At 36.0% G+C, this 72,089-nt stretch overlaps 2 protein-coding genes and 1 pseudogene across 4 annotated transcripts in view; all 3 read right to left on the bottom strand.

The window, feature by feature from the left end:
* Window positions 1–23,282: 23,282 nt before the first annotated feature.
* NUP35 (nucleoporin 35) lies at window positions 23,283–61,813 on the bottom strand. 3 transcript variants are annotated; one of them, XR_016511913.1, is made up of 10 exons: window positions 61,726–61,780; window positions 58,055–58,225; window positions 55,707–55,834; window positions 52,223–52,283; window positions 34,483–34,624; window positions 30,898–30,967; window positions 29,738–29,866; window positions 28,521–28,685; window positions 27,372–27,532; window positions 23,283–23,335 (listed from the first exon to the last, which is right to left on the bottom strand). XR_016511913.1 is itself a non-coding variant. In XM_090281445.1 (9 exons), the coding sequence occupies exons 1-9, from the start codon at window positions 61,763–61,765 to the stop codon at window positions 27,455–27,457; spliced, it is 984 nt and encodes a 327-aa protein (XP_090137571.1). In that variant the 5' UTR covers window positions 61,766–61,813; the 3' UTR covers window positions 25,179–27,454. The 3 variants fall into 3 exon arrangements, 2 of the variants coding, with proteins under 2 accessions (XP_090137571.1, XP_090137580.1); XM_090281445.1 differs by lacking the exon at window positions 23,283–23,335 and having other exon boundaries at window positions 25,179–27,532; window positions 61,726–61,813; XM_090281454.1 differs by lacking the exons at window positions 23,283–23,335; window positions 61,726–61,780 and adding an exon at window positions 58,960–59,119 and having other exon boundaries at window positions 25,179–27,532.
* On the bottom strand, window positions 38,310–39,474 carry LOC150022341 (SLA class II histocompatibility antigen, DQ haplotype D alpha chain pseudogene; annotated as a pseudogene).
* A 6,222-nt stretch (window positions 61,814–68,035) lies between the features above and the next one.
* DUSP19 (dual specificity phosphatase 19) overlaps window positions 68,036–72,089 on the bottom strand; it is a 20,982-nt gene continuing 16,928 nt past the window's right edge. Inside the window, exon 4 of the mRNA XM_090268235.1 lies at window positions 68,036–70,670. Coding sequence (XP_090124361.1) covers window positions 70,431–70,670 — 240 coding nt within the window. The 3' untranslated portion in view covers window positions 68,036–70,430. The remainder of the gene's footprint in view (window positions 70,671–72,089) is intronic.

Below are 72,089 nucleotides of genomic sequence, written 5' to 3'. Positions count from 1 at the left end.
ACTCTGCTCTTCTCTTGCTGCTTTTAAGATTCTCTCCTTATCTTTAACCTTTGGCATTTTAATTATAATGTGTCTTGTTTGGGACTCTCTGTGCTTCCTGGACTTGCATGTCTAATCCCTTTACCAAATTAGGGAAGTTTTCTTCCATTATTTTTTCAAAATAGATTTCCAATTCCTTGCTCTTTCTCTTCTCCTTCTGGTACCCCTATGATACAATGTTGGAACCCTTGAAGTTGTCCCCAAGGCTGCCTACACTATCCTCAAGTTGTTGGATTCTCTTTTCTTCTTCTTGTTTTGATTGGTGTTTTTGCTTCCTTATGTCCCAAATCATTGATCTGATTCTTGTCTTCATCCACTCTACTATTGTTTCCCTGTAAATTGTTCATTACCTTAATTAGTGTATCCTTCGTTTCTGACTAGCTCTTTTTTTATGCTGTTGAGGTCCTCACTAAGTTCCTAGGCATCCTTATAACCAGCGTTTTCAACTCTGAATATGATAGGTTGCTTATCTCCATTTTGTTTAGTTATTTTTATGGAGTTTTGATCTTTTCTTTCATTTGGGCCATGTTTTTTTGTCTCCTCATTTTGGTAGCTTTCCTTTGTTACTATAATATGCATTAGGTAAAGCTTCTATGATTCCCTTTCTTGGTAGTGTGGCCTTGTAGCAGGTGTCCTATAGGATCCAGTGGCACAGCCTACCCTATAACTCAAACTGGGTACCCGAGTACAACCTTTATGTGGAATGAGTATAGCCTCCTCTTTTAGTTGAGCCTTGATTGCTGTTGGAAGGTCAATGGGAGGAATTTACACAGGCATTCGGCTTCAAGGACTGGTCGTGACCACTGATCGCCATTCTATACCCTCTGTGGAGGATCAGCTGGACGGGGGCAGGGTAGTGGAGCTCCAACGTGGTCTGTAGCTGTCCATTGGGTGCACAGTCTCTGGTGTTTCCCAGGTGGTGTAGGATAGCATCAGGCCCATCTGTGTTTTGCCCAGAGCCACCCTGCCTGAGCTCTAAAGCAGCTTACTATGGCTGCTACTTATCCTGGGCTTGGAGATTCCTAGGCAAAACCAAGCTGTGAATCTAGGCTGGCTGCAGCTAGTGCCAGGCTTGGGTCACTTAGCAAGAGGTATGTCATCTGGAGGCTCACCGACACCAGCTGTTGCTTATTTGAGGGGATTTAGGAAGTCGTGAAGCATTAGCTAAGACCAGCCAATTATATGGAAAAGCAGCTTGAGTGGGCCCATAAGTTGGGTGGGGCAGAGTCTCCATGGATCTTCAGGGTAAGGCGGTGTTAGTCACATTGATGGAGTCTCAGATATGCACCCACCTACCAGCTCAGTGGCTCTGGGGGCGGGGGATGCTCAGAAAAGGGACAATGGCTTCTGCCTACCTTTCTGTCTGGAAGAACACTGCCCCCCAACTCCTGCCGGATGAAAAACACTTCTGTTTCTCCATGTATGCCACTGGTGCCTTTCAAGCTGCTATCCCAGTACTGGAGCTCAGAGGGAGTGAGTCTGAGGAAGTCTGTATGTGAATTCTTCAGGGGAACTGCTTGAGACTCCAGAATTTTCTTCTACCAACTCAATCCCCACTGGTTTTTCCAGCCACAAATAATGGGGACTTATCCTCCTGGCAATGGAACCATGGGATGAGGTCTTGGTGTGGGCTGGGACTCTCACTCCCAAGATATCCTTCCCAAAATTTTTTTAGGATTTTATTTATTTACTTTTAGAGAGAGGGGAAGGGAAGGAGAAAGAGAAAGACAGAAACATCAATGTGTAGTTGCCTCTTGCATGCCCCCAACTGGGGACCTAGCCTGCAACCCAGGCATGTGACCTGACTGGGAATCAAACTGGTGACTCTTTGGTTCTCAGACCAATGCTCAATCCACTGAGCCACACCAGCCAAGGCCTCTCCCGAATTTTTGTCCTCCACACGTGGATGTGGGACCAGCCCATTCCACATCTCTGACCCGCCTACTAGTCTAAATAAATGTGGTTTCTTTAATTCCATAGTTGTCAGACTTCCACTCAACTCAATTTCTGATGATTCTGAATGAGGGTTGTTCTATAGTTTAGTTGTAATTGAGATGTGGTTATGTGAGGAGATGAGCCATGTTTACCTATCCACCATCTTGACCGGAAGTCCCAAGAACATCCTACATTAATGTTACAGATTAACATTCGGCAAAGAACATATTTGCCACTATCTATTTTTTGTATAAACCTCCTGCTGGAAAGAAAATAATACACCATTTTTTCTAAAGAAGATATCCTCTTGTAATGGGTAATGAATACACTACACTTGTAATATAAGTTACCCATATTAATCTTAGTAAATATTAAATTCGTCTTGTACTCGAACCTGATTTTTCTCTCAAAGTTAGAGTTTAGTGGTTAAAACCTTCTTTTCTAAGTGTACTTTGCTGAATCAATGTGTTCAGTTCCTGTGTAAACCTAAGAAGCAGTATGATCTTGGAGTCCACTGACCCAAGGACACTGACCATAAAGATTTCTATCGGGACCAGCAAGGAGACTGGCTTCATGTCCACAAGATGGCTCACCTCCTCACACAACCATAAAAAGAATCACAACTAATCTCAAAACAAAAAACAACCAGAACTGCCACAAAATAAAACTGTATGGAAGACCAACAACCAAGCACTTAAAGAAAAATATTCATCTAGATGGGTGGAGGAGTGGAAACAGGGATCCAAGCAGAAAGGACACAGTGTGGCAGTGGCAAGGCAGCAGCAGCTGGTGGAATGGGCAGTCCCGTATTCATGGGTGTTGGATAAAAGCTGGGGGGACAACCTGGGGAACAATCCTACCCCCAGGCCAGACCACACTGCCCAGAGTTCTAGCTCCAGGAAAATAAAGCCTCCTTGCTTCTGGTTGTGAAAACTAGTGGGGGTTAGGGTGGCAGAAGAAACTGCTCATCTCTCAGGAGAATCCATTCAGAGGGTCCCCACAGTCCTAGAATGTATGCAAACCCATCTACTCTGGGAACCATCACCAGGTCAACAGCTAGAAGGGTGCCAGTCGCATGTGGGAAATGGGTGAAGTGACTGAAAAAGACGCGAGTGCCGAGCAAGAATCACTGTTCCTTTCTGATACCACCACAAAGGGATGAAACAGGTCACCCCACACTGATGAATACATAACAGGTGCACCTTACAACATAACAGGTGCACCCAGACAGGGAGTTATAGCACCTCTACCTAATACACAGAAGCAAATACAGAGAGGCTGCCAAATTAAGGAAACAAAGAAATATAGCCCAGATGAAAAAAACAGATCAAAAATCCAGAAAAAGGGGGTGGGGGGAGTGAGACAAGTGTAATAGAAAAAAAAATTTTTTAAAGAGCTTAAAAGAAAAAAAAACCCCAGAAAAAGAACTAAGTGAAACAGAGATAGCCAACCTATCAGCTGTAGTATTCAAAACACTGGTGATAAGAATGCTCAGAGAACTCATTGAGTATCGCAAATGCATAAAGGAAGAAATAAGTGACATGAAGAAAAATCCACAGGGAAGCAAGAGTGAAGGGAAGAAAGCCAGGGTTCAAATCAATGATTGGAACATAAGGGAGAAATAAACAGTCAACCAGTACAGAATGAAGAAACAAGAATTCTAAAAAATGAGTGGAGAATAAGAAGACTCTAGAACATCTGCAAATGTGCCAACATCCGAATCATAGGGATGCCAGAAGGAGAAAAGGAAGAGCAAGAAATTAAAAACTTACTTGAAACAATAAGGTAAGAAAAGTTCCCTAATTTAACAAAGAAAATAGACATACAAGTCCAGAAAGCACGGAGAATCCCAAATAAGTTGGACACAAAGAGGACCACACCAAGACACATCATAATTAAAATGCCAAAAGTTAAAGATAAAGAGAGAATCTTAAAAGTAGCAAGACAAAAGCAAAGAGTTACCTACAAAGGAACTCCCATAAGACTGTCAGTTGATTTCTCAAAAGAAACTTTGCAAGAAAGATGGGACTGGCAAGAAGTATTCAAAATCATAAAAAGCAAGGATCTACAACCTAGATTACTCTATCCAGCAAAGCTATCGTTTAGAATGGAAGGGCAGATAAGGTGCTTTCCAGACAAGGTCAAGCTTAAGTTCATTATCACCAAGTCCTTTTTATATGAGATAGTAAAGGGACATATTTAAGAAAAAGAAGATCAAAACTATGAACAGTAAAATAACAAATTCACAACTATCAACAACTGAAACTAAAAAAATAAAATAAAAACAAACTAGGTAAACATCTAGAACAGGAACAGAATCATAGACATGGAGATCATATGAAGGGTTATCAGAAGGGAAGGGGAAGGGGGAGAATAGGGGAAAAGGAACAGGGATTAAGAAGCATAACTCATAGGTACAAAATAGACAGGGGGTGTTAAGAATAGTAAAGGAAATGGAGAAGCAAAGAGCTTATATGCATGACCCATGGAGATGAACTAAGTAGGGGGACGGTGGACAGAAGAAGGGTACTGAGTGGAGGGGGGCAAAGAAAAAAAATTGGGACAACTATAATAGCATAATCAATAAAATATACTTAAAAATTTTTTAAATGTAAAAAAATAAATAACTTCGAAGTGTTACTATATCTATATTGTTATTGTTTGTGTACTTGTAATTAGCTGGTACTCAGTTCTAAACTAGTATCAGAACACCTAGATTTAAGCAAACACAAACTCAGAAACTGTGGCAATGTGAATGTGACAGTGTAGCTTCCTCTGAGTTTCACTTTTTTCATCAGTACATAGGGGGAGAATAAAATACCCTTCAAAAAGTTGTGTAAGGATTAAATGAGGAAATGTCTGTGAAAAATCACTGTAATATTATTACATTACTATAGGGAGGTCTCAAATTGAACAAAGCTTCATTATATTTGTGCTCAAGTATTATTGCAATTGTGAGTCAAAAGAAAAAAAAAAAAACATAAAAGGTAAGCTTGCCTGCAATCAAAATCCCTACTAAAACACCTTACATACCTTTCAAGCTTACCACCATTGGTAATATTTCAAGTGACACAGAGCTATTTTTATTGTACAAATTTATGCTCACTGCTAATAAAAATATATTATTTCTTATGCCATGTAGTTTGACCGACAGGTTCAATTTTCCCTTCGGCTGATACAAAGTGAACTACTCAGCAAATAATTGTGCACTATGTGCATGATTTAATTTTAATACAAAATTAAAGAGATTTATGTAGAAAGTAAAAAAAAAAAAAACAAAAACTAAAACTAATTATATGTGGTTTTTATGAAGTCTCCTTGGCATGAACCATGTCAGTAGATTGATGAAGTCAAAAGTCAATTTGCAGTAGGCTGAAAAGGTAAAGTGCAAACTGAAATTACATGCTTCTCTTTTACAAAGTTCCATTGAGAAACAGTGGAGTAAGCTGTGATAGAATCTAAAGGGAGACTGCAGAGACAGGATGGAGAGAAGGAAGGAAGGAGGACAGAGGGACTGAGAAGGCGCATAAGTTGAAAGGGAGACATTGGTGGGATCAGAAGGCAATTGATGAGGCTGCACAGTAAGTGAAAGGAGAGGAAATGCCAACAGCAAGAGCCTCACTTTTGCTTCAGCCCAGACCTATTTTTTCATGTTTTTGTTTTTTGTTTTTAGATTTTATTTATTTATTTTTAGAAAGAGGGGACGGGAGGGAGAAAGAGAGGGAGAGAAACATCTATGTGCAAGAGAAACATCAATCGGTTGCCTCTCCCACGCCCCCAAATGGGGACCTGGCACGCAACCTGGGCATGTGCCCTGACTGGGAATCGAACCAGCAACCTTTCTGTTCACAGTCTGGCACTCAATCCACTGAGCCATACCAGTCAGAGCTGATGTTTTTTTGTTTTGTTTTGTTTTTTTGGTCTGTTTGTTTGTTTAATTGTTTTGATTGTTAACCATATGAAAGGGTCCTTGGTTTTTTTTGTCATGTTGCCTAACAGACTAAATCACAAGGGTCTCCACTTGCTGAAGTTACAGTTGAGATGTCAGCTGGGGCTTTAGTCATCATAAGGCTCTACTGGAGCCAGAGGATTCAGTTCCGAGATGCTGACCCACATAGCTGCTGATAGGAGGTCTCAGTTCTCTGGTGGCAAGAGTCTTCAGTTCCTTGCCCTGGGGCCTCTCAGCAGGGTTGCTTGAGTGTCCCCAAGCATGGTAACTGGTTTCCCCCAGAACAAGTGGTCCAAGAGAAAGAGGCCAGAGCTGCAATGTCTTCTATGACCCAGTCCTCAGAAGATACACACTCTCACTTTTGCCTGATTCTAACATTAGAAGCAAGTCTCTAAGTCCAGCCCACACTCAAGGAGAAGGGAATTAGGCTCTATCTCTTGAAAAGTCAGAGTTGGTGAATATATTTTAAACCACCACAGAGGGCCAGGGTGGAAACAAGACTAGTTAGGAGACTAGTGCAGTGAAAGATGACAGTAAAGTAGAACAGGGTGGTAGCCATAGACATATTAAGAACTAGATGGATTCTTGATATACAGTATTCCCTCACTTATCACAGGTATTACATTCTAGACACCCCTACCCCATGATAGGTGAAAATCCACAAAGTAGGAACCTTACATTTATTTTAGTATTTATATATATTTTAAGGCTTTATAAACTCTTCCCGCACACTTATAAACCATTCCCAGTCCCTTATTAACCTTTCCCACTCCCTTACTAAACTTTTCCACACTTTTATAAACACTACTTATGTTCTTAAACATATTCTACACTCTTAAACCTATGTAACTTTAACAACATATGTATACAGTACTGCAAAATCCCGCGATATAGCTAAAAACACGCAATAAATAATTAAATATAATATTTTTTTAAATCCCACCATACAGTGAGGCCACGATAAGTGAACCACAATATGGAGAGGAACTACTGTATTATGAAAATAGAGCTAACAGGATTTATTGAGAGATGAACAAGATGACGGTTATAAGAAAATGAGAGAAGTCAAGAATTAACTACAAGTTGCTTGGCCTGAGCAACCATAAGGGTAGAGTAGAGTTATCATTAACTAAGATAAAACTGCAAAGGGAGCAACTTTTGGATTTAGTAACAGCAGTTCAACTTTGGACATTTTAAGTATGATGTACCTATTACACACCAAAGGAGAGATATCTATTAAGAAGTTGAATATTTGAATATAAAGTTCAGGAGAGGCTGGGGAGAAAATATAAACTTGTTTCAAAGCATGAGAAAAAATTAAATCACCCAAGGAATGAGTATAGACACAAAAGGAGATGGCTTTGGACCAAGCCTTGGGTTGCTCCAACATTGAGAAAACAGAGAGAAAAAAGGAACTATCAAGAGACTGAGAAAGTAACAAGATAAAATGAAAAATATGTCATCCTAGATGAAAGTAAAGTATGTATCAAAGGGAAGAAGGTAATTGATCACACTCTACCTTAAACTGCTGCTAAATCAAGTAAAATGAGGACTGAGAATTGACATTAGGAAGGTGCAGGAGTAACCTGGTCCATGTAGTTTCAGTGGGTTCTGGAGACTGAAGCTTGAAAAGGGGGAGCTTAAAGGAAAAGGAAGAGGAAGAAAGAGCTGCCCTTAACATTTGAGGAGCCATGGCAGGAGTACAAATGGAGGCTAATATACATTCTCATAATCTTAACTAGTAACTAAATTTTTATTTAGTAAAGGAAATGAAGTTTCAGGAATTTCCCATGATTTATTCAAGTTGTGAGTTTGATGAGAACAATTTTCTTGCTTATTTTGTTTTGATCAATAATTAAATCATTATTAAATAAAAATTTATAGTGGACTATTTATGATTTTATGTGGATCATGCATAAAAGAAACTTTTGCTCTGCTTTTATCTTTTAAAAATTTAAGCAAAATTCCTCTGTAAATTTTCTATTTATTTTTTCTCCAATTTTCTTCTTTCCTGACCCTCATTTTTGAGGGAAGTACTTAAAAAGTAAGACTCCACTTTTTTCTGTTTTTATTTTGTCTATTTTTATGATAGTTTTGACATACTCCTTTTCCAGTGACTTAAATAATTAAGACTTGGACTTCCGGCCAAGATAGAGGACAGACTGACACATTCCAACTCCCTCCACAAGTAAGAAGGAATACAACTACCGCAAAACCATAAATAACCAGAAGTTCCAGAAAATAAAGCTACATGGAAGTCCAACGTACAAAGTTATAAAGAAGTGGTGCTCGTCCGGACAGGTAGGAGGGGTGAAGCCAGAGTGGAGAGGTCAAGCTGTGCTGGCGGTGACAGCTGTGGCAACAACGGCTGTACGGCAGTAAGCACAGACATCCATATTGAGGGGACGTGAGACGCACCTGGGGAGCACCCCTGGCTGCAAAAAATATACCCTTCAGCTTGCGATTCTAACACTGGGGAAGGCAGAACCTCATTGCCTCAGACTGTGAGGACCAGAGGGCATGGGGACAGAGGAGGAGGCTCCCAGTGTCTCAGCAGAGAGTAAATGGCAGGAATCCATCTTGGACCCCCGCCCCCACACAAAACACCACCGTGTGGTGAGAAGGGTCACTAGGTAGTGATGAGTGCATGGGGCTCTGCCCCCTATAGCATAGGAGGTTTGACAGCCCCACTCAGAAAGCAAAGGTAAACACAAACTATCAGGATGGCACAGATAATTATAGAGATCCCAGTAACACAGCTGACCAGCTAGCAAATATCTAATCCAATGGCTCAGCATACAGGAAATATTTCTGAGGCACAGTTCAGAGCTTTGGTTATACGAATGCTTACAGACCTAACAGCAGATCTTAAACAAGACAGGGAAGGAATGAAGGCTAATTCTACTACAATGAACAAAAACACATATGAAACAAGTGATGAGGGAAAGAAAACCAGGGATCAAATCAACAAATCAGAACATAGGGAAGGAACAATTAACCAGTGCAGAAAGAGGAAATGAAAAGTGAGGAAAATGAGGAGAGGCTCAGATACCTATGGGACAGCTATAAGTGGGCCAACATCTGAATCATAGGGTTGCCAGAAGGTAAAGAACTAGAAATTGAAAAATTATGTGAAAAAATAATGAAGCAGGACTTCCCTAACTTGGGGAAGGAAATAGACTTATAGGTCCAGGAAGCACAGATAGTTCCAGAAAACTGGACCCAGGGATAACCACACCAAGACACATTATAATCAAAATGTCAAAAATTAAAGATAAAGAGTGAATCTTAAAAGTAGCAAGAGAGAAGAAAAGAATCATATACAAAGGGGTCCCAATAAGACTATCAGCTGATTTCTCAAAAGAAACTCTGCAGGCAAGAAGGGACTGGCAAGAAATATTCAAAGTAATGAAAAGCAAAAACCTATGACCATGATTACTCTATCCAGAGAAGCTGTTTTTCATAATAGAAGGGCAGAAAAAGTGCTTCCAGAACAAAGTAAAACTGAAGGAGTTCATCAGATCCAAACCACTGTTATATGAAATGTTAAAGAGACTTGTTTAGGAGAAAGAGAATAAAAACTATGAACATTAAAATGAAAACTGTATCACAACAACCAAGAACAGAAGCTAGGGAATCAAAACAAAGGCAAACTAAGTAGGCAATGAGACTGGAAAAAGAATTATAGGTATGGGGAACATATTGGGGGGAGATCAGTGGGGAGGAGGAAGGGGGAAAGGGAGGGAGATGGTACAAGAATTAAGAAGCATAGCAGGAGGGAGTGGAGTAGACAGGAAGCTGTTGAGAAGAACTATATGCACAACCAATGGGCATGGACTAAGTGGGGACAACTGGAGGGGGGGTCACTGCGTGGGGGGGAAGAAAAGGAAAAGAAATTGGGACACTGTGCTTTCTGCACTAGTTGACTCTTTGTTCCTTCCCTATGTAGCTGTATTTTCTGGAACCTCTGTTTATTTCTGGTTTTGTGGTAGTTGTATTCCTTCTTAGTTGTGGAGGGAGATGGAACGTGTCAGTCTATAGGCCTCTGTGTTAGAATGATTTCTGTCTGGACGAGTATTTCTTCTTTATATCTTTGTGTGCTGGACTTCCATGCAGCTCGATTTTCTGGAACTACTGCTTGTCTCTAGTTTTGAGGTAGTTGTATTCCTTCTTAGTTGTGGAGGGAGATGCGGCATGTCTGTCTACACCTCCATCTTGGCCAGAAGTCCTCTTCCATTAGTTTTTACAGAGAAGAATTCTGTAGTTTTGTGTTCATTCTGATCTGTGTATATAATAATGCAGACTTGTTAAAACAGTTAACATCAAAAATTTAGCTTTTTTGAAAAAAAAATTTCTTTCAAGAAGTCAGTATGCTTTTTTTTTCATAGTCACACTTAATTCTATGAAGGTCTTAGTCCTGCATTGAGAACATGATAAAACCAAACCTGATCCAGCTTTTATTTCACTACACGCAACCTGAAAATGAACATGCTCTTTCATTTGGGAACAAAATTCAATTATAAAGAAACAGAAAAATGTGATCTGAGATCAATAGCCTATTACAGTGTCAGCATGAAGGATAATTTCAGCTCAGTTAATTCTACTGAAATATGTGGCTTTATACTGTTTATTTGCTTGTGCATTTTTACATGAGAAGTGACAAACATTGAGTTTAATTTTATTGAAATACAAAGGGTGTATATGTAGAATTGAGTAGTATTCAGAAGTATAATAGAAAATTCAAAATCAACAAGCTAACAAGCTGGAGCAAAAGGAAGAAGATTATCTCAGTAAAATATATAGATTCTACCTAAAAAATACAATTAGAACTTTAATATCCAATAGTTTCATTTTAATAAACATTTTACAATTTTTGATTCGCAAGAAAACAAATACACTATATCTCGGAGCTGGAAATTAATTTTAAAGATGCATATTTCTGTCCCATAGATTTGTTTTTAAGGCACAGGTCTTGTTTGTATTATGTAATCCACTGCTATTACTTCATGGAAGAACAGGTCCAGAGAGATTGGGTGACTTGTTAAGATCAATCAGGTAGTTAGTTCTGATAAGAAATGTGCTCTCCTAACTGGTTAGATAAAATAAGAAGCTTTCAGATTTGAAATGTCTCTGACAGGGCTCAAGACATTCTAACCCAAGATATGGCACATATGCATATTTCTATATTTTAAGCTGAGGAATTTGAGGAACTGCATGTTGAAATAAATTTCTAAGCCCAAGATGAAGCCTCTCCTGCATGAGATGCAAACCAAAACTTAAAACCAGAAAAAGGATAGGGAATGCCAGCTTAGGGGGTAGAGATTGCAATTTTAAATATGGTAGCCAGAGAAGGCTCCACAGAGAATATGACATTTGAGAAATAAAAATAAATAGAATGAGGGTTTGAGTCATGCAGATATTAAGGTTAGAGCTTTCCAGAGAGAAGACACAGCAAACGCAAAAGCCCTGAGATCCGAATGTGCCTGGCGTGCTTGGAGAACAGGGCACTGCCCTGACCCGTGCAGCTCAGTTGGTTGGGTGATGTCCCGCAAAGTGAAAGGTCATCGCTTGGCTTCCCAGTCAGGACATATGCCTGGGTTGAGGGTTCAGTCCCTACTCAGGGTTCGTGAGAGAGGCAACCAATTGCTGTTTCTCTCTCATAGCAATGTTTCTCTCCCTTTCTTTCTCCTTCCCTTCCCCTCTCTTTCTAAAAATAAATAAAATAAAAAAGAAAGAAAGAAAGAAAGAAAGAAAGAAAGAAAGAAAGAAAGAAAGAAAGAAAGAAAGAAAGAAAGAAAGAAAAGAGAAAGAGAAAGAAAGAGAGAGAGAAAGGTAGGAAGGAAAGAAGGAAGGAAGGAAGGAGGGAAGGAAGGAAGGAAGGAAGGAAGGAAGGAAGGAAGGAAGGAAGGAAGGAAGGGGGAAGGAAGGGGGAGGGAGAAATGGAGGAAGGGGTAAGGGAGGAAAGAAGGGAGGGAGGAAGAAAGAAAAGAGGGAAAGAGGGACGGAGGTTGGGAGGAAAGAAAGAAAGACAAATAGGAGACCAGTGTTGCTGAGCAGAGCAAGCAAGCGAGAAAGGGGGCAGGAAGAATATGTGGGAGCTTATGGACCAGAGCAAGAATTTTAGCTTTTACTCTGAGGGAAATGGAGCCACTGGAGGGTTTTGAGCAGAGGAGTGCATGACTTCACACTCAAAAGCATCACTCTGGTTATGTAAGAATATATTCTAGAGAAACAAAGATAAAAATAGTTTATTAAAAATGGTGGTGGTAGCTCTGGTGATGGTAGTAGTGAGAAAGAGCTGGATTCTAGGGTTTGCTGGTGGGTTTTATACAGATTATTAGAGAAAAGGAAGAGTCAAAGATAACTCTAAGACGTTTGGCCTGAACAACCAGAGGATGGAGTTATCGCCAGCTGAGAAGAAGGTTTTGTTTGGACATGTTAGGTTTCAGATGTGTGTTAGATATTCCAGTGGAGTTGATGAATAGGCAATTTACTGTAGGAGGCAGGCATTCAGAAGACACTTTTATTCTGGATTTTATAATTCAGAAATAACAGCGTAGGAATGATATTAAAACAAACAAAATAAATATAGATAGAAAAGAGAAGACATTCAAGGACTGAACTCAGACCTCCACCACTGAGAAGCTGGAAAAATGAGGAGATGCCTGCCATCCTCTTTCTGGTCTGCATTGTGGGATAGCAGATGTGATCCTTGCGGGTGCCAAATTGTATGACTGAAGAATACAAGGGCCATTATCTTTGCTCAGTCATGGTCCAGAGAGACTCCATCGCCCACCCCACACAATCCTCAGTGACTCAGTCCCCAGTTAGACCTTTCCTGCTCTGAAGACGTCCTCATGGAGTCTGGAGGCAACTCCCATTGGGGCTGGCTGGCCCACCACTGCAGCAAACCACTTTGAGCAAGTGCCCAGAAAGATCTCTCTTAGATACAGCTGTTCTGTGGGAGCCAGGAATGCCACCACAGACTCAATTTCTATCCACCTTCATCAGCCATTGCCTTCAGGGTTGAAACAGAGCCACCCGAAGTGGCAGCCTCATGTCAACGTTCTAAAAGGAGAATGGAACAAAAGCTGCTTTATATTTTGCTTTCCTACAAATTTATTAGCCTGAAGAAGGGAGGTCAGACCCCCAGGTCTAATTACCTCCTTCCCACATATTCTAGAGTCAAAAGAAAGAAGCTTTCCACTTCCCTCTGGCAGTCTTTCAGAGCATGATATCCTCCTCCTTTTCTTTTGGGTTGTAAACCTAACTGCTTGGCCTGAATTGTCAAAAGGTTATCTTTGCTATATTATAGAAGAAAATATGTGATCTGAGTCCTCTTGGCATAATTCTAAATAACAAAAGACTTGGATCAACTTGGAACTAGGTATTACTAAAGATGAAAACATATTGGTTTAATTGCCTTAAGGTATTATCCCTTCCACACCAAGTACTGCTTTCTACTTGCTCTGTGTAATTTGGAGCCGAGTTAAAAAAAAACACAAAAAAACTGACCCTCCATTATAGTATGTCATTAAAAGGGTGGTTTTTTCTAATCAATGTTTCATGCTATGATTGTTTTAGTTGTTCAGGCTTTGTTGTCAATGCTGTTTTTTTTGCTTTAATTATGTACTAAAATGATTTCCCAAAGGACACAGTTCTTAAAAATCAAATCAATCAATAAATATGCTTTACTGCTATCTAAACTATAAATCCAACATATTATACCAACTGATTATGTTAGATTATTTATGCATTCCCTTTTAAAGGTCACTCCTGTAAATTGAAGGTTTCTATCAAACTGACATTGCCTGTGTTTTGCTCATCATTGTTTAACCTCTAACGACCTGTTTTCCTCTTTGGAGAAGAAAAGCTCATTTGTTCACATTAATATACACAGGTTTGACAGCCAGTGCTGTTAGGACTTCAACACTTATTAATACTTAAGTACCACAATCTTACTTAGAACTTTTCTTCTTGTCAAATAACACACTGAAAACATTATATGAAAAAATAGCTTCACCAAAGAGGTTTAAAGTTAAATTTGTACCTAATGGATCAAAAAGTGTCTGCTTCATTGATTGTTCCTCTTCAATTCAAGGTTTAATAGACTTCTTCATTAATCACATAGAGTTGCTTTATGAAGGAGAAAGGCAATTCATTTGAGCAAAATGTGTCTTTGTGATGTGAGAACATGAACTTTTTTTGTCTAAACTACAAATATATTGGAGGTTAGGTAGAAATGGTAAGGTAGTAATATTAATGTTTTATGTTTAATGGACATATTTTACATTGTATAGCAGGAGAAATGTAATGATATTGCATCTGTAATATACAAAATTTTAATATTTCATTGTAGTTCTTATGTTATATCTTATTAGTGGAAGTTTTCTATTAATAATTTGTGCTTCATTTTATTTCACATTGAACACAGATTTTGGAAAATATTTTCCAACCTAGCCAATCCATGATAAACATATCATGAAAATTAAAACTGTTTTACATTTATTAAGTTCTCATCTTCTTCTAAATGTCCTAAGAACATAATAACTGATGGTCCTGGTCCCCAGATTATCCCAATTTCTAAATTTCTGGGGCCAATGGCACCTACTCCATAAAAGCACATCTTTCACTGTCTTGGATTCTATTTAATTAGAGCAGATATTTAGTGAACACCTACTAAAGTAGATAATAAATGTTTTTTTTTTCAATATGCTTTCAGTTCTCAAGGATTTTAAGACCTAGCACCCAAGAAGCCAACAGATGTTTAACAGTTAAATAATAATCAAATGTATTTCCATTTGAGTGTTTCAAAAATGTATAAGCTGCATTCAAAAGTGACCTTGTGTCAAAGTCCTACTATGTAAACACATAAAAACAGATAATGCTCTGCTTAAGCAGCTGCCTCAGAGGGTCCTGCAGATCTAACTTGAAAACCACCAGTGGGAAGAGCCGAAGTTTTAGAGTAAGATAGGTCTGGGTTTGAATCAGACTCCACTCCTTACCACTTTTATGGCCTAGGGCAAGCTGCTTTAATGGACTGTCTCAATGTCCTTGCCTGCAAAATAGGAACAATTATACCAAGGTTGCTTTATGAATAGGGAGAGTTTTTTATGAAGTGCCTGACATACCGCAGGTAGGTGCTCACTAAAACATAACTTGAAAGATTCAATTAAAAAGGAAGAGAAGAGGAAAGGAATAAACAATCTCCTATTGTGTTATTCAACTGATGTTCCCTTTAAATAATTTTCATCCTCCTATATTGTATTTTTAAAAGCTACTTCAAATGCTTTTGGAAGGGACCACATATATAAACATACATACTAACAGAACATAGTTATATTTCCTTCTGATCCTTCACATTCTAATCCCTGTAAAAATATTTTTCCCTACTTGGGATAAAAAGCGCTGTTACATGGACTGTGGCTTGTTGTTGTTTTGTTTCTTTGTTTGTTTGTTTTGAAGATTACAGCAGCATCTATCAAGCTTAATAAGAAATATAAATAACTAAATATCAGTCTTTAGCAAGATGCAAAGGACCTGATAGCTGAATGGTAATATAAAAGCATCTAGACCAGCAAAGAACCAAAGTTAAAACTTTAAGGATTTTTTAAAGCTTTAAGTGTTCATATTTTTTTGTACTGTCACAGGATCACTAACCTCAAACTTCTTTTGCTCTAAAAACACTCAGGAAAGTTTGTCTTAGAACACTGAACAGAAACTACACTTGCTACTTAAACTGATCTGTAAGTGCCATTAATACTCCACGGCCTGCTTCCACTCTCTACCAGCAAGTCTACGTAGCATGTTGAGTACAGAGATCAGAAATGGAATAAAATGTTTTAAACACATTAAGATTTATCCAATTCATTCTTTATGAAGTAATATTTAAGTTACATAATCTAATAGAAATTCTGCCTTTAACAAAACTAAGAGCTTACTTAATATTTACTTATACATTTACTACATGTCATGCACTATTCTAAGCCCTTTATATTTATTAATTAAATGAATTCTTTCAATAGTCCTATGTGATAAGACGCAAATGTCATCTCCCATGATCAGATCATACAGCTAGTGGGTACAAGAATCTGCATCCAGAGTTCACACTCTTCATTACACTAAACTATCTTTTATTTGCCTCTGTTTGGGAAATATGTATTATTTTCAGAAGCATTACTGAATAAGGTGTGTTTTTATGGATGTAGGTGATCAAAGGTGGGATAAGGAAGAGATCTGCCTTTTGGAGGAAACATGACCTTTGGTCACCACATAATTTGTCATACCTTGAATCTATTTACCTAAACGTATTTGTAACTTTTTAAAATATCTGTATGTTTCCATGTAAGCATACTTTGGGTAACTGTATTTAGGTGTGGGCTATATATCAATTATCAATTGTCACAGTAATGCTGCATAATAAACTATCCCAAAATGTATACTGTTAAAATAACAACCATTTATTGTTTCTCCGAAGTCTGTCAGTAAGGCAATTCTTCTAGTCTCAGCTTTCCTCGCTAAGGCAGTCACCTGTAGGTCAGGTAGGCAACTGCTGATCCCACCAGGTTTGAGTTGATTCAAAATACCCGGGGTCACTGAGCTTGTTCCTACCTATTCTCTCAGCCTCTATTAAGCTAACCCAGGCTTCCTCTTATACTGATGGCAGTGTTTCGAAAGAAAGAAAAGAGCACAAAGCTTCTTGAGGCTTTGACTTAGGACTTTTACACTATTATTTCCATTAATTCCATTGACCAAAGCAACTCACTAGGTCATCCCAGATTCAAAAGGTAGGGAAATAGACTCCACTTTGTGATACAAGAAGCTGCAAAGTCACACTGCAAGGGGAAATGGACACAAGGTGCATAACTGGACTTTTTTTGTGCTGTATCTGCCATTTCACACACTATTTCATTTATACCATTCTGAAACATCCTGATATATGGTCAATTCCCAATGATTTCCAAGTATATATGAAACATGCAACAAAAGACACTATATTCACAGCCATAAAACAAATCTTATTCAATTTAAAACAACAGAAAGCATAAAAGTGCATTCTCAGATCATAGAACTAGAACTCAGTAAGAGAAAGGTATCTGGAAAGTCCTAAAATTCATGGAAAGTAAATAACACATTTCTAAATAACCCACAGGTCAAAGAGAAAGTCTGAAGTGAATTTTAAAATATTTTGAACTAAATGAATATTAAAATACAGTAGTCTCCCTCTTATCCACGAGAGATATGTTCCAACACCCTCATTAGATACCTGAAACTGAGGGTAACACTGAACCCTATATATACACTGTTTTCTCCTATGTATACATACCTATGATAGTTTAATTTAGAAATTAGGCCAAGTAAGAGATTAACAACAATAACTAATAATAAAATAGAACAATCCTAACAACATACTGTAATAAAAATTATGTGAATGTGGTCTCTCACTCTTTGTCTCAAAATATCTTATTTTAGCCCTTGCTGGTATGGCTTAGTTGGTTGGAGCATCGTCCCCTACACCGACAAGCTGGGGATTCAATTCCTGTTCAGGGCACATACCTAGGCTGCAGGTTTGATCCCCAGTTGGGGTGCGTATGGGAGGCAATCAATGTTACTCACATTGATGTTTGTCTCTCTCTCTCTCTCTTCCTCTCTCTAAAATCAATAAAAAATTTAAAAAATTTTAAAGAATATCGTATTTTCCTGAACTTGCCTTTTCACTGAAAGGAACCACTTTACCAGTTCTCTTAGCTTATCCAAATTGCCAGAACCACTGCTCTTCTACTTTGAGGCCATTATCACCTAAAATAAAAAGTGACTTGAACAGAAGCACTGTGATACTAAAACAGTCATCTGATAACTGAGAAAGCTACCCAGTGACTTATGGGCCAGGTGCATAGGTAGCTTGGAGACACTGAGGAAAGATGGTTTACATTCTGGCAGGGGCTGGACGTAGGGAGCAAGACATCGCGTGAGATTTCATCACGCTCCGCAAAATGGCATACAATTTAAAGCACATGAATTATTTCTGGAATTTTCTATGTAATACTTTCCAGTAAAGGTTGACCATGGAGATTGAAACCATGAAAAGCAAAACCACAATTAAGGGGGGACTAATATGCATTTCAAATTTTGTAGAATACAAATTTTATATTCTACAGACCTAGCTTACTAAAGCTATGTCTGACTTGAATAACCACAAGTGAATCTGGGCCCCCCAAACAATTGCAACTGAAGCCTCTGGATGCATTTTTATAAAGTTTACACTAAATTTTACAAGCCCTCAGTCTCCTTTAATTTTTTGTGTTTTCATTTTATTTTTTGATTTTGAGAAAGAGAGCAATAAAAGGATAAACATCAATTTGTTCCACTTATTGATGCATTCATATTGGTTGATTCTTGTATGTGCCCTGACCAGAGATCAAACTTGCAACCTTGGTGTATCAGGTCGATGCTCTAACTAACCGAGCCAGGCAGCCAGGGCAATCTCCTTTATTTTCAGTACTTCAGTAATACTAACTCTTCTTTCCTGATTAATCATAATATTAATCATTAATATTTCAAAAGTTTTAACTTAAGTCCTACAATGTCACATTTGGGTTGGATTTTCCGTGAACTTACTGCTACGAGAAATTGCATTATGCTCAAGATTTAACGTGAACTGACTTTGTTGACCCTTAGAGAACCAATTGCCTTAATGTTTGGTGCAGTTTTCAGTGCATAAGTTAATTTCATTTTAGGTAAAGTAACATTTTTTAGTTTACAAAGGAATATGAATGCAGCATATCTATATTGTGCCTAGCATTTTACCACAAAGAGGATTATATTGTGTCCTCTCCAGAAGAATGGGAGTTTCTCACTAAAAATATTTACACACTGCCAGCATTTCTGCCTGGGAGCAAGCTGTTTTTCCACATCTCGCCCTGATGCAGTACAATTCAGTTCCTCCCTGTATGTCCCTGGTGCCTTCTGAGCTGCTGCCCTAGCACTAAAGCTCAGAATTATCACAGCAGCTCTCAACTGGCATGAGTGCATTTCAAGTACTCCACAGCCTTGTGAGGCTAGTGGCCACTATATTGGACATTACAGATAGGAAGAGTGCTGGCGGCCTTCAGAGAGGAAAATTAAGGATCCCAAGGGTGGTGGAGCAGAGTTTCATGGAAAAGTGGGGCTCAAATTCATCTTTGAAATGTTAGAATTTAAAAGTTTGCAAGTGGAAAATAATATGGCAAATGTCAGGGTTGGGTATTTCCAATGTTCCCTGAAGTCTTCACAAACTAGATGCCCTTACTGAATGTGTCATGGGTGAAATGTGACCCTCAGAAACCTGATCAGGTGAGCACATTGAGTTCTTCACAGAGGTAAGTGCATAGTAGGCAACCTCAGGACACTGACGCCTGACATTGGATGAGATCAAAGGATCATTTTTAAATAAACTTTGTATTTTGAGAAAATTATAGATTGACATGTAATTATGAGAAATACTAGAGAGATCACATGTACCTTTTACAGTTTCTCCAATTGTAAAATCTTGCAAAACCATAGTGCAATACCACTCCCAGCACATTGACATTAATACTTAGTCAATATACACCCACTTCCCTCTTGCACCCCCTCCCCCATTCTTTTTAATATGTACAGTAAAACTAAAATCAAGCCTAAAAACGGGGGCGGGGGGAGGACAGAAAGGAACAAAGATATAAAAAAGAAGTTGTCAATATTTCCAAAAGCTTAAACACAGCAATTGCTTTTTATCTGATTTTCCAGCTTGTTTTTCAAGTTTACTCTAAACTTTTTCATGTTGAACACTTCTGATAGTCACCACCAGATGGAGGTACATCTGTGGTTTGAGTTACATGTTTCTGATGTATTATGAACATGAACACACACTGTTTTCAACAATAGAAAATCTATTTAAATTCCATTTGAAGCTTGCCTTCAAAAACTGCTTCTGCAAGACTTCACAGCTACTTATAAGAAACAACCAGAAGAGCTAGATGGTTTAAGTTTATAAAACAGCTTCCATTTAGAAGAAATAACCTGAGAACTTAAGAGGTGACCCAAAGGCTGCAAACAAACCTGTTTTACTGACCTACTTCTCAGAAAAAAGTTGTGCCCCTCCAGTGTGACTGTCCGTCCTCCCACACACGCCCTGATATTTCTTGCAGCTGGCAGAAACTTGGAGCTAAAGGATGCATGTGTCCTCTGAACCAGAGATGCCTTTTTGTTCCACGAATTTCCCTCTGCCTAAGCCTAGATAATAAGTATTAGCACAAACATAATATATGAACAATCCAGCAAACTTTAATATTTAAATATTCATGATTAACAAATGTTTGCAGTGACTTACATTGAGATAATCCTTTGTATACTATAAATTTTTAAGTAAACTTCATTATGGCCAAAATTATTTATTTGGTTATAAGTTGTTCATTGTTTTTTAAAAATATCCTTTTACAGTTGGAACCCAAGAGATTCATTTCAAACACTTCCCTATTCCAGCATATCTTAAATTTAAATGATTTAAAAATCAAGTAACCTAATTAAATAAAATGTGCTATAATTCCACAACACTGGAATCTTGGTTTCTGTCCTATTGCTGCACATATATATCTAGGTGACATTAGGTAAGCCACTGATGTGTTACATGTTACTATCCTCTGTTCCAGACACTGTGTAACTCATCACCTGTTTTAAAGCATAATAGCTTAAAACCACCACCATTTTATTGTAGCTCAAAATCTCGTGAAGAAGACAAGGCTTGGCTGGGTAATTCTCCAGCTCCGTGTGACATGAATAGGTTCCTGATGGTATTGAGCTGGCAGTTGAACTGGGATTAATGAGTCTGTAACAATATGCTTGGTGCCTTGGGCAACAGGAATGCTGGGTTCAGTGGAGTCCCCTTCGTACTGCATGTGCCTCAGACTCTTTGCACCTCTCCTGCAGATCAGGACAAGAGACCAAGGCAGAAGTTGCTGGTCCCCTTTTACAGGAGGTACTGGGCAGAGGGGGACAAAGGAAAAAAAAATTGGGACAACTGTAATAGCATAATCGATAAAATAAACTTAAAAAAATAAAGAAAATATTTTTTAAGTTATTTTCCCCAAAAAGATATAGGGTTTATTGGAGAAATTGCTAATTTTAGGGACGGGGCAGAAAATTTAACATGATGATCATAGTACATCTTTTCATAGCAAATAAATTACCAAAGACTACTAGGAGTTTCAACAGACATATGAAAAGATGCTTAAATGTTACTAATCATCAGAGAAATGCAAATTAAAAACACACTGAGGTATCACCTTACACCAGTCAGAATGACCATCATCAATAAATCAACAAACAAGTGCTGGTGAGGATGTGGAAAAAGGGGAATGCTTTTCCACTGTTGGTGGGAATGCAGACTGGTGCAGCCACTGGGGAAAGCAATATGGAGATCTCGAAAAATTAAAAATGAAACTGCCTAATGACCTAACAATTCCACTTCTAGGAATTTACCTGAAGAAACCTGAAACACTAAATCGAAGAACATAAGCACCCCTATGTTCACTGCAGCATTATTTACAATCACCAAGATACAGAAGCAGCCCAAGTGTCCATCAGTAGATGAGTGGATAAAACAACTATGGGACATTTACACAATAGAATACTACTCGGCTATAAAAAAGGAAAATTTTAACCTTTGCAACAACATAGATGGTCCTGGAGAACATTCTGCTAAGTGAAATAAGCCAGTCAGAGAAAGACAAACACCATATGATTTCACTCATATGTAGAATCTAATGAACAAACTGAACTAACAAGCAAAATAGAGACAGACTCATAAATAGGAAACAGGATGACAGCTGGCGGGTTAGGAGGGTGGGAGATAGGGAGTAGAGGGACTGAGCACAAAGGAAAAAGGACTCATGGACAACAGTGTGGTGATTGTGTGGGAGGAGGATGGTGTAAGGGGGGTAAATGGTAATGGGAAAAAATACAAAAAAAACCCCAAAAAACTCAGGAGCCAACTTGAGCCAACAAAGAAGTTCCTAAAGATGGGATGATTTGCACTTCAATGTATTTGTAATAATGGACTAAAATCATCAAATATACTTAATTCCAGTTAATAACTAAATACAGTAAGTCCTCGCTTAACATCATTGGTAGGTTCTGTGATTTTAAGCAAAAGAACTTAAAATGAAACCAATTTTACAACAGGCTAATTGAAATAAATGATTTAAGTTCCTAAGGTATCTCATTAATGTTATAAGGAAAACAATGTAATTCAAGTACCTGTCATAAAATAAATTAGTCATCTCCAGAGAATCGGGAACCAATTAATTAAAATTTTTTAAGTACATATTCTGTTTATTAATCTATACCATTGGTAACAAAATACAAGTGAAGGGGCAGTGATTTTATTAAAATGCTATTAAATGATAAAATTACAACATCACCCTTTTTAACCCCCAGCAAATTAATGCAGCCTTAATAAAAAGGACATATTAGCTATAGTTTTGCCAAGAGATCAAACCTGAATCAGATCAAGTCTTTGGATCAATCTATCAATTTAAAAAATATAGAGCACCGAAGGACTTGCAGAACTACTCCAGGAATATATAATACAATCAGCAGATCCTGAGTCTATATATACATCAAATGACACTGATGCTTGAACAAAAAAACTGTAAAGAAAGAAAAGGATGCATGGAGAACCTGTAGATTAAAAAAGACTTAAGACACCCGTTTTTTAAAGGGCAAATTATAGTATCTAGGAATGCACATTTGGATAATAAAACCATTTAATTATTAAAAAGTGAGGGGTTTTTTTGTGGGATAGATTAAAATGGGGCACATGGAGGCAGGTTGTTAAAATTCTATTTCATGATTGAGTGGTAATTACTCATCACATTATTAATTAAGCTGTATTTTAATTTTTATATTTATGTTTTATTTGGTAAATAAAATGAGTTCTTAAAAGGAGGAAGGGGAAGGAAGCCACCAAAGGTATTGATCTACATATAATTTTAATAGATCAAGAGCACATATGCAGAAGACAGACATCAGTGATCTCAGAGCAGTTTCCAGACAGGAGTCAATTCTTAGACCCAGACTAAAAAGGAGGCCGGTTCCAATTGAGAGGAATTTTAAAGGCCACAATAAGTTATACAGTAGCAATTCTCCCAGGTCATCTTCATTTTTCTAAGTAACTGTATACTGAAAAGGAGGAATACCCACATATTTTAAGGGCTGTTTTGTAGTCTTAGTTGACACAGATGAACCAGAATGTTCCTCACAGTTCCTGTTAGAGCAGGGCCATAAGGAAGCCAGGTGATAGATGGAATCTTGATCCATGTCTGTCTCACAGTATGTCATAAAATGGCCACTTGGACAGTGTGCTGGTCTAGGTTAATGGCATCATGCTCACGGAACCTGCAGAAATAAGTGGAAAACGCTCTGGACATCCTGGTAAGGCACACATATTCCAGAAGATAGTTGATATACCACAAAAATTCAAAGGCTTATCACACTGGTGAATTTATGAGGGGTCAAGTGGCTGGGGCATGCTGAGACATTTCTTCCTAAAGGAGAAGTTACTCGCTTTGCTCCTTCTACCACTAAAAAAGATGCAGCACTTGTAGTCTTCTGGATTTTGGAGACAACACAAAAATATACATGGGGAAAATGCTTCAAAGCATTTCTCAGATAACTTAAGACAGTTTTAGAGGGGCCCAAAGTGAGAGGTTACCAGAAGAAAGTGAGAGTGCACTGGAACAAGTGACTTACCACTTAACCATCACTTGTATCACAGCATAACTGTGTGACCAGACCCGCCTGTCACAAACTTGTATTGTCAGTGCCACCAAGCCATAAGACTGAGCAGGGTAAGAAACAATGGTAATACATTTAGGATGGGGTCCCAGCAGGTCTAGAGGCTCCAAATTTCATCATCACTTACCTCCAAGAAACTAATCTCTCAACTCACAACCTAAGACTTCACTGGAGTTTAAAGAAGAAAATCCAGGCTTGGTTCACAAATGTATCAGACTGATATGTTGCTGTAAGCCAAAACTTGACTGCTGCAAGACAGCCATGAGGGAAAATCCACCCCATGGACTGAGCTTCAAGCAATATGCCTGCTCAGCACTTTGTTCTACTGATGGGATGTCCAATTTAATGCTCATCACAGACTTGATGTCATCATTATTTCTAGTTATGTACCTTGTCTGAGCATGTTCTCTAGTCTACGCCTCAGGAAGCGCTCAAGGGAAATATATTTCCTGAATTCTTACATGTTGAGTATCTGAGCAATGACTTTTATAACTTTAAAAAGTTAAGATATAAAATCTTTTACTCAGTTTTTTCCCACCACAAATATCTTAAATATGTTATTTTCCTGGCATAGTGTTAAACTTATTCTTGCTCTTCATGTCTCTTGTTTTTGTCTAGATAGCCAAAACCAAAGTTCATATCTGGGATAATATTCTCAGGTGTAGCTCCAAATCATTTTTTTCAGTGACACATTTTTCATACAATTTTGTTCTGTGTATATGTTCTGATATTTTTAAATCTCTAAAATTGACATTTTCCTACTAATCCTTTCTATAGTGTTTCTGATTTCTAAAGCCATCCTCCTTTTTAAATTCTAGTTCCCTTAAGGCATTATCTGTTGTTTATCAGCCCTTTTTTATCCTAGTGTAGTTTTTGTTTCTGAATTATTTTTCCCTTTGTTTCTAGTATTTTTCCCCAAGTTTTCCAAATTCTGATTTTTGGTATTCTTTCACATTTTGTATCATTTTTGAAATTTTTATAATCCATTTTAAAATAATAGGTCACAATTTTGATCTATTTTATGGGCATGTCTCTCTGATACGCTTTCAATGTATATAGGATATAAAAACCTTGCAGGACTATAATTTTATTTTACTTATTTTCGTGTGAAATGAGCTTTTCTGAACTTTTAGAAAGAGGATTGTTTCAGTATAAACTTCTCTAACTTCAGAGTTCCCACTTCTGTTATTTTTGTATAGTACTGAAAAACGTGGCACTTAGTTTGAGATTTTCCTGGTTTTCTTAAAAAATGTTTTTGTTTTTGGTTTTTTTATTACTGTATTTTTATTAAAACATAATTGAAATATAACATTGTGTAAGTCTGAGGCATTCAACATGCTGGTTTGATACTTCTATATATTTCCTGGCTCTTTTTAAATAAATGCTGTGATGAATACAAAGATACACAAACTATAATATTAGGTTAAAAAAAAAAATCCAAACATAGCAAAAAAATATTTTTATTCAGAAAAGAAACTTCCAGACTCCACAGAGGTCTAGAGATATAAAATGCCCTCTCAAAAAAAAAAAAGAAAAAAAAGAAAAACAAAAACAAAAACCATACCACAGTCTTTTTACAAAAATGTGTGTAACTCAAATACAAATGCAGGAGTTCAATGAGATTTAGTAGCCAGAGCCAGACCTACCTCAAATAATTGAGTTCTGCATGTAACAAAGTAGAATATAAAATGTAATTCTATTTTAAGTCAAAGAGAAAGCCTTTAATATAAAAGTTTCAGATGAAAAATACTCTGTAAATGTAATGCTAAATCCATTTGCTTCATGCCTGTACATTACTATCATTCCATGTCAGAACTAAACAAGTCTTCAATATTAGTTTGTTGTGATTTTAAAAAGCATATTAAAACCTTCCATACAATGTGTTATTTTAGCTATTTTAAATAAAGATATATTAAAGATAAGGAAAAATACAGAGTGCCTAGACACATGTACTATGGTGAAATATATTTCAATTAATAACCTCCTTTACACAAAAGAGCCACCATGATAAAGTTCTCACCGGCCAGGGGATTAATTTTAACAAAAGAATAATGACTACAAGTGTTTGAGACAGTAAGTTAAGAGAAAAAAAAAGTTGTAAGTTCACAGTGATAGTGGATGGGAAATTTTTTTTTTAATTCATAGGACACCAATGGAGGTTACCAGGGCACCAAAAATTACTCTAACAACTAATAAAGGGAAAGGACTAAATATTTACCCTGCCATTCTGGCATATATGTATTCCATGATAACCAAAGAGCACTCATGGATGGATCAAGGCTCTTCTATGTAACAAGAATTCCAGCTAATAAGTGCAACAGGAGTGACAAATTTGGAAAATTGCCATTTTGCAAACCTTAACAAAATAACTTTTTCAGATAAGTATCATTAATTCATGCTTTAAAAAAATTTATAAGAAGGATACAGGAAACTTTAATGAAGGTGTAAGGCTTCTTCCACCCACGTAGCCAATGACCAATCTGAGCATCATTAAAAGGGGGACAATCAGAATTAAGAGCCTCTTGATTTCATGATATAAAATATGCCATGCTAATATGACATATTCTTGCTAAAAAAAATGAAATCAGAATCTAATTAATCTTCTTTTGATCTAATTTCTAGGATATGGGACATATGACAAACATGTTAAACAAAAAAAAAAACAAAAAACTCAGTCCATGGACCACTATATGAAACTCACATGGTTCCTTCAACAAGTTAGTGTGCTGGATGCGGGGGAGGAGAGGGGGAACTAATTTAGATTTCAAGACACTCCAAAGACAAAACAACCAAATACATGTGTACATGCAACCATAAATACATTTAAGGCAACTGAAAAATTTTTAAACAGACTGGGTACTAGATATTAAGAAATCATTAATTCTATTAGGTGGGATATTGACATTGTAATTACATATACAAATGTTCTTTTTTATATACCCTCAAGTATTTAGATTAAAATGACATCACATTTGAGATATGCTTTAAACTAAAATCAAAGAGGGAGAAAAGAAAAGGAGTATGACGGCACACTGATGGTTACTAAAGCTCGTTTACAGGTATACAGAAGTTCATGACACATTTTCTCTTTCAGCAGGCACGTAAAACTTTTTGTAATAATAAATCATTCTTTAAAAAATCATCTGATACGTATAATTGGCAAAGTTTATTATCAAGAACTTTAGTAGGTTTCTTAAAAGATTGTTTTGGTTTTAAGTACTGAAAGATGACAATTCACGATAAGACATGTACAAACAAGGATAATTAAAATATTAAATACTATCTAAATTAAAAGACCATAATTCAAATTGTTAACTATAATCTTTGTGTCTTGTTCGAAGTAGCTGTACAGTTACACTTCATGAAATTCACCCTACCAACTCATGAAGACTACAAAGCCTCATTGCAAACTGAATTATATAATTTACAGTTATCAATGCTGAGTTTTTTGTATTTAAGCATGCATTACCACAGAAACCACAAATTCCTATTTAAAGGGATTTTTTTGTTTCTTTAAAACATCTCGAGCATCTTTTAAAGTGCAAGCTACAAATATACTGTCCCCTTAAAGAAAAAGGTTTCTAAAAGAAGTATGAGATAGCTACCCAACACTGCCAAGAGTGGTTATACAACTAACCGAAGGACACCCGGCAGTGCTCTGCTGTTTTAGTGTAGCAGCCTCCTCCTTTGTGGTTGATTGAATTCTTAGCCCTTTTTATACTACCAGCCAAACATGTACTCCATTGCTTTGGATACAAGACTTTCATCTTTCTTTGGCGTCTGTCTGTCAGAAATGACCTATTAAAAACACAAACACAATTGTTAAGTTATGGTTTCTTCAGCTTCATAGTCAATTCTAGAATTAATGACTAACTTAAAAGAGCCAAACACTAAAATGCATTTGTAGAATTAAACTGTATATTTAAAAATTAAAATATGGCTTTGGTTAGAACATCCTTATATTTTTAAGAATAGTAAAATATTATTCATTTAACAAGGCAAATTACATCTACTCCTTAAATTAGAAAACTACACAAACACAAAAGCTATAAGGGATAAGAGCTTTAAAATATTAGCTAAAAAGAAAAGAAAAAGAAAAAATGAAGGAAAAAAGCTCCACAGTTCAAGAATGATGTCCAAATTTCATGAGGAAATCAGAAAACTAAATTGATGAATCTTTTATTTGCTGTTTCAGAATCGATGTCTGTTGCTAGGCAAGTCCAGAACTCTTGCCTATTAGGGGGTAGTACACTGAATGAGAGTCATAATATTCCTACCATTCTTCAATGAATATAATAAGTTTGTCCTTTAAACTTTTTTGAAATGAGCAAATTTGAAATGTGAACTGGTCAATGTTTTCTTCTGATAATCAAAGGCTACTCCAACAGAACCTAAGGCTCTTCATTTGTGATACCATCCGATTTAGTTATCAGTTTAATGGGGCTTTTAATATTCCTTCATGCCAGGGATGTTCACATACACACACATACAAAAATACCTTTTTACATATGCAAAGATAACTTAGAAAAAACTAAACTAAGCTATCAAATGTTTTTAAAATGGCAAAGAAATTTTTTTTTAATTCAAGAGAGGCTTCCAATTGGCCAAAATTCAATTTTTTAAAATAGGTGATTTAAGAATATAAAGTTTACAGGTTTCACAAAGACAATCACTTCAGTAGGAAATATTAATATTTAATGGCATACAAATCAATCCAATGAAACTGTTAAACATGCTATGCACTTCAGCCTTTAAAGTACATTGTTTTATGCAATCCTTAAAATACCTGGTAGTCACTAGTAGAAGCTTTGTATGCTGTAGCAAGAGGTCTCATGGTAGAAATCCTAGGAGTACTTCCAGGCTGGGTTGGTGTACCTAAGGTTTTGATTGGTGGTGTAAAGGCTACAGATGAAGATGACAAAGTACACCTGTCACTGTTTTCCATAACACTCTAAAGAAATAAAGATAAAGAACTTCTCAGTTTATAAACATATTATTATATCCTATTTACCAACAAAACTTTATTAAAAGATGTATGTTTTATTTGATCTAATTAATATTTTAAATAATGTTGGACTTGGTAAGACAACATATGCTCTTGGCTAGCATTTGAGATTTTATGTTCAGCCAGAAATCTAAGTTCAATGACTTCACACATCCTTAAGACAACTACAGGCTTACGAGGGTTTGAATCTCCTAACAATATGGAAAATCAGCAAGAAAGAAAAAGAGTCCTTGGGGAAATCTGGGAGGAGGGAAAAATAAAGTCCAGTGCTATTTAGTACCCAGTAACCTCAAATTCTCATCTAGCCTCTGCAAACATCTAGTCCAAGACAATATAATAATGTCAGCAATCCTAGACTATGAGCACCAGGAGCCATGTCTGCTTTGTGCACCAATGTGTGTATACAATCTCCAAGCACAGTCCCTGAAAGGTAGTATATTTCACACATACTGGTGATCATGATGACTTTAAAGTCTCAAAGAAAAGTTTAAGTTGTGCTCAGTATTGTTTTATAATTATATAGATACATAGTAATTTTTAAATACTGTATCTTAATATAAAAATACCTAATAAAAAGCTTCCACCATTTAAGTTAACCCTCATGTGAAACAGTTCATTCTGAGGCAGCACCATTCCTTTAAAGTACTTAAAGAATTTGATGCTCCTTTACATAAGAAAGAGAATGGGTTAGAAGTCAAGTGACCTAGAATAGAATCTAAGCCTCATCTTTAAGGACTCTGGATATGTTACTTAAGTCCTCTTAAGACTTCTCTTTTTCTGTAAAATGTAAGAATTGGGATGGATTACCTCTAAATTTTAAAGTCTTGTGACTAAATATCTCTGGTTTACCAGGAAAAGAGTACCATAACATTGTTATGGTTTACAAACTAAGAAACACAGGCCTAGTGAAGCAAAGTGATATAACCACTAATGCTAATATTTAGACTTGTGCTCTTCATATGGATTAAGACATTTCCCTTACATTAGCAATAACTTACTTTATCTATACATGGTTTTACACCAATCATGATGGATTCTCCAAAAATCCTCCCATCTTTGCTTAAGGCTTTCCGGGCCTGTAGTTTGGATTGATAACGAATATGCATCCAATTTCCTGTGTTAGACATCTGCAAAACATGAAGCTGTTTCTTAAAATGTAAAATCCAAACTTAATGTATTACATTAGAAAATAGAAATATATGAAGATAATTCTGCTTCTGCTTTTTATTTGATGTCCTGTAAAAAACTACATAGTAGGATTCAACATAAATCCCTTTAAATAATTTCAATAATCTCTACCTGACTCTCAATTCTCTAATATAAAGAATATATGGTAAATATTCTCTGAAAGCAAAATAACTCTCTAAAGATAACTGTTTCCAATATAATTTTTAAAATTATGAATTGGTTATTTTTTTAAAAGATAACCATTTCTAGTAAAAAGGTCTTATCAATACTTGCTATGAAATTTTTTAAAACTGTATTTGTCACCTGATTTTGTGTGGAAGTTAAATAAGTCAATATCTAGTAATTAAAAAAAATTTTATAATACATGCAAGGTTAAGATAATTTCTTTAAAATATTTTATTTATTTTTAGAGAGAGAGGAAGGGAGGGAGAAAGAGAGGGAGAGAAACACCAGTATGTGGTCACTTCTCACACTCCCCAAGTGCGGGACCGGGTATGCAACCCAGGCATGTGCCCTGACTGGGAATCGAACAGGTGACCCTTTGGTTCTCAGGCCAGCACTCAATCCACTGAGCCACCATACCCAGTTCAAGGTTAAGATAATTTTTTTAAAAAGCTCTCTATAAGCTAAAAAGCCCTAAGAACTCCCTTTTCCTTTATCCCCAACAAAACACAAGCTCAAATCAGAAAACAGTAATATAATATCTGGCATAATTTATCTTTCGAAGAGACCGTAAACTAATTAAGAAAAGCTGTGGGAGGAAGCCTGAAAATTTAGTTCTCTTGCTTATTTCTCTTTGTTCCTTTCTGACAAATATTATGTAACTTCCAGCCTTCCAGACTAACAAACATATTCTATGAAAACTTTTTTAAAAAGGAAAAGCAGATAAAATTCAGCAGCAAAGTTTCCTTCTATTCATAGTGTATCTGTCCTGAGCCTAAATCTTGAATTGAAAAGAATTAAGCCTTACCACATGCTTTAAGATATTCCCATACTGTGCAAATTGTAATAATATATAGGAAGCAGATGCTTGAGGAAACCTGAAAAAAAGAGTTGACCAGTCATGTTTTCCAATAAAAATGAATGCAAATTACCATACTTACAAATGTTTCAAAATAAATTCCTCCGAACTGTCTAGAACAGCAATTTTCAACCTTTTTCATCTCATGGCACACATAAACTACTAAAATTCTGCAGCACACCAAAAAATACATTTTTACCAATCTGACAAAAATAGGTATAAGTTTGTCATCTTTTAATTTGACAATCTACAGAAAAGAGGTCAGTATCCCTGACTAAATACAGGTATTGCATGTTTTAAAAATTCTTGTGGCACACCAGTTGAAAATCGCTGGTCTAGAACCATAGGACATCCTTGATCATCCTATTTTCCCCATCAGCTAAATCTATCATTGCCCATGCCCAAAAGCAGTATGTTAAAATCAACTGTGACTCAGCTATTCAACTCCAATGCCAGTTTCCTCCCCTGAAATTTCTAAAATTCCACTCTCACTGCCATATCACAGCCCTAATTACAAAGCTGCAGTTCTGTACATAATTTATTTTACAAGTGTTTCTATGTGTGTGTTTGTGTGAGAGAGAGAGAGAGAGTGTGTGTGTGTGAGAGAGAGAGAGAGAGTGTGTGTGAGAGAGATAGGACAGAGAAATATTTAGGCATACTACAGCTATCAAAAGGGAAATAACTTAAAATTATACAGTCATCATTATTCTACACTGAGCACCACCTGAAAATTTATAAATTTAGTCCTGAAACAAAAGTAAAAGTCAGTACCAATATCAATGGTATAGAAACATTAAAAAGATGGTTACCAAAATGTTAATAGCCATATACTCTGTGTGGGGAAATTATGACTTCTACTTTCTTCTTTATAAAGTTCTCTATGGTTTAAATATTTTATAAGACAGCAATACTATATTGTTTATAGTCCAAACAATAAAGTATTCAACGTGAAAATATGGAGTTTCCTTAGCCAGTAACTCGTTATCTGGAGTTGATTGGGGGGCTTTGGGGGGCAGGGGGGCAGGAATCTGAGGCCTGAAAATAAATGGGAAACTTCACACATTAAAATCTATGAGCAAAATACTGCATTCAGGACTGGAATTTTATTTTATGTTATATAAGCTTGAATATGACTTCTAACCCCAAAGAAAAACAGCAAATGCGGCAGAGTACCTAACAAAGCAGAGCTGAAGAAAATATAAATGAAGGGGAGAATTAATGGTTGCAAGTGAGGGAGATAACCTGAGAAATAAAATGCAATTCTAAGACTTTAGGACCACTTTGAGTAGAAACATTCCAATATCCTGCATAAGAATCACCCTAAGACAACAATCCCATGTAGACCCTGAGTCAGCGGAAGTTCAATTATCAAAGAAAGAACACATATTATGTATTTTAGATATATTTCTCTATAAATGATCAAAATATTTTATTCCTTAGAAGACAGTGTTTCAGTCCCTGCAACTAAACTCATATAGAGGGTTACTAAAAAATAAAGCCAACAGAAAATAAATAGCTGAGAAAGTGTGTCTTAAAAATGAAGAAAAGGACTAGCTGAACTACTTAAAGTAATTTACCCAATTACTAAGGAGTCTTAAAATTGACACCATTACTATTGAGACTAAAAAACAAACTTAGGACTAAACATCCAAATTCAAATAGAGTCATTTCATAAGAGAACATAAAAAGTTAAACACACAAAAAATCAAGTATTCAGCCCAATTACTATGAATAAAAGGCTGATTGTAAGCTTCTGCAAAACAAGAAAAGGCAATGGTCCTACTGTTTACCTAAACAAAATCAGTAACACACAGAATATCTCTCTGGAAGATTACACAAAATATAGGTGTCAATCATTGCTTTAAAGGGTAAAAAAAAAAAATTGTAGCTTGGGAACTAAAGTGGGAAGGGAAACTTTTCACTGTATATTCTTACATATTCTTTTGAATTTTTAACTTTTAAATAAACCAAATATATGATGTCCACTCACATTTACTGTATTGTTCTTCCTTCAAGGAGCTCATGTATTATTTTAATTTTTCACCCCAAAACAAAATATAGTTAGGTCTAGTATCAGTATGACATACAACACTTTCAGAAACAAACCTTAACAATTTAAAAATCAGAAGACCTGGGTTTTTGCTGAAGCTTTACTAGTAAATAGATGTAAACCTCTCAATAAATCAATGCATCTATACCTCAGTTTCCTCGTCTGTAAATGATGCAATATCTCTAAGATGCTATAAAGTACTTTTTTGATCTAAAAACCTATTCAAAATGCATCTAGATCTGTCAAGAGCAATTACTATTAATATTCAATATTCTGTGACTAGAAAGTATATATATGTATATGTTACAGAATGGAGGTCTCCAAAAATCTCCAGAGCTTGCAGGTTGGGGAATGGGGAAAGGAAACAGCTTTTAAGATGCCTTCACATGCCTGTGGCTAGTGGCTAGTGGCTAGTGTTTTTGTTACACAAATGGCTTTGATACTTCCAAGGCCCGAAGAAGATGGGAGGGGTTTTGGACCATGGAATGGTACAGAGAGCACACAGAGCCTATACAAGGTTCTGTTAATGGTCAGAACTGGTTACCACACCCACTGCATCACAGGATGCAGTCAGGGGTTTAAAAAATAGGTGACAGACATTTTTAGGGAAGGGGTTCTCCTTGTAGTTTTGAGAAGGGAGAATACCATGCAGCTTAGAAAGGGCAAAGGGAGAAACATGTGTGATCCAGTGCAACACGGCACATGTTTTCCTGGACTGTTATACGGAGGCTGATGACATCGTACCCCAGATTCTGAAGGAGACAGCTGACAGATAAGGGATGGGGAACTTCTGGGCATGTTTTTGGCTTCCAGCCTTTTGGGGAGCAAGGGAAGTGCTGGGTCCCGTGCGAGAGCAGGGCTCTGAGCTGAAGTGCTCACTGCCTTCCCCAGGTTGGAATATTGTAAATAAAGACCTGTTTTCCTCAACATTAGTTGTTGGGTTTTACATCAAGGTGCCACGTGAAAGAACCCCTTTCGCTCTGTAACATATATACTTGTAACATGGTATTTACACCGAAATGAAATTCAAATTTTTTAGTTCCAAACTGGTTCACTCCACTATAAGCAAAGAAACAGTCACTAACTAGAAAGAAAAGAGCTTCCTAAGTTTAATGGGGCAACCCTGTTGCAATATCCAAATACACTGAAGAGAAAATAACTGGAAAAGAGGCAAACAGATAGATAATGAAACTACAAATGAATACTGAACACTATTAATAATATGCATGCTGAAGAGTTAAGTATCAGGGTGATCTGCAGTAAGGTCTACTACTTGCTCTGAAATGTACCAGCAACAAAAATAGGATGAATTAATAAAATATAAAATAACTGTAGCAAACTGTTAAGTATAGAATCTAGGTGATGGGCACATGGTTGTTTGCTGTGCAATTCTTTTAACTTTCTTTTATGTTTGATAAAATTCATTATAAAACATTGAGGGGGGAGCTATTTGTTTTTAATGGTAAATGATCCAGAAACCTTACCCGAACACGGTTACCCATGTGTCATCGAGGTGATCTTCAGAAGTCAGAGAATCTCCTTGAGTATAAAAAGGATCCAACTGGGCAGGAGATAATGTTGTCTTTCGTGGCTGACCAATGTTTGCTGGACTAAACATACTTTGCCCTATGTTAATATATTTAGTAAGTTAGTTACAAATATAAACATTTTGGTTAACTTTAAATCAAAGCTTTTAGTTTAAATGAAAAAGTATATTAAAAGTTGGCAATCGCATAAATAGTTTAAAATACGTAACTATCCTCAAATGATAATTTTATACTACTACACAATTTTAGAAGTCATAAATAAGTGAGAATAACTTATGATTTTGCAACTGTTTTATTAACTTTCAGTTAAACCCACAACAGAAGGATAACCAGTCACCCTCAAAAACTCCTGCTGGATTCATCTCCCAAACCTACCACTTTCCTCGTGGCACCTCTGCCTTCAGAGTGTTTAGTAACGCATTACCCACAGAACAAAATCCAAATGGCCTGGCCTCCACTATAGAGTTCTATCCTTATTGTTCCAATATGCCACTAACTGGTCTCTACCCTGACCCCTAAGATGTGAATGCAATTTTCTTTTATTCAGGTCATTTCTACTTGAAATGTCTGATTCTGTTCTTTCTTTTCTTATCCTTCAGTAACAGCTACCAATTAATGAGTAGTACTCCATGTCCAACATACCAAGTGAAATGCTTTCCACATTCACTTTATCTCAGAGGCACTGTCCTATTGAGACCACACCTTTCTGAGCAGCAGAGATCACTTTTCTTTAGTTTTTGGAGTAGTAATAATGATTCACTCATAAAGAAACATTTTTTCAGCACTTAAATATGCACCAAGCATAATTCCAGGTATCTAAGATATAGTAATGAACAAGTTAGATTTTAAAAAAAAAATTCTATTTCTAAAGGGGCTTAAATTCTAGTGAAAGAGAGGCAAATAAGTAAATACCTAGTATGTCATAAAACAGACAATCCTACAAAAAATAAAGCAGAGAAGGGAGATAAGAAGTATGTATGCACATATGCAGAAGGGTTTAATAGAAAAAATATTTCACTTACGTACCCTCAAAACAAAAACCTGAAGGAGATGGGAGGCAAAACCTGCCAATATCTTAAGATGTGAATATTAGGTGGGAAAAGAAAAAAACGAGTACAAAGTCCCTGAGAAAGGATATGACTGGGGTCTGATGAAGAGGAAGCAAGCCAGTCTTTACAGTGATGGGGCAGATTGCAGAATGTCAGAACAAGCAGGTGAGCACAGAGAGGTAACAAGGTATCAGAAGAAAAACTTTGTAAACCACTGTAAAACTTAGGCTTTTACCTGTAATGAGTTGGGAAGGCAATGATAAATTGTGAGCAAGGATGACATAACAGGACAAAATATTTGAAATGATAATGAATGGTAGTATTTCACTGAGTACACTTGCAATACCATTCTCTACATGTATAATTTAATTCTAACAACCTTATATGATAGATCTTATCAGTAGCTCCATTTAACAAATTAGAAATAGGGTAATGGGAAATAACATCCAAAAAGAAAGCTCCAATGCCAATGTAAGCAACTCAAATTCAAAGCATGAGCTCTCAGCCAGTAATCTAGTTAACACTCTAGTTACAGCAACAGTTGTACAAGAGTGGTCCTTAGATCCTCTGGTCCCCAAGACCCTCTCATGGGATCAGCTAAGTCAAAACATTTTTTTCAAGATAATTTAAGGTTTCTTTTGCCTTTTTTGCTTTCACTCACTCATGAGAGTACATTGAACTTTCCCAGACACTTCTTGATGTGGTTCAGTCAATTCAGATTGAATACAGAAGCAGATATGAGAATTCAGCTGTATTTTAAGTGAGACATTAAGATTTGAAAACATAAAACAATGTCACTCTTCTCATGAATATATTTTCTTGTAGAAGTTATATTTTACTTTAAAAAAGGTTATTTATGTTTAGATGAAACAGATTATTTTAATTAATACATACTTTAAAGTTTTCTGTTTTAACTTTAATGCCAAGTACCAATAGCTGTAATCTAAAAGCATTTTGGTCTTCAATTTTTAACAAGCTCTCGAATGTTATTCAATTTTTAAAAAATTGTAATTACTTTCGACTCAAAATTTCCTGTACTCAAGTACATTTTACCCTCAACAAAACACATATTTTTGGTAAATGCTAATCTTGTGTCGAATATCTCCTATATGTCTTATAAAGGCATGACTAACAGAATTTACAGTGACGAAACCTATTAGGAAATGCATAATAAAGTTATTACTATTGAAATACAAAGCTGAGATGCAAAAAGGGTTACAAATGAGCTTTAACTTTCTAATAATGAATACAGAATGATTTCCTCAAACCATATAAAAAGTTCTCTTAAACATGCTAGTAATGTATCACAGTGACTCACAGTGACACTCTATTAACGTACAACAAAGGAGGAAAGGAAAACCAAGTTACTCTCAAGATATCATTATAGCACTGAATGGTGTGGTTCAGTGGGTTGGGCATCACCTTGCAAATGAAAAGGTCACCAGTTCAATTTCTGGTTGGGGCACATGCCTGGGTTACTGGCTGGGTCCCCTGTTGAGGGCATGCCAGAGGCAACCAACTGATGTTTCTCTCCCTCTCTTTCTCCCTCCCTTCTCCTCTAAAAATAAATAAATAAAATATTTAAAAAGATATAATTATAACACTCAAAAAGAAAAAAAACTAAACAGTCCCCAATGGTTTATTCTGGGAGACTATTTTATTATAAAGCCTCTTGTTCCAACTACTACTGCATTACAAAATAGAACAATTTTTAATATATAGGGGGAAGGGCAGCACAACATCTTGCACTTTGGAAGACAACATGTAATTGTGACACGAACCGGAACTAGACTGGGTTGAACAGCAGGGACTAACGCTAGGCCTGGGCCAATCATTGGCCTTGGTAGAGAACATCATGTAGTGGGGAGAGTAAGTAATATGCTTTGTATTCAGTTCACATTGCAGTTCTACTACTGTCACAATTAAAGCAAGCTATTAAGCCTCACTTCCCAAATATTACAACAAAAATATAAACAAGAACAGTAACAATATTAATGATGATGACTGTATATATTGAGTATTAATACAGTACTCCCCCCCTTATCCTCAGGGGATATGTTCCAAGACCCTCACAGAGGATGCCTAAAACCATGGGTACCAAGCCCTAGATACACTAAAGTCATGCCACACAACAGCAAACTGCATATAAGACAGTGATCCCTTGAGATTATAATGGAGCTGCCCTGGCCAGTGTGGCTCAGTTGGTTGGAGTGTCATTCTGTAAACTGAAAGGTCACAGGTTCAATTCCCAATCAGGGCCCATGCCTAGGTTGTGGATTCAGTCCTTGTGGGGCATAAGAAAGGCAACTCATGGATGTTTCTCTCTCATATCTATGCTTCTCTCCCATCATCTCTCACCCCTTGCCCTCTTTCTAAAATCAATAAGCATGTACTTGGATGACGACTTTTTTAAAAGATTATAACCTAGCTGAAAAATTCCTATTGCCTAGTGACATCATAGCCATTGTAACATCATAGCACAATACATCAGCACCTAAGCGCCTGTGGTGATGCTGGTGCCCAGTGTTTACAGTCTACAGTCCTAGGCCTTCACATTTACTCACCACTAACTCACTGACTCACTCAGAGCAACTCCCATTCCTACAAGCTCCAGTCATGGTAAGTGGACTATACAAGTGAACTGTTGTGGTTTTTTTTTTTTTTTAATATCATGCTTTATTTATTGTACCCTTTCTTGCTTTTTCTTTTTTTTTTTTTTTTGTACCTCATAAAGGGGCTTTATTGCTCTAATGGAGATATCAGATCAGGGTCACAAGGAATTAGGTAGACGGATGGAATATCCCACGGATCCACATAGTAGGTAACAAATGAGAAAAAATATATGTATATATCAGGCGGTGAGGGGGAAAATTCCAGGGGTTTGTGAGCTCTGAGAGAATAGCACCTTAAGTCCCAGAGAAGAAGGGTATTGGAGGAGAGAAGGAATATGATGAACTTGGTCAGAGGATAGTGCTAGGTCACCTAGCATGTCCACTCTTCTACTCTCAAAGATGGGCAATGCATCTTCCCTTCTGGAGCGTGACTCACAAGGGCCCTTGGTGCCTGGGGGCACCACTTGGGTGCAGGCCCTGGAAGATGAAGATGGTGCCCACCGCGATGCCCACGGCCAGCCCCAGGGCACAGACCACAGTCTCTGTCAGCTCCGAGAGAGGGGTTGGAATCTCAGGCTCCCAGTGTTTCAGCAGTGGCTCGTCCAGGCCCCAGTGCTCCACCTTGCAGTCATAAATGTCGTCAGCAGAAGGGAGGAAGGTGAGGTAAATGATCTTGAGGAAGGAATGAGCATTCTTGGACAGGAAGCTGGTTTCAAAAACACCCTCTGTGACTGAGTGCCCATTGCTCAGCCGTGTGATGTTGATCACAGGAGGGAAGATGTTGTCCACCACACAGATGAGGATGCTGGGCTGACCCAGCTCCACGTGAGACTTGGGCAACAGTCACCTCAGGAACCTCACTGATAGCAGCAGTAGAGCTGGAGCGTTTAATCATGACCTCCAAGTTGTGTTTTGACGTAGCCATTTCTCTCAGTCCACCATGTGGGTCAAAACTTCCAAATTTGCTAAATTCAGGCAGTCGCCAGACAGTCTCCTTCTTTTGCAGGTCCACGTAGAACTCCTTATCTCCATCAAATTCAAAAGTGTACTGGCCAGAGGGACCACAGGACTGTAGACCTCCAAGCCATAGGCAGCAACGTGGTCAGCCACAATGTCTTCACCTCCCCAAAGACACATCATGGTGGTGAGGGCCAGGGTCCCCCAAATCAGAGCTCTGTTTAGCATCATCTTCTTTTCAAGGTGGTCTCAGCAGTTGATCTTCTGCGTTGCAGAGCAATGGTGACTGTATCTTTTCTACGTTTAGGTGTATGTAGCTACAGAAATACCATGGTGTTACAGCTGTTTACAGTATTCAATATAGTAGTAACATGCTGTATACATTTGTAGACCAGGAGAAATAAGCTATACCATAAAGCCCAGGTGTGTTGTAGGCTATACCATCTAGATTTGTACTCTACAATGTTCACATGATAAAATCACCTAATGACACTTTTCTCAGAACATATCTCCATTGTTAAGCAACACAGGACTGTATATTTGTTCTTATACATATATACCCATGATAAAATTTAATTTATAAATTAGGCATAGTAAGAGATTATCAACAATAATAAATAATAATAGAACAATTATAGTAATATACTATAATAAGTTATGGGAATGTGGTCTCTATCAAAATATCATTTTACTGTATTCTTCTTTACATTTAAAGAAAGTTCCATGTGGCTTCTCTTCAGCATATATGAATTGCCAGCATCACTACTCTTATGCTTTGAAGCCATCATCAAGTAAATAAGGGCTACCTGAACACAAAGTGAATAGTGTATACAGTGTGGAAACACTAGACAAAGGGATGATTCACATCCTGAGAGTGATGGAGTGGGACGTGAGAGATTTCATCATACTACTTAAAACAACACTCAATTTAAAATTTATGAATTATTTCTCGGTTTTTCCATTTAATATTTTTTTATTGCAGTTGACTATGGGTAAATGAAACTGCAGAAAATAAAACCACAAATAAGGGGGAACTACAACATTCGTATTTAATCCTAAAAGCAATTGTATCATGAACACAAACACAAATATATTAAAATATCCTATGCAACATAGCTGATGATTAACTGAGAGAGCCTATTTAAGGGGTTCAGTAAGTGTTTCATTTTACAAGGCCCACATTACCCTCATAGAAAAGCCAGATAAGGGCATTGCAAGAAAAGGAAACTACAAAGGAACATTCCTGATTAACATAGTTGCAAAAATTCTCAAAAAACATTAGCAAACTAAATTCAACAGCACATTAAAATAATCACACATCATAATTAAGCAGGATTTATCCTTAGAATGCAAGAGCAGGTCAACATACTTAAAACAAATGTGATATACCATATTAATAGAATAAAATATAAAATCAAATGATCACCTTGATAAATGCAGAAAAAGCACCTGACAAAACATGACATCCTTTCGTGATAAAAATTCTCAACAAATTGGGTATAGAAGGAGCATACCTCAACATAATAAAGGTGATATACAACAAACCGCGTCTAACATCATACTTAGTGGAGAAAGGATTGAAAGCTCTTCCTCTAAAACCAGGAATACAAAAATGGTACCCACTCATCACTCCTATTCAACATAGTACTAGGAGTCCTAGCCAGAGCAATCAAGCAAGAAAAAGAGATAAAAGGTATCCAAAATGGAAATAAAGAAGTATAACTGTCTTTGTCTACACATAATATAATCTTATATATAGGAAATCCTAATATATGAACAACAAAAAATTTCCAAAAAATTAAAAATTCCATTTACAATACCATCAAAAACAATAAATTAAATTAACCAAGAAGGTGAAAGATTTTTATACTGAAAACTGCAAGACTCGGATGAAAGAAACCAAAGACACAAACAAATGGAAAGATATTGTGTTCATGGATCAAAAGAATACCATAATATCCATACTTCTTAAAGCCATTTATAAAACCATCAACAAAATGAAAAAACCAAAAAACCACCTACAGAATGGAATAATTGCAAACCATACATCTGATGGGGGTTAATATCCAAAATATTTAAGAAGCTAATACAAACAACTCAATACCAAAGAAAACAATCTGATTTTTTTTAATAGTTAGGAGTAGCTGAATAAATATATTTTCAAAGATATACAAATGTCCAACAGGTACAAAAAACAAAATGGTGCTCAACATCACTAGTCATCAAGGAAATACAAATCAAAACCGCAATGAGATATCACCTCACATCTTTTACAATGGCCATCATCAGAAAGACAAGAGAAGTGTTGGTAAGGATTTGAAGAAAAAAGAATCTTTATGTACTGCTGGTGAGAACAGACATAACTACCACATGATCTAGCAATCTCACTTCTGGATATATAGCCACAGAAAATGAAAACAGTATCTCAAAGAGATATTGTCACTCGCATGTTCATTACAGCATTATTCATAATAACCAAGATATGGAAACAATCTAAGTGTCCATCAATCAATGAATGTATAGGAAATCATGCCCTTTGCAACAATATGGACCTTGAGGGTGTGATGTTCATGATGATAAGTGAATGAAGTCAGAGAAAGGGAACTACTGTATGATTTTACGTGCCTGTGGAATGTAAAAAAGCCAAACTCATAGAAACAGCTAGTGAAGTGGTAGTTACCATGGGCTGAAGCATATGGGAAGTTATTGGTAAAAAGGTACAAATTTCCAGTCATAAGATGAGTAGATCTGGGAATCTAAAGTACAGTATTGTATTATGGTTAAGAACACTGTATTAGATAGTTGAAAGCTGCTAATAACGTAGATCTTAAATGTTCTCACCACAAAAAAAAAATGGTAACTAAGTGTTAGCTAACACTAGTCATTCTGCAAAATATAAGTGCATCAAATCAACACATCATATACCTTAAACTTACACAATGTTTTATGTCAATTATATCTCAATAAACCTGTAATAAGTGAATGCTAGATCTTCTTGTTACACCCATAAATTAACCTATAACACAAAGACTTGTAATTTCAAGAATCAAATGGAACAGTAGACAAGAACTTGAAAAAGTTACTGTTTTTAAAAATATATAACTTCAATATAAATGATATACTTGGTACAATTATTCTTTTGCATTAAGAGTGCAAATATACTCAGAGTCAAGTCTAAAGGACTTCTAGGAATGAGTACATCTCTTGCCTCCAAACAATACCAAACCAAAATTATACCCTCAACAGGATCAAAAGTTAAAAGTATCAATCAACTAAAAACTACAATGCAACAATGTGCTTCTCACTAAGGAGAAAATCATTATGGTCACCTAAAAATTTCAAAAGTCTTAACTCCTTAATTATTCCATACAACTTGAATCCCTTTACTTCATTTGGGTTCAAATTTAGAAACCACAATTAATTTAATTTATGTAGCCTTTCCTTAAGGAAAAAAATACATTTCAGATCACCTCAGATCTATTAGGCTTATTAACGATTCTATTTAATTCAGAATACTATCCTAGAACCTACTAGAAAACAAGGAAAGATGCTCACAACCGAATACTTATTTGTTCAGTCATCAAGTTAACAGGCTAAAAAACAATTTAGCTGCCAGAAAGCTTGAGAAACAAATATTCAAATATTTGTATAAAAGCAATTAAGCAAAATCTATATGCAACAATCAGATTTAGAGAAAATAAAGGTACACGAGAAGGAAATAGAATCCCATTATATTACATAGCTAAGTCCTATAGATTAATCTTTTAAAACTGAGTTCATGTTTAACTTTTTAAGAGAACACAAAGTAAATCACTGAAATGAATATTCAACTGCATCAATGCTATAATCTACACTTAACAATTTTTTTTCTCATCATCACAGATGCATTTAATAGGAATAATACATTTCTAAAATGAGGCTGATTTAAAATGACACACACCCCTTTTTAAATTATATTTATTGGGATGACATTGGTTAATAAAATTCAGGTGTACAGTTCTATAACATATCATCTGTACACTGTATTATGTGTTCACCACCCCAAGGCAAGTCTTCTTCCATCACCATTTATCCCTCCTTTATCCTCTTCCGCGCCCTTCCCCTATTCCCGCTGGTAATCACCATATTATTGCCTGTGTCTACGAGGGTGGGTTTTTTTTGTTGTTTTTTATTTTTTGGTCAAAAAATACTCTTAAATAAATTTAGTTTTTACTACAAAGACATACCTTTAAACACAAAAGATAAAGAAGGGCATTTTGGTATAAAATCTGAAGGCAATACAATCTTTTTATGTTTTGTATTACCATTAAAATGGTACAATTTATTTATGCTACACTATGTAACAACCCAAGCAAGAAATTAAATGAAGGCTCAAATGAAACAACCATTGTAACCTTTAAAAAAATAAAAAATAAAAATTAAGTCTCAAACAAATAAGAAATCTAATTTTTGCCCTGTCAACTACTCTGAAAAACATAATTACTTATACATAATCTAAAACTATTTACATAAGTTTAGCATAATTGCTCCCCACCTTGCTAATGTTTAATTGCTCCACTGATTTTACTTCCTTTCAATCAGACTTCTGGTATCCACATGCTATGCTTTATGAGATGAAAATAAAGTGTACCTAACAAACCACATCAAATGTCTCTCCCTTGATAAATCACAATTCAAACACTCTGCTAATATCAGATTAAAGTGAAGGGCAAAAGACCTTATCACCCTTTATGAAAATGTCTTCACTTAAAGAACACATTCAATTACTTCAAAATAAACCATGCATCTAAATGAAAATAAAGAAATGAGTAGACTGCAAAATTTTAAACAGATACATGGCATATGAAACTTGGAAAAAAGGGTTTCCTTCTTACCATGAAACAAAGTATCACAATATATAGTAAAGAATTTGGCCTCATCCCAAAGAGAGGTCAGACCTTTGCCAGGTCCCTGGGAGTTAACCTCTAAACTCTACAATTTCCCTAGCAAGAGAAGTGTTTTTGCTCTTCATGAAGAGGGCTGCTCAAGTGCACCAGTTTATGCTAACAAAGTGACTCATGGTAGGGACAAGTCTCACCAGAAAGATCATGTGATAAAAAAGAATGGAGGTTTTGAGCCACATATCGTCCCACCTCTGGGGAGAGAAGGGGACTCTCTCCACAAATTTCCCCCTTCCTGTGAATGCTGATGTACATACACGCACTAATTCCAAGTAGCTCTTTAGTAACCATTCAATAAATATGCCTTCACCAAGAAAGACAGAAGAGGTGGAAAAAGAAAAAGAAAATAACTATAATAAAACAGACAATATGAGCAGGAATAAAAAAGACCAACATTAATCTCACTGGTAAGATAGAATATCTATGAAACAATAGGATGCTATATTTTTAAGTATAATTAAAAATCAACAACAAAAATGGTTCTTGGGAATTAAAAAGACAAAAGAATTATTATAAAAACTGGAAACTGTGATTGAGGATAATTCTGAGAAAGTAGAATACATATTAAAAGACAATGTAAGGGAGAAAAAATTGAAAATTAGAAAATCTACAGTGCTCATAATTATAAGGAATCCCAGGAAGAAGGAACAAAGAAAAGGAGAACAATTATCAAACAAATACAGCGAAGTTTCCCAGAACTAAAGATAAGTGTCTTTAAAGGATCCATCAATTAATTCCCCAACAAAACAGATGAAACAGTTCCACACCAAGGCACATTTGTTAAACTGAGTACACTAACCATAGAGAGATCTTAAATTTTCAAAGCCAAGCCACATACAAAGACTTATCAATACCACAAATAACTGCCACAGAACACTATGAGCTAGAAGACAATGGGATGCTGCCACCAAAATTCTGATGCAAAATACTACACCTGGCCAAACTAGCAATCCAGTGTAAAGACAGAGAAAAAGGAATTTCAGAAATGAGGTCTTTACTTTCACTTCCCATGCAAGCTTTCCTAGAAAGCTACTCAAATATGTTCTTCACCAAAATGAGGAAATAAACTAAGAAGAAAACATATTATCTAGGAAAAATAGCTCAACTCGAGAAACTTACTAAGGCAAGTCATAGGATGATAACTATATACCATGCTGAAACAGGGAACAGCCAAAAGAGAGGCTAAGAGAGAGATGATCTCGGTCTAAAAAAAAAAATGTGTTCAACACTATGTTTGAACATTTAAAAAAGATACAAATGTATCATAGCAACAGAACATTTGTTTAAAATAAAAAGAGCAAATGGCACATAGAAAATTAGACAAATGGGGAAAGAAACAATTATTAAAGAAAAATTAAAATTGTACAGAAAGGATAGATTGTAATAGTTCATTCAGCACTGACAGTGTTTTAATTAGTCACATAATAATATAAACATAACAAAGGAATAAAGTTTAATATAATTATATTGAGATAATGTGGGGGAGATAAGATATAATATCTTCAATCACCTTAAATATAGCAATACTGAAAACTGAAAATTAAAAATTAGCAATATAATTAAATACAGCTAACTGAGTAATGGCCCTCCAGGATGACTACAGCCTAATACCTGGAACCTTACCTTATATGGCAAACGGGACTTTGCAGATATAATTAAAGATCTTGAGATGTGAAGATTATCCAGGACTATTCAGATGGATCCTCCCCGCCCCCGCCCCGCACGAAATATTCACTAGTGTCCTCACAAGAGAGAGGAGGGAGATTTTGCTCCAGAGAGGTGATGTGATGATGGAAACAGATTGGACTAGAAGCTGAAGGAAAACTATATACAGAATTCTTTCTAGAGCCTCCAGAGGGAACCAGTCCTACCAAAACCTTGACTTTAGCCCAATGAAATTGATTTTGGACTTCTGACTCCTAGAACTCTAAGAGAATAAATCTGAGTTGTTTTAAGCCAGTAAGTTTGTGATAATTTGTTATAGTGGCAACAAGAAACTAAGACAGCATCTCATTTAGGTAAATGGAAGTAAATTCCAAAAGGAAATAGTTCTAAAGTCTGACCTAGTTAGTTCTGGAGAAATAAAGCTAAAGACTGCTGCATTTCATTTTAAGTATTTAAGAACTATTTGATTTTTAAAACTATCATTTATTATTTTGACCCACCAAAACTAGAGACCATTCAACGGTACTATGACTAGTATGGTATTACAGTAAAAAAATTTTGGTGACCAATTTTTTTAAATTCTATTAAATATGTGATAGGCAGAAAATGGTCCCCCAAAGATATCCATGTCCCAATAACCAGAAACTGTGAATAAGTTACATTCCATGGTAAACAGGAACTGGAATTAAGGATGCAGATGGAATTAAGATTGCTAATCTCACTTTAAATATGATTTTCCCAGACTAACCCGGTAAATCTGACATAATCACAGGGGTCCTTAAATCAGGAGGGAAAAGAAATATGTAAGAAAGACTCCACTACAAGGTCTAAAGATGGCAGGGAAACATGAGCCAAGGAATCTGGGCAGCTCCTAGAAGCTGGGGGGCAAAAAAAAGTAAGATTCTCCCCTAGAGCCTCCAGAAAATAACACAGCCCCACCAATGTCTTGATTTTAACCTATTATAACCCATTTCAGACTTCAGACCTCCAGAATTTTAAGATAATAAATTTGAATTGTATGAAGACACTAATCTGTGATAATTTATTTCAGCAGCAATAAGAAACTAATTAATCCAGAATAAGATTGTGTTTACTCCAATTATTATTAAAGGAAAACTATGCCATCCTGACTGGTGTGGCTCAGCTGGTTAGGCATCCTTCTGCAATGCTTCCTGGCAGGGCACGTCTGGCTTGCAGGTTTGGTCCCCAGTCAGGGCACGTACAAGAGGCAACCGATTGATGTTTCTCTCTCACATGAATGTTTCTTTCTCTCCCTCTCTTCCCCTCTCTCTAAAAATAAACAAATAAAATAAAATCTTAGGAAGGAAGGAAGGAAGGGACAGAGGGACGGAGGGAGGAAGAAAGGAAGGAAATGTCACGCCAAGTTGGACATAAATATTCCTATTCTCTTTTTGGCAGTAGGATAGTATTGCCTCAAAACACTATACACATATATTAGTTTCCTATGTCTGCTGTAATACATTAACACAAACTGGGTGATTTAAAAACAGAAACTTATTCTCTCCCAGTTCTGGGGTCAGAAGTCCAAAGAAGTTTTCGGCATGCCCGAACACCTGCTGAAGACACTAAGGGAGAATCCACTGCTTACCTCTTCTAGCTTTTGGTGACTGCTGGCACGTTTTGATGCTCACCTTGTGGCAACAACACTCCAATCTTTGCCTCTGTCTTCAGTACCTTCTCCTCTGATTGTCTCTCTGTTCTGTGTCAGGTTTCTCTCTGTTTCTCTCTTATAAGGACATTTATAATTGGATTTATGGACAACTAAGGTAATCACCAGGATTAACCTCCCCTCTCCCTATCTCCTCGACTGTCTAAACAGGAGCTTCTCAAGATCCTTAATTTAACCTTATGTTCTTGCTACACAGTAATATTCAGATTCTGGGTATTAGAATGTGGATGTATAATTTGGGGGCAACCATTCAACTCACTAACAACTCAGACACATCAATGTATTTAGTCATCAAACATTTACTAAGGTCCATTTATACTCAGCTGTGATGGGTAAATAATAAAGATACAGAAGGAATCTGTCCTGAAGGAGTTCATAAGCAGGTAATGGAGAAAGATAAGAGCTGAGAAGTGAGAGCTTTTTCAAAGCACATACAAGGACTGAAAAAAAGAAGTATCAGGGAAAAAGTTCCTCGGATAAATTAGTCCTTCCCACCCCTTCCAGTAACACTACCAGAACACTGAGCTACTAGAATCAACAAAAGCCACCATAAAGTGCTATAGTCTATTTATCACACTTAATCTATTAACAACATGCTAAACATCATGCTAACACAAATAAGGATTCTAATTCAGTAGCTATAAGTGGTATACCTTTTGATAAGATAGCTGATATGTAAGGGGAAGAACATCTCAAAAATTTAAGAAAATCTAAAAGATTAAAAGCAGGAAAATTTAAATAGTAGCAGGAGAAAACTGATGGGGGGAGGATAGAGAAAGACACGGTAAACATATTCAACATTCTCTACCCGGGCAATAATATACCATGGTTGAAAAAAGTTTCTGAAATTCTTTAGTCCAGATTTCCCACTTTATCCTATGATTAAGGTTTTCCTGCACCAGGAATAAGACTCTGAAAGAGATGTTAACAGCAGTTATAGAATTAAAAAACCTCCTTATTGGACACAACGACCTAAGCATAAAATACCACATGCCATTACCATGACAACTCTTTATAAATCTGCCAATCTCAGAAACTTGGAATTTACAAATTACACAAGAAATTCTCATTTAACATTAAATATGGAAGCTAAAAAAAGTAGCTGTAACTGAAAAGTCTACATTTCCCCCTTCATTTTCTCAAGTCAACTCTTTTTCTCATTTCTTGCTTATTATTAGCCATGCATGGTAGGTCCTCATGACCATCACATCTTTTCAAAAATAGTCTTTTTCACTTATGCCCCATTAATTTCTACACATAAATTCCTTAAACTCAAAGTAGAAGCAGCAGTGGCTCCCAGTGGCCAATTTATGATTGGTATATTTTTCTACCATGGAGCTTATATTTTCATATTTGATTTCAAAAATTTTAAGAACCTCATGGAAGTTCCAGTATTACACAAAAATAAATTAACAAAATGATATTTTACTAACTTTAATCCTTGACACCAATACAAATATTATAATGCATACTTTTCATACAATTGAGAGATCCTTTAAAGTATAAAATACATTATGCCTTTGTATTTTTCATTGTCCCTAGGATCACTTACTGTTTAATTAAACAACTGAATAGTTATTGTTGTAACAAATAGTCACATGACAAAGCACTGTCATCTACCTATTTATCTAATCAGATTAAGATTGTTAAAATTGGAACTCACTCCCCTAGAATATTCTACCTCAGGTATGTAAGTATGAGACTGAGGTGACATCCTAGATTTTTCACCAGGACATACAGGGTGGGGCAACAGTAGGTTTATACCTGTGGGTACATGAAACACAAACTTTATTCTTGTTTATTATTTATTTATTATTGCATTATTTTCCATACGAACAACTGAAAACCTACTTTTGCCCCACCCTGCAGGTGGTAGACAAAAATCTAAAACTATCAGCCCAAAGTATCTGTCCCCTGGTTGGGTTAATTGATAATTCAAACATTCATCAAAGTATTGCTGTGAAGGAACTTTGTAGATAGTATTAAAGTTACTAATCAGCTGATTTTAAGTAAAGAATTACCTTGGGTTACAGGTATCTTCCAAGCTGGCAAGTTTTCGTTAAGCCACTTTGTTCTTATAAAAGGCCCTACGATAACAGAGCTCAGCACTTCTGCAGCACGCACCATGGGCAGCAGTGAGAGTTGTATCACCAAGCTCCTTCCCTGGAAACAATGCTCAGCATCTCAGCATTCAGCTGCCACGGCTTTGGACTGTGCTTGTGAGCATCTGTGCTTTATCTCCACTCATTTTGTGCATCCATTAGCAAGATGTGCCTTAAGATACACAACTGCTTCTTCACTTTAGGCCATTTCCACATCCCAAAGGTTTCCTAGGAACACTCCACTTTCAGATAGTGGGGGAATCAGGTAATCCACTTGGCCCAATGTAATCAAATGAGCCCTCAGCGGCAGTTGGCGGAAGTCAAGCCAGGGATCCAGAGAGGTCAGAGAGATTCAAAGCATACAAAAGGCCTTATCTGCCATTTACTGCCTTTAAAGAAGGAAAGGGGAGCCAAGGATTGAGGGCGGCCTCTAGAAGCTGAGAACAACTTCCAGGCAATACCAGCAAAAATAACAGGAACCTCCATCCTACAACCACATGGAACTGAATTCAGCCAACACCCTGAATGAGTTTGGAAGCAGTTCATCCCCAGAGCTTCCAGAAAGGAACACTACCCCTGCAGACACCTGAGCTCCAAAGAACAAAGCTGTGCCCAGACATCTGACCTATAAAAACACAGTAATAAATGTGTGTTGTTTTAAGCCACTGAAGTCTGTGGTAATTTGTTATAGCAGCAATTTAAAAGTAATATAGATTTTGGTGCAAGTGGGGCACTGCTGTAACAAATAACTAAAAATGTGGAAGTGGTTCTGGAATCGAGCAGTGAGTGGAGGCTGAAAGAAATTAAGAGGAGCATGATAGAAAAAGCCTAAATAGCCTTGAACTAACTGGCAGTAAAATGTAGACTTTAAAGACACTGCCAGTAAGGATTCACAGACTGCTCGAAGAAATCTGGATCTGGAGGATAAAAAGGTCTACCTTGTCACTGGATCCTGCTTTTGTTATACATTCTGACAATCACGACCTTTCACTGGAGTGTTTAGTACATTTTGTTTTATATCATCATTGACTTTGGTTCGTTTTAAATGTACTACCTTGCTGCTGTTTCTCCTGTTCCATCTTTTTGTTGTTGTTACTTCTCTTTCCCTTTCTGCCCAAGCCCCCGCCGTCCCTCACCTGGATTCCTGCAGCAGCCTCCTATCTGGCCTCCTTGTTTCCACCCCTGCCCCAAAGTCTCTTCTCCCCACAGCAACAGTCTCACTCTATCTGTTTTCCATCTGTTCTGGGTAAAAACCAGGAGTTACAATGACTTACAAGGCCCTGTAATATCAGCCCCCACTACTTCTCTGACCTCATTTCCTACTATTCTTCCCCTCACTCACTCCATTTCACACCTGCCTCCTTACTCTTTTTTGAACAACCTAACCCGCTCCCACCCAAGGCCTTTATAATTGCTATTTTCTGTCTACAACACTTCCACTACCTCCTTTAGTTTAGGTTTTTGATCAAATGTTACTTTCCCCCTAACTATCCATAGTAAGCAGAATAATGCCCCTACCCCAAGTATCCACATCCTTATCCCTGGAACCTAAGAATGTATTACATTACGTGGCAAAGGAGAATTAGGTTACAGATGAAATTAAGGCTTCTAATCTGTCCTTAAAATAGAGAGATTATCCTGGGTTATCGAGAAGGGCCCAAAGCATTCACAAGGATCCTTAAAAGAGAAAGGGAGACATAACTATAGAAGAATGATCAGAGATGCAAAGTTGCTGGCTTTGAAGATGGAGGAAGGGGATGACAGTCAAAGAAATGTGGGCAGCCTCTACAAGATGGAAAAGTTAAGAAAACAGATTCTCCCCTTGAGCCTCCATAAATTAACACAGCCTTATGAATGCCATAACTTTAGCCCACTGAGACCCATTTCAGACTTCTCACCTCCAGAACTGTAAACAATACATCTGTATTATTTGAACAACTTTTAAGTTTGTGGTAATTTTTTTTATGGCAATAATAGAAAACTAATTCACCACCCTAATAAAAACTGTAAGCCCTCACCCTCTCTACTGCATTACTGATTAATTTTCCTCCATAAAATGTATAAACTTCTAACAAATTTTATTTAATTTATAAATGTATACTCTGTAAATAAATGTAAGCTCCATAAAGGCAAGGGTTACTATTCTGCTCAGTTTCCCAGTCTGTTACATGATCATGTGCTCAATTATTGGCTGACTAAACACCTAATAGATTATAAATATATGAGTATGTAATAAGAGCGGTACTAATAATGATGCTGATGTGATAAAAATATCATTAATCTTTAAAAAAAAAAACTAGGTATAATCAGCAGCTGTTTACAGACAATGAAAGGTTTATAGCTATGCATTACTCTCTCTCAAAACACCTTTTATTATTCAGTCTATATTTCACTTCTTCCCAATTACAAGTTTTTTTATTACCGTTTTAAATAACTCAGAAGATACTATTAAGTACATATTATAAAATTATTAATCTTTTAAATAGAATTTACATCTTATATTTAAATTCAGAAGAAAATAAGTATATAAAGTATTTTCTTACATTTGAAAAAGTCTCCAAGTTTGAAATATAAAAGAAATCAATTTGGCAATTATCAACAAAGGCCTTACCTTCATTCAAAATGTAAAGAACAGTCTTTGGTATTAAAGGACATTGCTTACCTGTTCCAGGAGTAGTTGTCATAACTCCAACAAGAGGACTCTGCATTACTGACATGTTTGGCTACATAAAAACAGAAGAAAGTGTTAAAGTAAAAATGTAGAGTTCTAGCTATAACATATACATAGCAAGTGTTGAAGGGCTTCATTCAATAGACAAATGAGTGTCTACCAGGTACCAGAGATGCCTATAATTACTTCACAATCAAAGAGTGCTTCCTAACTTCTTTTTTAAGTTGAACAATATTAATCTAAAATATGCTAGACCCTTATATTATTTGTTTAAAATAAGTAAAATCACATTAGGTAAAAAGAGATTATTTTTAGTAGAAAGTAACACTTCTATTTGGTTTTAGTCACTAAGGTACAGAAATAACACACATAATGGTGATTCTTCAAATCACCAAGCTCACATAGAAAAACAAAAAGATGGAAGAATTTTATTTTTGAACAAACATTTCCAACCATGAAATACTACAGATACAAATCAGTCTACACAATAAAAGACAGGATATCTCTGACTCTACTGGTGGAAAGTTACAAAGAAGAAAAATTATTAATACCAGTTCCTTTAAATGTGAAAAATTGAAGTAGCTAAAAGTCCTTCTATAAACAAAGACAAAAACATCAAATCAAGAATGACAAGTCTCTAGAAGTAAATATATATGATTTTTTAAAAGAAATATGATTAAACTAAGGAAATATAAAATCTGATTATCTAGCAACTAGAACCAAATGTTGAAAGAATGTTAGGAGAGATAGAAAATGTACTGTTCCATTCTTAATACCAGCTTCTTTTATAATCAGAGAGAGGTTAAGCAAAGTCTCAGGAGGCAAAACTAATTTGGATTTTGATCTAATAATATTATTACCAATCTTCAGTCAAAAACATTCTCAACAAATTATGACCCTTCAGACTTTTAAACATTTTGAACACAGCAATTACTGTAAGCTACCTTTCTTCTCATATACTATCAGAGGAGTAATAAAAACATAAATTTATAAGCCAGTGGTTCTCATACCAAACTAAACATCGATTTACTTGCCAACCTTTAGAAAAATATCCCCAAACAGAATAGTCTGTTCTTAAGTCCAGAACACCACCTGTCGAAATATTAACACAAGCCATACAAGCAATTTTAAGTTTTATAGTAAACAAGTATAGATCTAGCCACATTTCAAGTGTCAAGAGCCACACTTGGCTGGTGGCTACTGTACTGAACAGGTAGGCAGGTCTGGAAGTGCTGGATAAAGAAGGCAATCTGTTTAATACAATGAATCAATTCTGTTTTGCTTGACAAGTAGGCCTAGTATGCCAGGGATATAAAACCTGTAGTCAAAATTTACTGAAGGATGCTTTTTATTAAACTTTCCAACAACTATGCTGTATTTGATTTAGGGGATGTCATAAAACATTTCTCCAAACTAAACAACAGAAACATCTTTATACAAAGAATGTATCAGTTAAATTGACACGCGTTTATATGTCCTACTAAGCACAATAATGACAGGAGAGAACACATGGCTATAAAAGCTACTAAACTTCCCACTTAAAAGAAAAATCCATACTACATTTTAAGCGACAATCAAGAGTTATCACAGTAATATTAGCACAGCATGCTATTATAAACATTGGCGCTAGATTTAAGACCACCTCAGTGAAAGCCTGACTCTGCCTTACCCCTGACAAATTACTTAGGCTGTAAGATCAGGGCCCCTGCACCATAGGTACTTCCTAAGTATTAGGCACTTTCCTGTAGCAATCAGTCCCATCAAAACAGACCTCTATCTTGCATAATCTATGACTGAATATAATGGCATGAGAACAAACTAACCAAACTTAACATCACCATCAAAAAAATACATGAGGAACCTAGTGAATCGCTGATTTTCAACATTTTTTATCCCATGGCACACATAAGCTAATTGCTAAAGTTCTGTGGCACAACAAAAAATATTTTTGCAAATCTGACGAAAAAGGGGGGGGTTATAGTTTTGATTTACAAAAAAAATCATAACAATTTAGTAATTACCTACACTTTTTGCTCTAAAGTAACATTTTTAAAAATCTGGTGCCAGCCCTGGCTGCTGTAGCTCAGTGGATTGAGCATCGGCCTGCGAGACAAATGTCGCTGGTTCGATTCCCAGTCAGGGCACATGCCTGGGTTGCATGTCAGGTCCCCAGTTGGGGGCGTGAGAGAGAGGCAACCACACAGTGATGTTTCTCTCCCTCTCTTTCTCCTTTTCCCCTCTCTATAAAAATAAACAACAAATAAATAAATCATTTAAAAAAAAAAAAAAACTCAGAAAAAGACAGCTCAATAGAAAAATGAGCAACAGGCAACTCACAAAAAAAAAAAAAAAAAAAAGAGGATGTATCCAACAAGCCAATAAAAGGTTTTTTAAAAAAAATAAAAAATAAAAATAAAAATAAAAATTCTAGTGCCTATACTTGTATATAAGGATTTCTGGTACTAAGAATTAACCACTCAGACAGAAGCACATTATGCAACATGCCCAATAATATGCAATTATATTACATGACCTGTGTACTTATGGTTTAAGAAAGGGCATTCAAAGTGCATTCACACTAAATGGCTACTGTTATGTTGGCTATTGTTTCTTTTTTTTTTTATTTGACAGTCTAAAAGGAAAGAGATCAGTGCCCTGACTAAATAGTCAGGTATTGCAAGTTTTACAAATTCTTGTAGAACACCAGTGTGCCAAGATACACTGGTTAAAGATCACTGCACTAAACCACCAGCTCAAAAACATGCAAGAGGCAGTGTTTTTAATAAAATAAGCTAAAAATGAACATAGCTCTAAAAGGATAGTAGTCTTATATATAAAATAATTCCTAAAACGAAGATCTCAAATCATTACAAAGTGCCCTAAATCTGGATAAAACCCTGAATCTTCATTTATTCTTTCACAGAATTATGTTTAAATAAATATTTAATTTTTTAAAGAATTGGAATGACTTAAACCATAAGGATTTCAACATGTACTTGAAGTATGTGGAGGGCATGGACAGGTAAATAAGACATACCTATAAAAAACACAGAATTATCTACATGAGAAAATAATCTGGAGTTCTATTACTTTTTTTAGATTCTATTTAGAGAGAGAGGGAGAGAAATATCCATCTGTTGCCTTTTGCACGCCCCCAAACCAGGGGGCCTGGCCCGCAACCCAGGCACATCCCCTGACCAGGAATTGAAACAGCTACGTTTAGGTTTACGGGATGACGCCCAATCCACTGAGCTACACTAATCAGGGTTTGAGTTCAATTACATTTTAAAGTACATTTAATGATAAGCATAATTTAAGTAGATTCTCTGATAAATGTCTTTTAATGCTTATTCTGTTCAACAAAATTACATTATAAATCTCGGGGAAACATTTCAAACTACTGACTCTCACTGTATAGCCACATAAAAACCTTAGATTACTAATTGTGGCTCATGAGTGAGGGTATGTATATTACCTGTCTTCTTGAAGTTAAAGGTGTTGATCCAAGTCCTGGGTTGGAAATGTCATCATATATACTTCTAACTGGTGGAGCTCCACTTTTATCTTTATGAGCTGGTACAACTGGTTGTGGTGGTGACCCACCTACAACGTACAAGATACATAGTCAGGTGAGAAAACAAAGAAATCTCCCATCTTTCTGATAAGATACTTTTAAATAATCACACTAGCATTACTTAATTTAATTCTCCTGACCACAATCCTGTCACTTAAAAATGATTTCCATTTAACAAATGAGGAAACTGAAATACAGGGAGTTCCCTGAAATTTCAGCTCAGGAGCACCTTGCTAGGAAATAAGATTTTTTTATTTTATTTATATTCTTACGATATTGAATTAAACTAGTCTCCTGGTGCTTCTCTAACTTTAATACACATGAATGTCACCAAAAGATCTTGTTAAAATTCAGATTCTGATTCAGAACATGTGGCTGGAACCTGAGAGTATGAATTTCAAACACACTCCTACTGAGGCCAATGCTGGTGATCCATAGACGGCACTCTGAATAAAAAATTCCAGAGTAAGTAAATAAAAATTTTAGTTTACAGTAAACACGTGTCATTTTTTCTTTCTCTAAAAAATACTTAGCATTTCAACATGAAACTTGATTCTGTTTCTCACTTAAAAGTAGGTATTAAACAGCTCCAGTCTGTATACACGTGAATAAATATAATACCATAACGTGGCATTTGTCAAAATTAAACAGATCCTATTCTTCCTTCTCACAGTAAAAATAAAAGTACATAATAAAGATATTAAAAAAGAACCAACTGATAGGGACATAAAGATGTCTTTATAAATCAGAGAATCAGCAATGCCAAAGAGTGAAGCAGCACATGCCCTCTGTAAAACTGATGTCTGAGTCTAGAAAGTACAGCATAAGCATAGAGTACAGACTGTAACACAGGACTGACCTGGGCTTTAACCTCCTTCTCTGTCACTCAGTAATATGTGAGTTTCAGCAATTTCTTTATTGCATTTAGCCTCAGTTTCCTCTTTTGAAAAACTGGGATACTACTACATACCCCTCAAAATTGGTAAAAGAATTTAAAAAAACACTTAGCATACTTCCTGGCTCATAAGTATTCAATATGTGGTAGCTACCATAATAACATATTTGAAATGTATACAAAAATAAAATCTGTCCAGAATGTTTTTAAGTGAATTACTTCAAAAATAATTTGTAATTCCTCCTGATCAATTTATATATATATAAAACCACCTTAAATCAAATAATATATTAAAGACAAAGTAAGAGTAACCTTTAAACATCTACTAAAAGGACATCAGCTCATGTTTGGAATTCAACCATTTTTGTAGCTACACTACTCACAGTCAAAACTTCAAAGTTATCTTTTAAAATATTTCCTTGTTTAAAGGCATCCTGTAAAAGATACATGTTGTATTTAAGTAACAACATTTTGTGCTAAGGACTGCATGGCCTATATAAAAATCTTCCCCATAGTTTGTGAAGTCTTTTCACTAAACACACTACAAGTGAGAACCTTAATTAACTCTGACTAGAGGGAGAATCCATATTTGCAAATTTTCAAATTACACTTCTTTTGACTGAATATTTCCTATTATATAAATTAAACTCAGTTGAAATTAAATGACCATATCACACACACACACACACACACACAATGACATCTTAGATTGGATAAAATGCAGTATGCATACTTTTTAATGAGTGGTTCTTAGAATTATAATACAACAGTCTCCTCTTATCTGAGGTTCTGATACCTGCATTTCAGTTACCTGCAGTCTGAAAATATTAAATGGAAAATTCTAAAAATAAGCAATTCATAAGTTTTAAATTGCGTCTGAGTAGCATGATTATAATCTCACAACATCCAGCCTGGAATGTGAATCATTCCTTTGTCCAGTGTATCCAAGTTGCAAGTACAATAAGATATTTTAAGAGAGAGATGACATTTATATAATTGTATTATAGTATACTGTTATAACTGTTCTATTTTATTATGTTAATGTTTATCTCTTACTGTGCCTACTTTATAAACTTTAATCATAGATATGTGTGCATAGGAAAAAACATAGTGTATCAGTTTCAAACATCCACTGGTGTCTTGGAACTTTTCCTCTGAGGATAAAAGTGGGGACTACTGGTACTTATACCACTTACACGTCTATTCTAAGAGTCCTTTGTTAAAAAAGAGCCATTACTTAGTTTTTTAAATTAATAAATGGGTTGGGAAGAGTGAATGCTAAACCATTACTCTTTTTAAAATTCTAGTATATGTACTAACATTACTATGGAACTATTTTAGGCAATTTACCTACCTGCAAGTAAAGGTGATCTCATTTCCATTACTCCTACTGAAGGGCCACTAATTGATCGAGGTTGTGGAGTCACTGGAGCCGGCAAATCCCCCATTAAAAATCCAGGTAAGAACTGGGCATTAACCCCTGGTTTTGGAGATGTGGGAGAACCAAGCATCATTGGTTCAGATCCTAAATGAATAAGAAATAAAATCAGGACTTTAATTGTATAATATCTAACAAAATGATACAAGAATCTAGAATAATTCTGAAAATGTAATCAATACTGTTAAATACTATAGAACCATAGTTAAATTTATTACTTTAAAACCAATAAAAATTATTTTTAGAGAAATGAGTATTTTGTATTTACAATACTAATATTTGACAACTATTTTTGTTAACAGTTCACAGGTTTAAGAATCAATACACTTTTAAATTTAAGAACTTTAGTTTATAATATTTAAAAAATCCCTAATATATACAGGAAAACTTGCCCTTTCTGGTCAGCTACTATGCAACAACCCAAAACAAGGATAGGATGCACAAGTTACTTACACAAAGTCTTAACAAATCAAACACAATGAGTTTAGCTTGCTATATGTCCCATATTTTTTATTCCTCACACACAAATCATTTTTGTAATAAAAGTGTAATCATGCACACATTAGAGCACATATGAAATAGTAGTAATGATTACCATCCCAACCAAGAAACATTCAAAATGTTTGGAAAGTTTATTTTTTTGGATCTTTTTTTAAAATCATTCACCTTAAAATTAGGAGTAATCACTAAAAGTCTCCCTGACATAAAACCTATTTAAAAAGAGAACAGATACTTCACAATCATCAATTCAAAATTAATCTTCCCAGTTTACAGGTTAGGCTTATTATTCCCATCATGGAGATAAGGAAGCTATAACTTACTCTAATTTCAGAGCAAAATAGCACAGTAAGAAAAGCATGGGCTGTGGAGTCAGCGGCCTAGGTTCAAGTCTCAGCAAAATGGGCATCATCCTATCACCAAGTCACAGGGCTTTGATTAGAAATATAGCAAGTAAAGCACTTGACCCAGTACCTAAAATGTAGCAAATGTTCAGCAAATATTAGTTATTACTAGAACAGTATCTTATAATAGCCAAAACTGAATGATAAATGTGTAAATGAAGAATCTGAAATTTCTGCTTATGAAAACTTAATTTTCAACTATGTGACAAGCCTAAATGTGATTCATGGCATTCATAAACATCAAACATTTTGTATATTATTTATATGATCTTGATTAACTATTACTTAACTTCTAAAGAGCCTCAAAATTTTGTTTCTTGCTATCCAAATGCTGTCAGTCATCTATGCTTCCTCTTACATCTTGTCTAGTAGACCTAGATATTAACAATTCAAGTATGTAAAAGAAGAAAAAGGCAAAGCAATTCAGGAAAAAGATAAAGCAAATATTGAAATAAGGAAGAACTATAATTATACTGTAATTATTTTAAAGTCCTAGTTACTATGATACTATTACATATTTCCAAAGAACAAACACTAAAATCAAACCAAAAGCATTTTCTGAACAGGCTATTAAAAAACCCAAAGTAATAAATACAAAGTTTTAGGAACCAACAACAACCTTCACTCTCCCATCCCCCAAAAGAAATACAGCAAATGTAAAAATTAAGTCAAAAAAAATTCTTATACATCAGGGTATTTATTGTGATGACCCTGGCTGGTTTGGCTCAGTGGATTGAGCGTGGGCCTGCGAGCTAAGTGTCGCTGGTTCGATCTTCCAGTCAGGGCACATCAGAGAAGGAAAACTCTGACTCCAAAAAACCTCCGCTGCCTTGCGGCATACCTCTTCAGGGGAAAGGCTAAGGGAGTAAACCCCGACAGAAAATCCGGAGCCGGAGTCCCTAAGGCGGTTTGACGTTGTAGTCAACACCGGCAACTCCTGCGGCGCACCTGAAGCCAAGCTGTATTGACTCCGTCTTTCCCTTGGACCCTTCAGCTGCGAAGAGAGGGGGCGTCTGCTGCATGGGCAACAGCAGACCCTCCATATCACCCTGCCCAGTCTCTGTAGCTTCAGCTTCACTGGAGAGGACACTCCAGCGACATCGCAAGATGTCGATTCAACACGGGAGGAGACAGATACCGTGTCACTCCCGAGTCGGACTGCACAGCCATTCTCGGCGGTGCAGATAGACTCTTAAGAAGCTACACCATCGTCTCTCGAGACGGACGGCTGCCGATAGTATTTATTGTGATACAGTAGAAAGGACCAGAGTGAGAGCACAAAGAACTCTATCAGACTGTCACTAACCACCAGTCAGGCTAAATTTTACTTAAAAGAGAGCTACCTCGCTGTACCAATGGATCCTGCAAGTCTTCAATTCCATTTCGCAGTCTGTGTTGTTAAAATAAGTACTGTGTCTTATTAATTAACTAACACTGATTTTTGAAGTAACATCTACTTTTAATATACCATTAGGGGCTGGAAAAATGTTTACTCCTCACATAGAATACCTACAATATGTAGACTGGAACATTTAGTATCAGCTGTCAGATTTCTGATTGAGCAATAAACAGGGAAGGGTTTATTCACATTTGTAACCCCAAGGAATATGCACGCCATTTTTTTTTTTGAGTAGAAAACTGATCTCTAAAATAATACGAAACAAATACCTAGACCAACATCCGTACATAAATTTAAATATAGCAGAGTACCTGCACTAACATTATGCATTTAGTTTTTTATGACTAATCCTAAAACAGTTCACATTACTCTATTCTCAAAAGAAACTTATTTTGCACAAAATATGTAAAAATATGTACATACCCTTCCAAAACGGAAAAAGAAAAACTCATCCTACAAATAACTATCACACTCGCTCTCTTTTCCAAATTCAGAATGTTGTAACCTAATTTTCAAGTAAGTCTCTATAGTAGACGATTTATTTTAAAATTTTCGACATTTCTCACAAATCCCAGAACTCTGCAGATAAAAAGGAAATTGACATCCTGTTAACTTTGGGGTCTTTTTTTCAACGTCACATTTCAGCAATGGGTATGAACTTTTAAATATTCATTATGTGGCTGACTTGAGGAAAAGACACTACTTGGTCGCCTTCCCAAGGATAACGCGAGAAATATCGTGCGAACTTCTGTCTTCCTATTAAGGCCAATATCTCGATGGCTTTTAATCATTGGTTAATTAAATGTACGATTCAAGCTTCCATTAATAACAGATTCCTTTGGCAAAGGCCAGAAGAGGGAAGGAATCAAACAGCAACTAGAAGCCCAGGTGACTAAAGAGCCGTGGTCAGTAGCTACACACCCGGGCACCGCCCACCACGTGTTCCCACCGACAAGCCCCGGATCCAGTCTAGAGCGCGGGGTGTCGGGCATCCGCAGGTCTGGCGGGCTGGTGTATGGGGGTACGAAACGGCGCAGCGCAGATTCGACGGCTGTTTTCTTACCGCTCCCTCTACGGCCCACAGCTTTCCGCAGCCGCCCTAGCAGCGTCCGGGTAGCGACGCCTAGAGCGGGGGGCTGACTAGAAACTTGGGGGCGCTCCAAGGACTGCCCCTTCGCGACTGAAACTAGCAAACAAGGTGATGATTACTGCCTTTCTGTTTTGCCCACTTGCTGGCCTACGGCATGGATTTCGGTGCCAGCGAGGAAAAGCAGTTTTTCACTCACCCAACGTGGGCGCCTGGGGTTCCACAGCAAAGGCTGCCATCGCTGCTGCAACTACTTAGCTCCCGACCCTCCCGATTTTCAAAAATGGCGGAAGCACTACCCACGGCTCGGGGCGCGCTACCTTATGGGTTGGCGTAACTTCCGGCTATGCGCCGCACTTAAGGTGTGGGCGCCGGAGCCGCCATTTTTGAATGGGGCAAAAGTCTGCGCAGACTCAGCGTCTTCCGGAAAGATTTCACTGTGAAGGTGATGAACTTGCTTGGGAACTGTAGTTCTCGAAGTGCACTGCTCATGCCGTGAGCCTCTTGATTTTTTGGTATTTGAACTTTATAGAAGTACAAGTTGTTTTATTCAAGGTTTCATAACTACCGTGAGTTTACCCAGTGCTTCCTCATCTGTCAGCTTTTCCCAGTAACACCTGGAGAAAGTTGGCTTGGAGCAACTGTTGGTGCCGCTTTGCAGTGTCCATTTATGTATGGGCTTAGCGCGTGAAGCTCCATCCTCACCTTATTTTTTCTGTCATCTTTGCCATTTTTTAAATGTGTTGTATAGAAACAATTTTACATTAAAGCATAATTAATGCTTGATGTTATTTGCGTAATACATATAAAAGAGTGAATAATGGGAGCTAATAGTAAACAAATACCTGTGAACCCACCGCAGAATCCTCCATGTACCGTCTCGACTGTCCTCCCCCTACTTTCTGCTTTTCTTTAGAGCTGTTCAGATATTACACACACAGCCTATATTTGTATGCAAAAATAAGGTGTTTAGTTTTACTCACTAACTTGATAAAAGTGATGCCACATTTATATATTCTAGGATGTTCTCTGGTCTATACTAAACTAATTATCCTCAAAATACCCACCCATCCTTCCTCACTACTTACTCTGGGATTTCCTGAAATCCCAAATACAGCAAGAATTTTGTAATTTGAGTGAGGCAATTACAATTTCATAATGAAATGGAAGGTTCCCTGACATCAAAATTTAAAACGACTTAGATAAATTGAATTTTTTACAGGTGTATGGATTGAACTGTGTTCCCCCAAAAGATATGTTCAATATATATACCTTCAGTATATATATTACTGTGACCTTATTTGGAAATACATTCTTGGCAGATGTAATCACGTTCAAATGAGGTCATACTGAATTACCTCAAAGTTGGAGTTTTAAACCACTGAAGATTTATCTTTCACAATTCTGGACATCAGGTATCTGAAATGAGTTTTATGGGGCTAACATCAAGGTGTCAGCAAAGACAAGCTTCTTCTGGAGACTCCAGGAGAGAATCTGTTTCCTTTCTTTTCTAATTTCTGGAGACTAACCATATTCCTTGCATTTTAAAGGCTCTGTCTTCCCCCCTTTAAAGCCAGCTTCGTAACATTTTCTGACACTGCTTCTCTCTGTTTCTGTCATCACATGGCCATCTATGAGTCTGTCTCTGTTTTGCTTGTTCGTTTTGTTCATTAGGCTCCACAAATAAGTGAAATCATATGGTACATGTCTTGCTCTGACTGGCTTATTTCACTTAGCATAATGTTTTCCAGGTCCATCTATAATGTTGCAAAGGATAAAATTTTCTTCTTTTTACAGCTTAGTAGTATTCCATTGAGTAAATGTCCCACAGTTTTATCCACTCATCTACTGATGAACACTTGGACTGCTTCCAAATCTTGGCGATTGTAAATAACACTACAGTGAGCATAGGGGTGCATGTAGTCTTTCTAATTGGTGATTCAGGTTTCTTCAGGTAAATTCCCAGAAGTGGAATCACTGGGTCATAATGCAGTTCCATTTTTAATTTTTTGAAGTAACTCCATACTGCTTTCCATAGTGGCTGCACCAGTCTGCATTCCCACCAATAGTGCACTAGGGTTCCCTTCTTTCTGCATCCTCACCAACACTTGTTTGTTGATTTTTTGATGATAGCCATTTTGACAGGTGTGAGGTGAATTTCGCTGTGGTTTTAATTTGCATTTCTCTGATGATTAGCAACATTGAGCACCTTTTAGTGTCTATTAGCTATCTGTAAGTCCTCTTGGGAGAAATGTCTATTCAGATCCTTTGCCCATTTTTTAATTGGATCGTTTGATTTTTTGGTGTTGAGTTTTATAAGTTCTTTATAAAATTTGGGTATTATCCCCTTATCAGATGTATCGGTGAATATGTTCTCCCATTCCTTGGGTTGCCTTTTCATTTTGATGTTTTCCTTTGCTGTGCAAAAACTTTTTACTTTGATGTAGCCCCATTTATTTTTTTTCTTTTGTTTACCTAGCCTGAGGAGATATTTCAGAAAAACATGTTGCTACCAGAAATGTCCAAGATTTTACTGCCTATATTTTCTTCTAGGATTTTTATGGTTTCAAGTCTAACATTTAAATCTTTGATCCATTTTGAGTTTATTTTTGTGTGTGGCATAAGAAGACCTAGCTTTTTGTAATTTTTATTTACTTTATTTTTTTATTTTTGCATGTACCTGTCCGATTTTCCCAACATCATTTATTGAATAAACTATCTTTAGCCCATTGTATTGTTTGTTTTTGCCTCCTTTGTCAAATATTAATTGACTATAAAGCCGTGGGTTTATTTCTGGGCTCTCTATTTTGTTCTATTTATCTGTATATGTTTTTATGCCAGTACCATGCTGCTTTCATTACTATGGCCTGGTGATATAGTTTGATATTAGTAAAAAAAAAAAATTTTAAGTCATGTTCCTTTCTTCACTCGCATTTCAAACTTATAACATTTCAACTGGCTCTTCCCTTCTCAAGGTATAAAGATGTCCAATTTGTCCTATCAAAAAATCTCCCCTAGAACTTTATCTTTTTTCTAGCTGCCATGAACTAATTTCTCATTTTTTTTTTTTTCCCTGAAATTTCACAATAAGGGTCAATAGACTTTAGTAGATGGTCTAGTTCCCCAACTTTACCATCTTGTTTTTTAATCCATTACATACTGACCTTTGTGTAAATCTTCTTTTAAAACTACTGACTCCAATAATTTTTCCTCCTAATTGCCATATTAGGCCTATATCCTTGACATCTGTGGTATTCAATCGCTTTGACAATCTTTTCCTAAAAATTTTTTTTTCCTTTTTTTTGGTGATGCTACTCTTCTAACTTTCTACTCTTTCCGCAGCTCTTCAATACCTGATGCCATTTCATTTGTTAATAAGGCCTTTCTTCCTCAATTTTTATGTTCTCCTTTGGAGTTCTTATCCTTTGTCACATCTATGCAAACAATTTCCGTTAGTGTGTGCCCCGCCTCTCTCTAAAGCCAAACTACTTTTCCAAATACTTGCTGAACAACCTACAAACACATCATACCTCAAAAACAAACTCATCTTACCCCTAAGATCTGCCCCATTCCAGTCGTCCCTTTCCCATGAGTCTCTTAGATGCCCAAAATTAAAATTACAGTATGACAGAGCAGAATTTAAGGTCAAATAGACCTGAATTTAGAGTCCAACTTTCCCACTTAAATCCTGTATTACTTGGATTGGTATTAAATCTCTGTAAATTTTATTTTGTGTAAAATAGAAATAATACCTACTTTGAAAGGTGGCTATGCTTTAGTAGAGTGCCTGGTCCACTTTGTTTTTTTGTGGCTTTTACCTTCTCTACCATCAAACATTCAGATACCTAGTCCTAGTCTTTCTCTCTACTTAATTCCTAGACAATTGCAGTAGACTCTTAACATCTTCCTTTGTTCAGTTAGTATCTCTTAGCAAATTTAAAACACCACTACCACTAGCCAACACTCCCTTCCCTGTACACATCACTCAGCTGTCCACAAACTATCTTGGGATTCCTGTTCCCTACAGCAGCCTCCTTTTCTTCAGCTCCACAAGATTCACATGTGCAGCACATTCCAATCAATAACACCCCTCATTACACCACATACATTTTTTATTTTTTTTAATGTATTTTCACTTACACTTGACATACAATGTTATATGAGTTTCAGTTGTACAACATAGTGACTAGACATTTATATAACTTATGAATACACTACATACATTTTCACTTAGGCAACAAAGGAAAGGGAAAATCAAAATCAGGGTGGAAGTTTGCTACATAGACTGAATATTTGGAGGTGGGAATTTTGGGTTGATTAAATCACAAGAATGAAACCCTCATCAATGAGATGATTGTCTTTATAAAAGAGACCACAGAGTTCCCCACATCCCTACACTTGCCTCAGCCATATGAGACCACAGCATCAAGACTGCCACCTGTGATTCAGGAAGCAGGCTCTCACCAGACACCAAATCTGCTGGTGTCTTGATCTTGGACTTCCCAGCCTCCAGAATTCTGAGAAATCAATTTCTGTTTTTTATAAGTCTCCCAGTCTATGTTATCCTGTTATAATAGCCCAAATGGACTGAGGCAGGAGCGTAGAAGTGGAGGGATGTTGTCCAAAAAATACAAATCTATTACTTGTTATTTGCATTATTTGACCTCTGTATATAATGACCAAAGCTATCTCTTCATAAGTTAAAATATAACATTTGGAAACCTATGAGTTGTTTTTCTAATCATTTCATTACAGTAAACAACTGGCAGAAAGGGGGCAGCCAGACATCAAAGGAAACTTCAGTTAGCTGATTCATCTGTTGTCTTTTAATCAATTAAATGGTTCTTATCACCCCTTGGTAGTGAAAAAGTAACATCAAAACTTATATAACGTGCAAAGGTATGTGTTAATTTTTTCCTTTCAATCCTCCCCCCCCCTTCCTTCTAATAAGCAATTTTTGAAGGTTTGTTATGGGATATATCTGCTATAGATAAACCACACAGTAAAAATCTCTGCTCTCGTGGGAGCTCCAGTTTTGATGAGGAAAACAACAGAATAAATAAAACATAGAATTTTTGTGATAAGTAGGACCATGCCATATATAAAACAAGAAAGGTGAGTAAAAGTGTTCAGGATGGGAACAATTATAAATAAGGTGGTCAGGGAAGGTTTTACTAAGAAAGTAACATTTTATCAACAAGTTCTGATATTTCTGGGGGAAGTGTCCCAGGTAAAGGGAACAGCAGGTAATAAAGTGGAGCCTTCATTATGCATTTTCAAAGTGGAGCTTTCATTATGTATTTTCAAAGAATGCATAGCCAAGAGGCCAGTTTGGATAAAACGGGGAGAGGAAGGGAGGAAAGAGTCCATAATGAGTAGTAACAATGTGCAGTATGTGGGCAGTGGATTCTGAATGATATTCGAATAATCTCAGTGCTATCATGGTTAGAATATTCAGTAGTTTAATCTGAGAGTAATTCAGTCTCTTCTCTTGACTTAAAATACTAGGGGGTGTTCTATTGAATTTTCAATGCCAGTTTATCCATAGTAATGCCAATTTTAAGATCTCCCTTTAGCTTTTCATTTCTTAAAGTGCCTGGAGCAAACATCTTTATAGACCTGAAAGTAATTTATATTGCAAAATGTATCATTTTGTGTCCTTTCAAAAGATTTTGAACGCAGAATTTGACAGCAAATAAGTGTTAAGTCTTTTTAAACAAATAGCCTGAAAGAAATAAAGATATTAACAGGGGAAATAGTAAATTTAGTATTTTATTAAAGTATAATAAATACTAGAAACAATAAAGGATACATTATAAATATGGATACAAAACAAGTCAAACTTCACTTGAAATAGAAAAGTTTGTTATTTGTAAAGTGTATCAATGGAAACAACCATACATTTGTTAACTATAAATGCCATTGTATACATTGCAAGAATATAAAACTTTAAAACCTTCTGGTTTAAATTCTTAAATAACTACAAGATGACTAAATATGTTCAGGACCCTTTGGGCAGAAAAATCAACTATTTAGAGTTACCTGACAAAACTAAATAATTCGTTGTGCTATAGTTCTGTTATTTTAAAATGCATTGTGGCTTTGTTTATAAAGATTATCAATTCATTGAATTAACTTACTGGGTAAGATTAGAAGACATACTTTTGTTTTCACCTGCTACATTCAAGAATCTTCGTAGAAATTACCTTTGAGGTGGACTTGCCATACACATTTGAACAACTTGTGTTACTAATAATCAGATGACAAGTTCAGAAGGTTTCCCCATCACCAGTGAACTTATCAATCAGAATGCAAATATGCCCCCTAGGTTACACAATACATATTCATACTATATGAATGTGCTATATTCATACATTTGAGTCAAGGTTCAATAGGGAAGAAGTGATGCACAAGTAAGATTGCAATTTTTAAATACTACACTCCATTTTCTCTGAAATATTTGAGTTACTATAAGGGTCTAAATTTTATCCAAAAGAATTTAAAAAAAAAGATTTCAGTTTTCAAAACTTTAAATATTTCTTGGTTTTCAGTCATCACAAGGCTATACTAAAGCATAAAGTTAGCAAAATGTTTTTAAAATATTAACCTCAAATAAACATAATTGTATGATATTTTCCAGTCTTTTTTCTGCTCATCTTTATCAGGTTGCTTTATATTTCTTTTCAGTGTTTAAAAACAAAAGATATTTTCATTTCCTCTTTCCTTTAAAAAAATTGTAGAAAATCTATTTTAATATAGAGGTAAAAACTCCTTGAAATATTTTCCCTCTCCCTCAAAGCAAACCTGTATTTGGTATACATTTTTATTTATAACATGTAAGATAAAGAATCATAATGATGAAACTCCTTTTTATAAATAACGAGGTGTGATATAGTGACTTATATCCATGGAAAACACAATAAATGTACTATATACTCATATATATGACCCATCATTGCCTTACATAGCATCCCTAATTTAAAAGACCTAATTACATTTATTGATCTATTTTAGATTTAGCAAACTACTATCATTTACGATAAAACAAAACAGATGCTCAAAGCACTTCTGTAGATAATACAGAGGATATGAGCTTGCACCATAACCAGATGACTACAAGCAACACCTAAGCATACAAAATACAGACATAAGTATTGTAGTATCCATTATGAACAAGTTCTATTCAAGGCTTCACATCACAAAATGTAATGGCTGAAAACTACACAGCACCTCGCAGAAGAAAATGTATTTAAATAAACATTTTTACGTGAATGGAAAAAGTTCACCCTACAAACCCTCAGCAATACTGACTACAGAGACAGTACTCATCAACCTCATATTTAAGACGATTCTTGTCTGCCTTTGTTGGCTTCAGACAACTCACTGTAGGTTGATTACATTTATACTGCTTCTCAACAGAAGCAAAGTTTATAGTTTTGCATGTGATGGCATGTTGTCAAGCTATAAGCGATCTCGAGACATAATCTGCATTGATCACTTCTACTTTTCACTCCTGACAGCATAAGAAAGCCTGCTTCCTCAAATACACAGATGTACATACTCAATGTGCACTTTCCAACTTATGTATGGGAATATACTAGCTCTCTAGAATATGTATTTAAGAAGAGCTGACTTTCTTAATATCTAAATGGCAAAGATATTTTCTAAGTCATGAAAGGTTACTTGAAAGCTATTAAATAAATCTTATCATAATTACTATATCAATTTTAAGTACATTTTATTTTTAATAAGTCAAAGAATACCTTTAAGCAACTTTATAAGGTAGAGTTGAACCTTGCCAATATGGAGACAATATTTCATTTATTTATTTATTTACTTACTTATTTATTGCTTATGCTGTTACAGTTGTCCCAATTTTTTACCTGTTCACCCGCCTCCACCCAGCCCACCCCCATGGAGACTTAATATTTTAAAAAGAGACTATTCAAGGCCTCTGGCCAGAAATAAAATTATAAATAATTTTAGGCTTTCTAACAATGTATTTAAAATTCATTATAAAACCATAACCCTTCTTTCCTTAAAAATATATTCTCTAGTAAAATATTGAACTAGAAAAGACCATTAAACAAATCGCATCTAAAAAATGATCTTTCAGTGTAAAATATTTTTCCACAGATCCAAGAAGATCAAAAAATTATTCCATGGGACCCAAAAACAGAACGCTAGGAACCCAGGATGCAAAGCATACAATATAAGAGACCAGATCACCTAATTAAAGAACTGTAAGCTCACAAATAATGTAAGAGAGAAAATCCACACAAAAAACTTAAAATATAAATCCAGCGAATATAATTAAATATAAAAAATCAAAATGAAAAGTGAGTAAATTTTCATAAAAGGACGTAAAAATTTTGTGACTATCGTAACTACTACATAAATATTGTGTAAACCTTCACATTTTGATTACCTCTCTTGGAAGGCTTAAGGTATTGGTTTTTTAATCTTAAATTATTTACAAAGAAATTTATCTCCCTCTGAAATAGTAAGTCAAGTAGCATTTCAAGATTTTTCCTTCATGGATACAGTTGCTGGAATAGAAAAGTACAAAAAGTCTTAACTGATTTAATCTTTCCATGCTCTAACACAGATTTTAAATTTAAACATTTTTTCTTCTACATAAATCAATTATTGGTAATACATTGTTATTTTCCCTTAGCAAATCAAAGAAGCATTTAATCACACATTATAATAACAAAGAAAATAATATAATTTAAAAAATTATTTATACACTAGCTCAGGTCAATCAATTGACCTCCATTTTCACTTGAAAAAAAAAACAAGAGAAAAGGATGTTTTTATTACTCTACTCTCTAAAAAAGGGGAAAGGTGGTTATAGAGGCCAACTTAGAAATTATTTGTCCATCATCTCTGCTAGAGTGTAACTCATGAACTGTTGTCCCCTTCTAATTCCCGTATTTTGTCACATTTATTGCTTTCTTTGCCCTCTTGATATGTACGAAGCTGCTCCATGAAGCCAGCATTTGGACATATGGAAGGCCTTGCATTTTTCACCAAAGAAAAAGCACTGGTAAATGAGATTTCTTCAGAATTCATCAGGAAGCCTATTACAATTGCAGCTGCCCTGGAAACCCCTGCATTACAATGAACAAGAACCACTCCATCCTGCAATAAAATCAAACAAAACCCTTCATTATTCATTTAAGAAAGGTTATTAAATCAATTGTATATTCTTATAGTCATAACAATTATACAATAAATATATTTATTCTATCAATTTATTTGCTTATCAAAACAAAAAACAAAAAAAAACCAGTTCATTGTAAGGAAAGAATGGAAAAACCAATCAATTACCTTCCAGGTTTGAAGTGCTTTGGTGGGGTATTTGTAATTCTCAAACAGTATTCTCTGTTAAACTGAAGTAATTAAGTAAAGTACACATAAAAATCTAATAACTTAGCCACATTCCTATATATAAGAGTTATAGGAGATATATGTGGAAACATGAAGAAAACCATAATCATAAACTAAACAGAAAGCCTGAGGCATTCTATGTACACGGAGTGTTCCCATAAAGCTAGTGTCATTAGCTTGGAAACATGAGTGTAAAATGATCAGCAAGGACAAAATCCCTACCCTTAGATATATTCTGGAAGGAAGTAACGTAAAAAATACTTAAACTTATCAGGTAGTAAAATGGTGACACAAAGAGTTTACGAAAATGTGAAGTGGAAAAGGTAATTAGACACCAGCCAAGGTCAATAAATGAATAACGTTTCAGGTAACTTGAAAATGATACTTCACAAGTGAAAAGGGACACAGTGTAAGACCAAAGCTGAGGGGGTAATATTGCATTAATAATGAATGTGATAGATCTGATGGAGCACCATTGATACAGGTTGGCTTATTTCAGGCTTTTAAAAAGTTAATGATCTGAATGAAATGGAGTGAACTGGGAGCACACACTACAGAACTAGATATTTTAGTTACTTCATATCCTGATTCTTCTTTTGGTACAACACAAAAAGGAAGATGGAAAGAGGGGAAGGGGAAAACAACAAAACTTAGAACTAAAGACCTGCTACCCAAAGCATATATTAGCAATATTATGTTTATAGCTCATTGGATTATTTCATTTTTGTAAGGCAGTATTCTCAGATTCATAAATCTATTGCGAAATTCCTTTTCCAAATCTGTTGTAACAAATTTTCAAGTGCATCTCACTTCAAAAAAGCCAAACGATCCACAACAAAATTATCCTCATATCAAAAAGATAATATCAATTGTTTTCATATATATATATTTGCATTATTTCCAGACATCAAGTTTCTATATAAGAAAAGCAAAACACAAATATTCACTATACATATACAAAACTCTTATCACTTTGTACAATAGTTCATTTTTATGAGACTGAAGACATTTTAAAATCATAGTACAATAACTGCTGAAAACTATTAATGAATTTCTTTTAACTCAAAACAAACTAGACATTTCAAAGAAACTTAGAAATCATAAAGTTTAATGACAGATACCCTTCAGGGTCATTTTTAATATTTCTGACTATCCATACCTATGCCTTTG

The sequence above is a fragment of the Furipterus horrens genome, unplaced genomic scaffold, assembly GCF_987537825.1.
Source record: "Furipterus horrens unplaced genomic scaffold, mFurHor1.1.pri manual_scaffold_1, whole genome shotgun sequence".
Lineage (NCBI taxonomy): Eukaryota > Metazoa > Chordata > Mammalia > Chiroptera > Furipteridae > Furipterus > Furipterus horrens.
Note: the sequence above shows the minus strand (reverse complement) of the source record. Positions and strands in the feature narration are given on the sequence as shown.

What these genes read in the sequence shown, in the direction of transcription:
- NUP35 (XM_090281445.1), bottom strand. Translation starts at nt 61,765, where the DNA reads ATGGCAGCCTTTGCTGTGGAACCCCAGGCGCCCACGTTGG. An exon ending in GGAATATCTTAAAGCATGTG is followed by an intron (nt 29,867 to 30,897) that starts GTAAGGCTTAAT and finishes CATGTTTTGCAG; the next exon opens with ATGTCTAACACAGGAAATTG. An exon ending in TAAAACCATGTATAGATAAA is followed by an intron (nt 28,686 to 29,737) that starts GTAAGTTATTGC and finishes TTATTTCTTTAG; the next exon opens with AGTGTTATGGAAAACAGTGA.